Below are 69,321 nucleotides of genomic sequence, written 5' to 3'. Positions count from 1 at the left end.
TTCTGTGCTTTTCCTCTGTGACCTTGGCATGGGGAAGGGCTGTGAGCCAAACTCCAAGGGGGCTAGAAACCCTGATGCTTGGGCTCCCTTGTGAGGGAGTATCATTCTCCATCTACCCCTCCCCTGTGAACTCAGTCCCAAGACTGGGGGCTGCTCAAAGGCCAGGACCTGGTCTGTGCTTCCCTGTTGCTACAGAGCTGACACTCTGTGTCAGTGCACAGGTGCCAAACGGATGCCTGAATCCATGGCCTCCAATCACCTAGGGCAGTATTAAATTCTTCCCAGCTGGAGCAGACGACTGATCTCAAAGCTAGAGATGTGCTCATTTAGGTAATTAGGTCATTTAGGTGAGCCTTCCTCAAAGAACTGGCATTCTAGGTGAGCTCCTGGCATCCCTGACCTGCTTCTGTCCAATGCAGTTCTGAATCTGCTAGAAAAGGCCTCCAGTTCTCTCTATAACCAATTTTCCCAGGACCATTCGAAGGTTCCATTCCCACCCACTGCTGGCAAAGAGCTGTGTGGACAGAGGCTAGGATAGCTGGGTTGTTCAGTCCCTTGAGGAGATTTCTGTGCTATCCAAATAGGTAGCTATTAGCCACATGTAGCTATTACATTTAAATTAAAAGTAAATAAAATTTAAAATTTAGTTCATTACACTAGCTAGCCACATTTCAAGGGCTCCGTAGCTGCATATATCTGGTGACTATCATACTGGACAGGGCAGGACTCCATACATTTCCATCATCATAGAAAGTCTGCTGGACAATACTGATTTCTAGAGGATCTTCAAACCCTCTTGAACCACCTTTGGAGGAGAGGAGGAAGGAAGTGAGGAGGATCGAACCTCTCTCCCGAGTTCCATAGAGCCACCCTACTTTATGAATTCAGATTTCAAATTAAGTTTCATTTAGGAAAAAGAGCTCTACTGCTTTTTAATTTTACAGCGCTTTTTGCAAAGACAATAAATACAAACCACATTTAAAATAAGCACATTGTGGGGGAAAAAAACCACATCTCCCCATCCGCTGACCCTCAGGCCATGATTCACCAGCTTGTGGGAGCTACACCCTGTCCTACCTCTTGCTTTTTCTCCCACTTAATTTATCTTCGGTCTTGTTCATATTGGTAGATACAGATCTCACAGCTGCATACTATCCCAATGTATGGATATACCATAATTTATTTAGCCAGTCCCTCTGACGGACATTTAGTTTGTTTCTGGTCTTCTGTTGTTACGAACTACATTGTAATGAACAAATATCCTTGTATGCAACTCATTGTGCATATGCGAATATATCTGTAGAATAAATTGCTAAGGAGGAAATTGCTGGGTCAAAGGTCACATGCTGAATTGTCCCCCTAAAGCCATTGCAACAATGAGATCTTTTTTTTTTTTTTTAAAGATTTTATTTATTCATTCGACAGAGATAGAGACAGCCAGCGAGAGAGGGAACACAAGCAGCGGGAGTGGGAGAGGAAGAAGCAGGCTCATAGCGGAGGAGCCTGATGTGGGGCTCAATCCCACAACGCCGGGATCACGCCCTGAGCCGAAGGCAGACGCTTAACCGCTGTGCCACCCAGGCGCCCCAACAATGAGATCTTTTGCCCACACTCTCGGCAGTGCTGTTAGCAGGCATGCTGGCTTCCTGCAGAGTAACAGTGACTCCTCTCGGGAGAGGGCTTCCATCGCCTCCTACAACCCATCCCACCGGCCTACCTTCTTTTCCTGTCACTCCCTCCCGCGGCCAAGAGTGCTTAACTTACTTGAGTATTCACCAGGCTCCCAGATACTAGTCTAAATCCCTTACTTCCACATCTCACGTACTCTTCACCACAGTCTCAGGTGTAGAAACGATTGTTGTTCCCATTTTACAGAGGAGAAGCCTGAGGCTTAGAGATTCCCTAATTCATGGTCACCTAGCCAGTTAGTACTGGAGCTGGGATTCAACCCCAGGTCTGTCTCACTTCAAAGCCTAAGCTTATTACCAATAGGCTTCCCCGCACACCCCTCTGCCCTTGCCCCTTCTCCCGGCTGTTCCCCACGTTCATAGCCTCCTACCTCTCTTCAGTGCCTTCCTTTGCCCCCATGCCATGAGCCCTCCGTTGCCACTCATTCCCTCCTTCCTACAGTCTGGGCGCACGCCTCCTCCCTCGCTGCCTTGGTTTCCTCTCTTCCCGGCCTTGGGACTGCCCCACCTGAACACCGCCGGCCCAGCCTCCCCCAGGTGCTCACCTCTGCCCACAGGGCTGGGGGGGGAGAAAGCAACGGCTTCCGTCACCTGACCCTACTCAGCCAATTCATGAAGACAAGATGTCAAGTTAATGAGCCTGTGGGCCTCTAATTAGCTGTCAATTACCTCAAATTAATCAACTCCTCGCCTAATTAAGCATTATCGGCAGGTGGGCACAAAGCAGACCATTGTGTCGGAGCCATGAGAAAAGCCAGGCTGGCAAACTTGGTTACGATCAGCGCTGTGCACCGCGCCTGCCTCCCCACCGCTCTCAGCGACCCGCCCGGCGCAGGGGCAAGGGGGCCCTCTGCCCACCGTGCTCCCCACACCCCGGGGACCTCCTGGACCTCCTGGGCAGCTGGGTGGACGGTGCCTCACGAGAGGGAGGTGCAGAGCCTGGGGGCGGGTGGGACCGCCGTGGGTGGAAACTGTGTGGCCAGGCCGAGGAAGGCCGTGGCGAAGGGAGGGCTTCAGGTCGGAGCTACCAGCCCCGGCACTTGTGAGAGCGAAGGCCGAAGCTGGGCTCCGAGCTGGATGGGGGGGGGGAGGGGGGGCTAGAAGTTCAGGCCTGTGCGGGCAGGCAGACTGGCTTCCAATCTGGCCCTGCCACTCGTGAGTTCTGTGACCCCAGGAAGGGACTTCGCTTCTTTGATTCAGTTTCCATGAAAAAAAAAAATTTTTAAGAGATCTTATTGGATCTTTGGGAGGATTAAATGAGATTACGCCTGTGAAGCACCGGCCCGGTGGTTAAGTGTTCGATGGACTTCAGCAGGGACTGAAGGAGGTAGGTGGTTCTTATCAGAGAACCATTCAAACGGTGCAATGTGTCCCCACGTTCTGCAGTACGCCCCTGAACAATGTCGGTGGGCTGCCGAGTACATGTTGGGCGCTGGAAGCTGGGGTGTCCTGACTACCACCTGCTCTCCACCCCTCATGACCCAGCACCTTCGAGCATGCATACAGAGAGCCCTGGGTGGCATACGGAGCTTCCCAGATGAGGTAACCACAGGTCTCTAACCAGTGACCAGGAAGAAGAGAGCAAAAGAGGGCCCCTGCCTCCTTGGGACTTGAACTGCAGAACACAGAGAAAAGGGCACATCCAGGCTCCAAGTACATGCCCCCAACCATGGTCCTAGAGGCTGAATAGGGTGCCCCCTCTGCTTAGCACAGGACAGGATGAGGCTGGGGGCCAGCTGGATAGATGAGTGCCCCCACTGATGGTCAAATGCCACCACACCCACCCGATTCTGTCTCCTTATTCCACTCCAATCACCCCTTGAAAGCAACCCACCAAATTTCTCTGTACCTCCTATCTTGACCGTGGCACAGGACTCCCTCTCCCTGCTTCTTGGGGTAGCAGAGATCCTCAGCCTTGCTACTGAGCTTGGAAATATCTTCCCCTTCCCTGGTTAAATCACTCAGTCATTTAGCAAACATTCGTTGTGCCTACTAATTAAAGCTTGTGGTGTAAAGGGAAGGTGGGCAAACACTTACAAATCACGAATGCACGCTCTGGAGAGGTGAGGAACAGACGGGAGATGGGATTTGTTAAGTACCTGCCGGATGCTGGAAGGAGTGGCAAAGCCAGACGTGGGTGCCGATCCTTCTGAATCCTGTCCACCTCGAGCAATCAGGTCTGACCCCAGTGGTGGGGATGGGAAGGGGGGCAGGCAGGTAGCCCGGTGGATGCTACTTCCACCTGGGCCTGGGCAGGTGAGGTCTCCCATGGAAAGGGAAGCTTGAGCTGAGCCTTGAAAAAGGCAGTATTCTAGACAGAGGGACCATCAAACGTGAAGGCCCAGAGGCATACAAAGGATGGGAAGAGTTCGGGAAATAGAGAATATTGCCTGAGTAGCTGAAGGAACCTCAGTAAATGCTCACTGCCCAGGGGGGCAAAAGCAGGATCTCAGAGGGCCTTCAAAAGGGACTTTCTAGTAGGGACTGGGGGAACCTTTGGAAGATTGCCTGAACTCTCACCTGTCTTAGGGGGGCTGAATTCCCCAGGGATCGATCCATAATTTAACTAAATGAAGCTGCCTGAGTGGATCTCCAGAAGGAGAGGGAGGGATCTGGAGCAGTGGGACCTTCCTAAAACCCCTGAAATCACATCATTCTGTAGCCTGCCTCCCGGGAGAGAGGCCTGCTTCCTCTTTTGTACCCCTAACCTGGTGCTGAGCACACGGCAAAGCCTGTGAACTATCTGGGGATGAAATTTGTTTCTCCCTGTAACCTACTGACGTGTACGAGGATGCAGGAGCTTGCCTGAAGCCCAGACATATTTATCTCTCTGGAAATTTTGGAGTTGAGACTCTGAGTTCCATTGGGGCTCGAACGGAGGAGACACACTCCTGGAAGCTAAGGCAGGGCCGAGGGAAGGAGTAGCTCAGGCAGCCAGGCTGCGGGGGCAGGAGGCAGCCCCACCTGAGAGAAGCTGCAGTCCTGTCTTTCTGGGACCACCTCTTCCAGAGCCCACAAGGCCCCCACCTCCTTGTGGTCCTTTCTTACTTCAGTAAGTCTAGGCATCTGTACCTGGGCCCCACCCAGAATCCTCCACCGCAAAGCACCTGGCACATGGGTATTGTGTATTCCGAGGAGGCCCAGCCCACGGGTGGGAAGGCATTTTACAGACCAGCCGGGCCAGTTCTGATGCAGCCACAGGAGCACCGAACTGGAGGGACGCCCTCACAGAGTTGGGGCCTGGATTTTATCATACAAACAGCCCAGAGCCCAGTGAGAGGTTCAATGAATAGACTATACCTGTATATACTGTTACGTTTAATGTTTACGTTTATCAAGTTAGGTAATGCATACACACAGTTTTTATTTTTTATATTTGTAAAGATTTTATTTTTAAGTCATCTCCACACCCAATGTGGCATTCGAACTCACAACCCCAAAGACCAAGAGTTGTGAGTTCCACCAACGGAACCAGCCAGGTGCCCCGCATACGCAGTTCTTACAACCAAATTAATACAAAACAGGGTAGAGTTAAATGTGGGCTTCCCTCACACTCTTGTTCTCCAGTCATCTGATTCTCTTCCCCACAATCAACCAGTAACTGGTTTTTCAGATACCCTTCCAAAGGTTTAAAAATAGTTATATATACATGGGGCGCCTGGGTGGCTCAGTTGGTTGGGCGTCGGACTCTTGATTTCAGCTCAGGTCATGATCTCAGGGTCAGAAGATGGAGCCTGCTTAAGATTCTTTCTCTCCCTCCCTCTCCCTCTGCCCCTCCCCTCCCCCACTCTGTCTCGCTCTCGAAAGAAGTGGAAGTAAAATATGCCATCCTGTATGTTCCTTATCATACTAATATGACTAATATCATACTGATCGTTCCAGATCAGAATGTGTAATAACGACCCCACAATATTCCATTGCATGAACGTGTACTTTCCCCCCCTTTTTAAAGTTACATAAAATCATCACAGCCCAAAGGAGCCTAAGGAGACAGGACTACCACCTGGCATGTGGTATCCTGTGTGAGATCCTGGAACGGAAATAGGCCTTTAAGTAAAAACGAAGGAAAACTGAATAAAGCACAAACTTCAGTTAGCAATGTATCAATCTTAGATCATTAACAAACATGCTAATGTCAGATGTCGATCACAGGGGGATTTGGGTGTGGGGTATATTGAGAACTCTACAATCTCACAATTTTTCTACACGGTTAAAGCTGCTCCTAAAAATAGTGCTGATTTAAAGATAATTTCAGGGGCGCCCGGGTGGCTCAGGCGGTTAAGCGTCTGTCTTCCGCTCAGGTCATGACCCCAGGGTCCTGGAATCGAGCCCCACATCGGGCTCCCTGCTCAGCGGGGAGCCTGCCTCTGCCTCTGCTGCTCCCTCTGCTTGTGTGCACTCGTCTCTCTGTCAAATAAATAAATAAAACCATTTTAAAAAATGAAGATAATTTTAAAACCTCTATAGTTGTTGAGATTAAGAAAGTATGGCTTCATGTAAAAGCGTTACTGAATGCCTAATAGTGTTGGGTCACCATGTGGGTTCCCTAGTCCAACGGGAGAAGGAAATGTACTGCCCTGTGGGCCTCTGAACGGTTTTACATTAAAAAGGTGGTTCGAGTGGAACAGGTGGAACCACTGACCCGGTCCCACCGTCCGTTTACCGCAAGGCAAGTGAGGCTACAAGAGGGAATTACTCGTGCCTGGTCACAGACTGTCCCTGCGGGTTCCTGGGCACCCCGACGCCCCGCGCAGCCAGCCTGGGCAAACGCTCCCGCGTTCCTGGGCTTCGGGCTGCGGAAGCCGGAGGTAAGACCTTTTTGTCTTCACGGACCCGCACGCAAGCTGAAGGAAGGCCGCTCTCACGGCGGGAGTCAGGCAGCGGTTAGGAGGCGGTTCGGACCCTCCGCTGATGCCCGGGAGGAACGCGGCCCGGCCCCGCCGCCCGCCCGGCCCGGAGGGGCTTCCGCGCCTTCGCCGCTAGAGGGAGCCGGGAGCCGCCCGCCCTCCAGCGCCTCGGGCTCCGCGAGGCTCCGGCCTCCCTGGGCCCCGGCCTCCCTGGGCCCCTTCCAGTCGGTAGGCCTCAGGCCCCCTGAACTCCGCCGAGGGACCCGCGCTGCGCGCCCTGGCCCAGCCCTCCCCGGTGCAAACCGTGCCGCGCTACCGGCCGCCTTCTATGCATTAGGACACAGGGAGGCTAGCAGACGCGTCCGGGGAGGCACCGCCAAGGCAGGGCAGAACCAGAAACCCAGGGCGTCTGCTCCAGACCTCCATGCATCACGGGTTCTTCCTCGGGTCTCGAGCATCCTCACTGTAGTTCCCTATCCAGACGGGGAAACCGAGGCACAGGGCAGTGCTAGGGTGTACTGCGTGTGGGTGGCCCAGCCTGTCAGGGGTAGGCAGGAGGCTAAGGCTAGGAGGCCAACCCCTTGACAGATGATCGCAGCAGGAAAGCCTGCGGGGGGCAGAGGGTGCCAGCCTGCCTCAAGGTGGGGGTGGGGCCCCGCTAGTGACTCTCTCCTGGGGATGGGTGACAGCTGCAGCCTCGGGTGGGAGGCCAGAGGCCCCACACGCTAATAACTTTCACTCACTGCCTGAAGGCTAATCCCATTACTCTGCCAGACCCTCTGGGACCACCCTCCCTCACCCTCCTTAATCCCCCGCCTCCCTCTGGGAACGGTCCAAGGCCCTACCCACTGGCCCCTGCCAGCCCCAGATACATGCTGTCCTCCCCCGCCAGGCCCCATCAGACACCTGTGACACCCCGCCCCTGATTCCTGGGGCACCAAAGGAACAGCCAGGAGGGCTGGAGGTCCAACCTGCTTGAGCCGCCTCCCCTGTTGGCCCTGCCCCTGGCGCCAGTCCCCAGGGCACCTTCCCAGAATGGCTCCAGCTGGGCTCCAGGTTTTAGGAGCCTCCTGTCCCCTGCTAAGCAGGCTTCTGTTGAGTTTCTGTTGCAGGAAGGGTCAGGAGAGAGCTGAGGTCCCAGGTAATTTCACCTGTAAAGTGGACACGGTAGCGCGCGCCTCCCGCAGTCTTCTGCTGACGCGGGGAGATGCTGTGTGACAACTGCCCAGAGGGGGCACACTGAGGTGTCTGGGCTGCTGTAATTAGTATCAGCCAGGCGGATCGGTCAGATATGCAAAGGAAGTGGGTGTAGTCTGTGTTTCCAGAAGGAAGCCTCGTAGCCTGGGGCACGTGTTAGCGAGAGGCGCCTTGGCCGCACAGAGCCCGCGGGCTGGTGATCGGAGCCACCCGATCGGCCCTTCGCCTGCTACTCCCGGTGCTGCACCGGCAGCCGAGCGTAGGAGCGCAGAGGTGCCGAGGCCACAATATGCCCTCTGGAGGCGGACTGGACCCTCCGGTGTAGAGACAGCTGCGTGGGGGCGCCCCGGGGGGCGCGGTTGGTTGAGCTGACTCAGATTGTGAGCTCAGGGCTCTGCGCTCCCTGCTCAGTCTGCTTCAGACTCTCTCCCTCTCTGTCTCCAATAAATAAACAAAAATTTTTAAAAAGATAGAGAGAGAGAGAGAGCTACACAATGGTGGAGCTGTAATCAAATTTCTGACTCGAATTCTCAAGGACATTTTATTGCTTCTCAGGAACCACTTCTAATGAGGAGGGCTGATGGATCTGAGAACTGCCCCCCAAAAAGTGAGGGGCTCCCCACTAGCCAAAAGCATTCAAAGTGATGCTGACAGACAATCTAATCAGTCAGGAGCCCTGAGGTCCCATGACAGGCCCCAATCCCCTCAGCATCCCCAGTCACCCATTTCCAGCCAGGGCCCAGCTCACTGCCCCCTCCCCAGCCTGGGCACAGGAGGGGCCCCCTTTGGCCCTCAGCCTCCCTCTCCCCTACCTTCTGCTGTTCCTCATTTACATAAATTATCTCTCCCCAATTATCCATCCAGCTGTCCCAACGGTGATCTGTGAATGAATTAAAAACGGAATATAATTTAATAATGGCTGATTAGAAGGAGATTAGTTGTTATATAAAAAGGAAAAGCCAAGAGCCAGCTAGTTGCCCTTAATCTGAGCCAATACCATCGTTATTCAGGGAAGACTGCCGTGGCCACCATCGGGCTAGGCAGGCACGGAGGGCCAAGGGTTAGAGGAGAGCCCAGGTGGGCCCAGACCACCCCGGAGAGCAGATCAGGGCGCTGGGGGCCTGAGTTTGAGTACCATCTCAGCTGTGGGGCCTGGGCAGCTGCTGTTACTTCCCTGGGCCTCACTCTTTCCTTCTTAGTGGGCTTGCATGGTTCCCGGGCTCCCTTCTTGCTCTAGGTTCCAGGGGCCCTCAAATCAAACCACTGGGCTTTCCCAAGGCCACAGTGACAGATCTGGTCTGACCCCTGCTAGGCATAGTACCTGGGCGGTCAGGAGTCTGGTGTTCAGGCCCTGCCTCCCGGGAACACACAAGATGTAGACCTCCCCAGGATGGGGTCTGCCTGCCTGGGATAGGCGGTCAGAGAAGAGACGGGTTCATTGCATCAGGAAGCCTCCCATGGAGGAGAGTCTGGCCAAGAGAAAGAGAGATGAGTGCCCAGCAGAGCCTTTGGGCCCCCTTAACCTCAGCTGATGACTGGACCTAGTGGAGGGGACATGTCTCTGAGATTCCCATTCATCCTTTCACCCTCAGCTCACATGCATCTCCTCCAGGAAGCCTTCCCTGATCTCTCCAGCTTTGGGGTCTCCCAGGGCTCCCATAATGCCCTGTGCCTTCTCAGCGCACTTAGCACATCCGCTTACAGGCATTCATCTCCCAGGTTGTGAGCTCCGGAGGACAGGAACCATGGCTTTTTCATCTCTGCATCATCAGTGCTGGGGACACAATAATTGCTCAACAACACATTGAATTAATAAGGATGCCTCCTCCAGAAAGCCTTCTGTGATTGCCTTCATGTAGGTTTAGTGCTCCTTCCTATGCTCCCAAAACACTCTATGATTACACCTTTAAAAACAAGGCAAGTCACTTATGGAGACATAAAATACACAGACAGATAGTTCCAGATAAAGATGGATGGACCGAGAGCAAAGTGGTCTAGAGGACAGGCTCAGAGTCAGACTGCCTGTGTATGAATCCCGGGTCCACCACTTACACCTGTGTGACCTTGAGCATGTTATTAATCTCTCTGTGCCTCAGTTCCCTCATCTGTGAAGTGGATGTGTTTAATGATATTTCCTACCTCCTAGGGTTTTCCTGAGGATAAAGTGAGTGGATAGAGAAGCACTTGGAACTGTGCTTAGCACATAGTGACTACTTGAGAAACCCCTGCGGGTATTCATAGAGCTTGTCACACCAGGTTGCTTCCCCCCAGCTGTGGGCTTCCTGAGGACACGGGCAGGACTTTTCAGTGTCTGTCGACGGTGTCAGATGGACAGACGGGCCCACGTAGAGCTTGCTCAGCAGTCCCAGCTGCTGCTTTCACACCGAAGGTCCCAAAGGGGTGCGCGCTGCGTAGGGAGCCCGGTATGTCTCCCCTAATATTGACGGAGGCTTGGGGCCAGACCCAGAGTCCCCACCCTTCCTGAAGAAGCTCACAGCTTCCGGGGCTCAGGTCTGGGCACTGTGTCCTGGGGCCGACATCAGAGGATGTCTGCCAGGAAGGAAGGAGACAGGCCCGCTGACCTGGGAGGGAGGGCTGAGGAACCCTCGAGAAGCAGCATCTGGGGCCGCCGCCGAGCAGCGGGTAGAGGGATCGTGGTCTGCGGTGCCGCAGGCGGGGGATGGAGGGAGTGGACGCCAGAGGAGACTGATTTCCTCAAAACGTGAGGAGGTGCCCAGTGTGTGCCCACTAAAGTATTTGCCAATTGGCTAACGGAGAAGCTCCAGAATTTTTCAAGCTTTCCTCATCATAAAAACCTTGATTCCTTATGGTTGGGGAGGGGCCTGGAATCTATTTTGACTTACCCACCCCCCCCAGGTAAGTCTCATGAATAGGAGGTTTCCACCTTCCTGCCATCTCCCAGGCCTGGGAGCTGCAGTGCTCTTGCCTTCCTCAGTACCCCCTGACGCCCCCTGGTGCCCCCACTCCACACACACCCAGCCCAGCCCAGCCTCACTCACTTCGCAGAACAATTTCACCAGAGGAGCCTAGAGCATGCCTGTCCATATTGTGGCAGGAGGCCTTCCAGGCCAGCCTGGGCTGTGGGGATAATTTGATATTCAAATCCTGGCAAAGACCTGCTTCAAGTCGCTGCAAATTAAGCTGATTTCGTCCCTCCGAATGAGGGATTTGCTTCTGTGGATCAGCCCTTCCCAGGACTTGATGAGGTCGGGATTAGAGCCGGAGGGACAGGGAGAAAAGCCCGAGGCGGGAGGCCTGAGGTCTGGAGAGGTGGTGGGAGGGGGGGCCCAGGTCCCTCGGGCCTCTCACCGACCCTGGAGTTAAGGAAGCCTCCCAGGGTCTCAAAAATCAGCTCTTCCCAATGATGTCAGGGCCTCTGGGCTCCAGATGGGCTGGCCTCACCCCTCATGTCCCCAGGAGAGCCCTCCCCCATACCATTCCCAAGGCCATTTGTGGACCTCATCTAATCTTTCCAAGCACCTGTGAGGCAGGGTAGCACTGATCACCTCATTTCACTGATAAGGAAATGGAGGCTACAAGAGGTGAGAAGAGGCTCCACCAGCCAAAGATAACCTGGCCTCAACCACTGCCACCAATGTGCTGTGTGACCTTGAGCATGAGGCCTCTCTGAGCCTCCTTGTAAGGATTATTGACAATGCATGCACAGAGCCAGGCCCGGGGCGGAGGGGAGGGGAGTGCTTTGCCAAACATCAGCCAAGCTTCCTACCCCGCACAGTAAGCACTCCATAAACATCGGCCAAGGTTGCTGCTCGGAACAGGGTTCTAAGGGTGCCTGGGTGGCTCAGTCGGTTAAGCATCTGCCTTTGGCTCAGGTCACGATCCCAGGGTCCTGGGACGGAGTCAGGCATCAGGCTCCTTGCTCAGTGGGGAGCCTGCTTCTCCCTCTCTCTCTACCCCTCCCCCTGCTTGTGTTCTCCTGCGCACTCTCTCTCTCTCAAATAAATAAATAAAATCTTAAAAAAAAGAACAGGGTTTGGAACCAGGTCTTCTCTGGGCCTTGCAGAGAGTCATTCATTCCCTGCCTTCTCCAGGAGGTCTGTGCCTGCTCCTGCCTCTGCCCCTCCTGACAGGACCCCCTCCCCGGCAGAACCTCATTTCCATCTGTTTTATCAAGGCCTGTACTGTAGACTGCAGCCATTTCAAATTGCACCATTAAAGATTTTATGCTGGAGACGTTAAAATTAAAAAGATCTATGTGCAAAGAGTCACAACGAATTTAATCAACTTGATTTAATACAAAACAGCAAATGGAATTTATGATGCTCCAAAAGACAAGGGAATTTTTTTTCAACCAAAAATAATAAAAAGCACTTTGTGGAAAACAGAAAGTAGAGTGGGGGGGGGCTCCCCATCTGAGAGTTTATCAGAACCTAATCCTCAGTGAACAACCCCAGTTGGGGCTGTTTGCCCACTAATCCCAGCTGCCATTAAAATATTAAAGATAAATCTAATCGTCTCTTTATCCAAAATAAGCGACTTTTGTGTGGGGAGAAAACATCTAACCCTTTGGGAGGAGAATTAGTCCTAATGCATCAAATGGAATTCGGTCCAGGCTGGGGCGAAATAGGGTTTAGAGGCAAATGAGATGGTAATAGAAATAAAACCCCAGAATAACAAATTAAAAACCCTCATTTACACGAATTAAAAGGGCTCACAAAAGCACTGGAAGCCCAGCCCTTTACCCTTCTCAGCCCCCCCACCCCCACCCCCGGTCTCATAGTCCTCGCGTGCCATCCGCCTGCAGGCCCAGGAAGAGGACCCAGGGCCTGACCTCATCCTCTCAACTTGTGCCTCACGCCTTTCTGCAGCCTCCCCAGCTTCCCCTCCAAGCCCTAGCTGGGCTCCTGAAGGCCGTGACTGAGTCACTGGGAAGTCACACCTCCCGCGTGGGCGCCTGTCCCACGGCTCTCTCTCACTACATGAGGTCTTGGTTTCGTTTCTTAAACTCTCTGTTTACTCCCTAAGAAAATGGGGAGAATACTAGCCCCCCACCCTCCTGCAGTCTCTCTCCCCGCCCTAACGCCCTTGCTGCTCCCTAGATTCAACAAGACGACATCAGGACAATCCCCAGCTCTGTGCCTGATCCACGGTGACCACTCAGTAGTGAGGTCTGGTCAAGCTCCCCCTCAAGGCTCCCTGGGCAGCTCAGCCACGTCAGGACCCTGGGGAAATCAGGCCTGTGCCCCCCGCAACACCACCCGCCCCCCGAAAAAGGAAAGCTTAGCAGTGGGTCAGCCAGGGAGGCAGAGATGGGTAGCAGACAACAGCCATTCTGAATAACTAGGTGAGGTCACCCCCAAGTTGTCATTCAAGAGGGCCGAGGCCACCCCAGACCTTCAGGCTTCTTGGTAAGCAGCCCTCTGTCCCCTAAAGTTGCCCTAGTGTTGGCCTGTGGCTCCCCCTTCATGGTGGGATTCCAGGGGCTCTGAAACACACCCTCCTCAACCAAGGCACACTACCCCACCTTCTGGCCCAACTCTGAGTCCCCTACATTAAGATCACACTCTCTACCTCATGGGCTGGATGCTTATCAGAGGAGACAGAGCCTCCCTCCAGGGGGTGAGGGGCCCCTCTGTGAGTCATCGTGGGTTGACGGAGACAGACAAGTGTGACAAACTCCTTCCTGAGAGCCTGTCTGGACTGCAGTGGGGACGGGTGAGAAGGGGGCCCTCAAGCCTGAGGCACCCCCCTACTCCACTGGTCTCTCCTCCAACCCCAGGAGAGCCAGAATACACCTCTGACCTCCCCCAGCCTTCTTAACAAATCCACTTGAACAGGAAACTCATGTTGACAGCATTTTATTATGGGATATTAAGTGGAATTGGATTGCAGGCTAAACCTTCCCTGGCTGGCTTTCCGTGCTCTGTTGGCCTCCTCCCCACTGTGCCCACCACAGTCCCTCCTCCCTCTGGGGAGTGCTGGAAAGGGGTCTCTCCTCCCACCTCCTTCAACATCTCCCCCCACCTTGACCGTTGGTTGTGCCAAGTGGTGATTCCAAGCAAGAGGAAATTGGGATGGGCTGGAGGATATCCCTGGCCGCGTGGGAAAGAACAAACTTCTCCACAGGACGACTAAAGAGAAACATAAGGAGGTGCTGGATGCGACGGGATTTTTCCAGAGAGGTGTCCTGAACCTGAGTGTTGATGGGCATGCATTGAGAACAGATGGTCACAGGTGAAGGAGTTGGGAGGTCCATTGCTGCAAGCTGTCTTAGGACATGGGGAGGGAGGTGGGTTACTAGACTGACACACAGTTCTGGGGGAGCAAACAGTAAGACACCATCACACAGGGCTGTTGTAAGGATTAGAAGTAAATGCAACACTTGTGAGGGCCCACCATGGACCCGGCATCACAGAAAGTACAGGGATTCTTTAATATCCCTATTTACAAAACAGGAAATTGAGGCTCCTGCAGGTCAAGTAAACCTGAGATGGCATAGCTTGTCATGTTGGAGCCAGGGTCTGACCCCAGCCATCTGACTCCAGAACTACGCTTTTAGCCACTCCGCCATAATACTCCCTTTTGGGTGCTATACTCGCCACTTATGACAAATCGGCCAAGATGTGGTCTTCGGTGCCCGATGGCTAGCTGGATAGTGTATGCATTTGTTCACAATTCTTCCTTCCCTCTCCACTCTCGGCATAACTTCCCCTGGGGGGGTGGGTGTTTATTGCCCCACTCCATTGCCTTTGGTCTTGGTCATGTGATTAGCTTCAGCCAATGGGGTGTAAACAGATAGGACCCAAGCAAAGACTTGAAATGGGCCGTGTGGTCTGGCTGTCACTATTCACCTGACCTCAGCAAGGAAAAGAGCATGTGTTGATAGCCACCGGTCCCAGAATGAACTGTATGAAGCAGACCTGAGACCAACCCAAGCCTCGATGTGCTAGGGACCCCAGGACCCTGAGCAAGAGATAGACCCCTGAGATGCAGATGTTGTCTGCATATTTGCAGACACCATATTGCAGAATGTGTGGAGTTGCATTGCGTGGATGTTCTCTCAAGAAAGACTTACTATTCAGGTGCAAGAGTGAGGTTAGTGGACTCCAGCTGCAGCCTCTTGGAGATGCACACAGTAGTTTCTCCCCTCCCCCCCCAGCTTTATTGATGTATAAGTGACACATAACATTGTATACGTCTAAGGTACACAGCATGTTGATTTGATACATTCATAAATTGCAAAATGATTACCACCATGGCATTAGCTACCATCTCTACCCCATCACTTAGCTCCCATTTCTTTTTTGTGGTGAATACGTTTAACATCTCTCTTAGTAACATTCAAGTACACGGTGCAGTATCGTTAGTTATAATCACCCACTGCAGTGTTTGAGTGAGTCTGCTTGGCAGGGGCCTGGGGCCTGGCTGTTTCTGCCCAACTCAAACTGGGCAATCTCCTCCAAAGCTCCCTCTTAGACTGGCTGAGACTTTGTGAGATCTGCATTGTGGTCTGAGGCTCTTCCCGTCCAGTCTTCCCCCTTTACCTCCTTCCTCCCCCTTTACCTTTCCCAGGTGTTACCCATCACCCCAAGAAGTCACCTGTACTCCTAACTGTCTCGGCATCTGCTTCCTTACTAGAACTGACCAGTCTTGTTGCCACAAAGCCTAATTTGGGTTCAAATACTGACTACACATTCCACTAGCTGCTTGACCATAACCACACTGTGACTCAGTTTCCTCATCTGTAGAAAGAAGGTAACAGAACACCCATCTCATAGGTTTTTTATGAGTATTGAATAAGATAATTCATGTACAGAGCTCAGCAAAATGCCTGGCACATAGTAAGCACTCGATAAATGTTAAAGGGGATTGCCAGAAGTAGTTGTAAATCTCAACAAATAAATGCTATCTATATATGAATTATATATAGTAAAATACCAAGTCAACAGATATAAATCTAGGGTGGGTCTTAAAAGACTGAAGAGGGAGAAAGGTGGGCAGATGAGTTGCAATTGCGGACAAGTATAAAGTAGAAAAAATGAAAGCTTGCAAACGAGATGGTTGATATATTCTGAGCCATCGTTTGTAACCAGGAAAAAGATGACCAGATTTCTATATGGTCCTTCACCATCTTCTAGACACTTTCAAGCCTATTTTTCTTCGAGAGCTAAGAAAACCAGGATAGGCATCACCATTCCCATTTTACAGGTAAAGGAACTGAGACACAGAGAAGCTAAAGACCCCACAGCACATGCGTTAGCACCAGAGGCAGGAGTAGAACCATGTCCACAGCTCTCCCTGGGCAGAAGATGCTGGGCACCATGGAAAAGCACCAAAACAAAAAAGCAAGGGACCTCTCTGTGACGAAATCAGGGTTAGACCACTGCAAAAGCTATTCTAGGGGCCACCACTCGAAATACTAGAGACAGCCATCTAGATGGCGGGGGAAAGAATAGAATCAGTGAGCATCAATGTCTGTAAGATTGGAGACAAGAGACAGATTCAAGAGAGTCCCAGCTGTCAAAACTTGGGGGAAAGCAGATCTTAGCTGTCATGACAAGCCCTTCAACATTCCCCCAGGTGAAAAAAATTGATTTCAAATGCTTCTGCTTTGTATTGGTGAGGGATTGCTTGTGGCCTCTAGTGACAGACCAGAAACCAGTGGTTTAAAAAAAAAAGAAAAAGAAAAAGAAAAGAAACCAGTGGTTTAAACATTGGTAGAAGATGGAAATTTACTTCTCCCTATGAAAAACAAAAACAAAAACAAAAACACCTCACTAAAGCAATTCAGGGCTAAGGGCTGATATGGTGACTCTGAGTCTCCAGGCACCCAGACTCTATTGTTCACTCACTCTCCTAATCTTGGCTTCCATCCTCAAAGTCACATCATAGTCTAAAACAACTGTTCAGACACTAGCCCTCATGTCTGTGTTCTAGACAGAAACTAAAGGAAGGGTGGAAAGAGCAAAGGGGTCTTCTAAATGGCTTAAGGTTTCTGCTCACATCTCATTGGCTAGAACTTTATCAAAGGGTCCCTCCTAGCTGCAAAGGAGGCTGGGAAATGTAGTCTTTTACCTACAGACACACCACTCTGAATAAAATGAGGGCTCTGATACTAAGGAAAAAGGAGAGACTAGAAACTGAGTGGGCAACCATCAGTCTCATCCATACCATAGACCCAGAATTTATGAAGAGATCTCTCTCCAAAGCCCTTCTCTTTGTAACCCCATACTAATCACAGCTCAAATTTGGCCCAAGTAAAATCATTAAGGGAAGCTAGTTGCCAGGTGGGATGGCCCTGGGGAGTAGAGTTAGGAACCATACTCACATCTTATAATAGCTCGGGGTCTGGGTTATAAACAACTGTCTGATTTGACTCAAAGGGGATTTACTGCCCCTCTCTCCTTTTCCCCGCCCCTGTGGTGTGTGCACTGGACTGCTCTTTGCCTTGGCTTCTCACAAGACTCGCAGGATCAAGTTGTTCCTGGCTAAGAAGCAAAAGCAGAATTGTCCCATTCCCCGGCGGATTCAGATGAAAACTGGTAATAAAGTCAGGTACAGTTCCAAGAGGGGATATTGGAGAGAATCAAGCTGGGTATCTGAAGAATCACACCTGAGATGGTACACATATTTATGCTGCATGGAGCTCACCTGTTCATCCGTATCACTCCGTAAACGTCACTACTGCCTGAACAGTTAGACGTGTTTTATTGAGAACATGCTATTTTTTTTCTGTTTCTATGCTTCTGCACTAGTAGGTTGGTTCAGTAATAAATATGTACGATATATATTTTAAATATTTTATTTATTTATTTTGACAGAGAGAAAGAGCACAAGCAGGGGGAGCAGCAAATGGGAGAGGGGGAAGCAGGCTCCCTGCTGAGCAGGGAACCCGACCCGGGGTTCGGTCTCAGAACTCTGAGATCATGACCTAAGCCAAACCAAGAGTCAGACGCTTAACCTATTGAGCCACCCAGGCGCCCCTGTATGATATATTTTTTAAAGATTTTATTTTTAAGTAATCTCCACACCCGATGTGGGGTTCAAACTTACAACCCTGAGATCTAGAGTCACATGCTCTACCGACTGAATCAGCCAGGTAGCCCAAACATGTAAGATTTTTTGTTTGGAAAAAAAAAAAAGGACTTTACTAGAAAGATACTGGGTAGTGCAGAGATTCTCCAGGTTTGCAGGCTAGAGTCAATGCCTAAAAGCTCATGACAGTATGGTCTCGTGAAGAAGCCACTGCAGTTACGGTCATCTCCACTGGACCCTAGGTGCTGGAACTCCCACTGATGCCACCACTGACCCTGGGCAAGGAGTTCTGCCGCCAGCCTGTTACCCTGGAACCTGATCTTACAGCAGCCACTGCTGCCACTGCAGGAGACTCTCCTGGGTTCTCTTGCTTCTTTGTGTCACTGGCTCCCAATACAAAGTCAGGGGCGGCTGCTTCTGATTGATGGATCTCAGGTCCCATGACCCTGTTCCAGCTGCAAGGAACGCTGGGAAAGCAAATGTCTGGCATTTCCAGTGTCGTTGCAGAATCCAGGGCTCTGTCTTCCACTAGGACTCATAAGTTGGGGAGTTCTCCCAAATAGGAATCAGGTTCAGATGTTGGACAGCTCACAAAATAATGAGTGTCTGTTATAGGACTTTAGATATTTCATGTAATCTTCACAACAATTCATTTTTTTAAAGATTGTATTTATTTATTTGAGAGAGAGAGCACAGGAGGAGGGGCAGACGGGGAGGGAGAGGGACGAGCGGACTCCGCACTGAGCGTGGAGCCCGATGCAGGGCTCAATCTCAGGACCCCAAGATCATGACCTAAGCCAAAGCCAACAGTGGGTCACCCAACCAGGAGCCCCAACAATTCATTTTACACACAACAAAACTGAAGCTCAGAGAAGAGGAGGGACCTGCCCAAAGTCACGCAATAGTGACGGTCAAGCTGCCCACCTCAGAGGCCCAGTAAGTGAGGAATCTGGACATTTCTTCCTGGGATCAGCCCCTGGTGCTGTCTCTGCTCCCCCACCCCTTGCCCTTCTTAAAGTGGTTGCAGCATCTCCATGGTTCCCTCACTCCCACCTGCCTCCTGGGTCTCTGGTCAAGCTGCCCATCAGGTCACATGTCCATTGCCTCCGTCTCGTGCTCCTCTTCCAGACCCACCTGCCTTTCCACCCATTTACAACAGCTTTACAGTAACGGCTATGGCAAGCTGCTCCACTGATCATTGGGACCTGCTTGGATCTGAAACTTGCCCCTGAATTTGATAAACAGATGGAGGCTGAACTTCTGGGCACAGGGAAGGAGAAAGGCCACAGGGGTCCTTGAGCTTCCTGCAGATCCCTTCGGGGGAGCCCAGGGCCTGCTGTGTGCACTGTTGGGACTCTGTGAGAACATAGAAACGGCTGTCAGAGAGACCTGGGCTCCAAGGTCTCTGAGCTTTAACAACTGCACTCAGCCGTGGGAGAGCCTCTGCTGCTTTCCACTTTCTTCTGTATTAATCCCAAATCTATCCTCTACCCTCTACCTCGACGGCTGCCTTTGACCCCTAAACCAACCTGTGCTGTCTCTGGCCTGGACCACAGAGCCGCCTCCTGAAGGCCTCCTTGTTTCACAACTCCTTCCCTTCACACTGAGGATAACATCCACTGTTCTTCCCCTGGCCCATGAGGCCCTGCAGGGCCTGACTCCTACTGACCTTCGGAGCTCCTCCCAAAGGCTCACCTGACCTTCAGCTGTCCCCTCCAGCTTCCCTGGCCTCCTTGCTGTTCCTCAGAAATGCCTACCTGGGGGGCGCCTGGGAGGCTCAGTTGTTAAGCGTCTGCCTTCGGCTCAGGGCGTGATCCTAGAGTTCTGGGATTGAGCCCCACGTCAGGCTCTTCCGCTGGGAGCCTGCTTCTTTCTCTCCCACTCCTCCTGCTTGTGTTCCCTCTCTCCCTGGCTGTCTATCTCTGTCAAATGAGTAAATAAAATCTTAAAAAAATAAAAAATAAAAAATAAATGCCTACCTGGTTCCTCCCCAGGGCAGGAACACCAGCTGTCCCTAACCTTGCCACCTGCCCCAGCACCCCCCCCCCACATGGCTGGCTTCTCACAACTCAGGTCTCCACCCAGACGCTGACTCCCCAGAAAGTCCTTCCTGTTTGTCAAAAAAAGCCCCCTCCCACAATCTCTCTGTAACCCCTAAACCTGCTCTATTTTCTCTTTAGTACTTTTGCCTTCTTAAATTATCTTGCTGGCGTATTTACTTGCCTGTTGGCTAACTGTCTCCCACAACCAGAATCTGAGTTCATGAGAACAGGGGCTTTGCTCTCTCTGACCCCACAGTATTCCCACAGCGTCTGGTGCAGAGCAGGTGTACAATAACTACTTTCTGAAGATATCCGGTTAAGTTCTCATGCAACAGTCCTATGGCATAAGACAGAACACCCTCTTGGGGCATCAGGGCTGCAGTCATTCCTACCACCTGAGACCGAAGGGAAACTGAGGCACAGCAAGGGACGTGCAGCAGGCTGATCACGGAGCAGGTGCTCTAAGGCTTGCTTTTCCCCATTGCTCCACACTCCCCATAGATGAACACCGGGGAAGAGACAGGGCGACATGAGTGGAATGTTTTTCTTTCCCCTTGGGGACTAAGGAAGGAAGGGTTCATACTTAGGGAGGGAGGGCACAGGTGTTGTGGGCACCTGAAGCCTGATGGGTGGTGTTCTGCTGGGATAAGATCCCGGGGGGGGGGGGGGAGGCTCCAGGGGGCACCTGGGAGGGGACTGACAGAAACAGGGCTTTCTACAAGGCTGGCTTGAAAGCATTGCCAAAAGTGTGTTCCTTCCTTCCCACTGCCTGAGGCCCTCCAAGAAAAGTCCAAAGAGGATTGTTCCTTGGAGAACTAGAAGAAAGAACCAGGCCCAGGTGTGTGAGGAAAGATGCTCTTAGCAGCCCTGGGCTCCAGGGATTCATCAGCCTTCCCCTCAGTGGCCCTTCTCAACCCCTTCTGGTTCCCCTTCCTTTCCCCTCCCCCATTTTCGGTGGGGCAAGATGGTGGCTCAAGCATTCCTGGGGCATCCTTTCCCTCCCTCTATCCAAGGTCCCTTCTTCTGCTTGAGGCTCTGATTCTATCTTCAAGAAAACAAGAGGGGTGCCCACCTGGCTCAGCTGGTAGGAGATGCAATGCTTGATCTCAGGGTCATGAGTTCAAGTCCCATGTTGGGCCTAGAGCTTACTCAAAGAGAGAGAGAGAGAAAGAAAAGAAGAAAGCAGGGCATTTAGACTCTGCTTCGCCCTTGGTGGCCGCATGCTCCTTGGAAGGTCAACTAGCCTCACTGAGGTGGCTTCCTCACGTGGAAAGCACGATGATACACATCTTTCAGGGTAGTTGGACGGATGCATTGAATCATTGTCAAAAAGTCCAGAACTTAGTACACGTTCATTGTATGTAAGTTAAATGTGCACCAGAATCTCTCTTGTTTTTCTCCCAGCAATAGCCCCTTGACTAAACGAAGAAAGTGGAATGCCTGGCCCAATGTCTGACGACTGGAGGATGATAGAAGAGGGCCTCTGGGGCTCTCTGAGGAGACCCTCAGGAGAACTGGCCAGCACAACAAAGAAGAAGGCTTACTCTCAAGGGGGAAGCCCCAAATACACAAGAGCATTTAAAAAAGTGAAACACGTTCATGGGTGACAGATTCATAATGGGATTATTGATTCAAACACACATCCTTTCTCTCCCTTGCATTTTCCCCCTCCTCCTCCCTCCAAAAATTGTTGCTGACGGCTGGGTAGTGACTCAGGGAGGAGGCTAGCAGGGGAGAATGACTTAGCTGCATCTGGTGCTAAAAATGACCAGTGCTACGGCAAAGGAAGGAGGTGGCCTCCTCCCTCACCCCGGATCCCCCTCCCTGAGTCTCGACATCTTATTTGTGTTGTGAGGACAGAACACCCGACCTGTCAGAGACGTTGAGTAGATTCAGTGTAGTAAGGGATCTGGCTCCCATTAATAATAATAGTACGAGCCACGATGTACTGAGTGCCCAGGGTCGGGAACATGCTCAGTGCTTTAAAAATATCACCTCCTTCAGTCACTGGCCCAAACTCCACGATAGCTGGGACTAGATCTGTCCTGTTCCCTACATTTCGCCAGTCCCAAGTACAATGCCTCCTGCATGATGATAATAGTAACCAACACTCATAAGAACCTTATTTTCTTCCTAAAATATCATATGTCACATATATCAATATTTGAAAGTTACAAAAAAAAAAAGAACCTTATTTTGTAAACTCACAGGAGAGCTTTGTGCACATTTCTAATCTTCCTGACAATTCTAACAGGCAAGTACTACCATTATCCCCATTTTATGGATGAGGAAACCAAGGCACAGAAAGCAGAGAGAAGTCAGGTAACTTTCCCAAGGTCACTAAGGAGGTGATAGAACAGGAGTTGGAACCTGGGCACTCTGGTTCTAGAGTCCATGTTCTTTTTCTTTTTTAAAGATTTTATTTATTTATTTGACAGAGAGAGACAGGCAGCGAGAGAGGGAACACAAGCAGGGGGAGTGGGAGAGGAAGAAGCAGGCTCCCAGCAGAGGAGCCCAATACGGGGCTTGACCCCAGGACTCTGGGATCATGTCCTGAGCCAAAGGCAGACGCTTAACAACTGAGCCACCCGGACACCCCTACAGTCCATGTTCTTGACCGCAGTGCTATCTCAGGGGGCCAGGGGGTGCTCCCAAATCTAGTACCAGGCTGTTTTATAGGTCAGCAATCAAAGCTAAGAGAGAATTTAATGGTTGGTTCAAAGCCGCAGAGCTGTTAGGTGGCAGACCCAGAATTTGGATCCAGTGTGACCTGGCCGAATGTCTCCAAAAGGGTACATTTCACCCCCCACGCCTCTAACCCAAATTCTTAGACAGCACCTACCCCCACCCCCAGGAGTCTGTCAGAGGTTCAGGTCTGAGGGTGGGGCTGGCTTCAGGCTGATGCTGGGCCCTCCCTCCACCTGCAGTCTCTGGAAAGGTGTCTCTCAGGGAGCCTGGGGTTGCCCCCATCCCCACCTCCTCGGTCACGGTGGTGACTGTCTCCCTGGGGTAGGGAACTGGCAGCTTCAGGTACAGGTTTGGTCAAGAGACTTTTCATCCTCATCTCCTGGCAAGAGGCGAGCTTCCATCACTCACACGCTTGTTTTTCATCACTCACATCCTTGCCCATTGGCTGGCATCTGGCTCATCATGGATGTCCCGGGATAAGTAAGCAACGTGACAGATGCCATTAACATAACATCCCCATTCATCCTTCCAGGGTAGGCTGGCATGAAGAGGAGGCCAAGAGAGGGATGAAGTCAAAACAGAACAGCTTTTGACACCAGACTCGCTTGAAGTTGAGTCTGGCCTCTGCTGCTTACTAGCTGGGTCACTTGGGACAGGTTACCTAACCTCTCTGGGCACTTAAGTTTCCATATTCATAAAATGGGGATAGAAATTCTTACCTGAGGGGCGGGCGCCTGGGTGGCTCAGTCGGTTGAGCGTCTGCCTTTGGTTCAGGTCATGATCCCAGGGTCCTGGGTTGGAGCCCTGCATGGGGCTTCCTGCTCAGCCGGGAGCATGCTTCTCCCATTCCTTCTGCCCCTCCCCCTCCACTTCTGCTGCTGTCTGTGTGAGTGGTGCCACATGGAACCCAACTCCATAGAATACAAGGTGAAGGATGTCTCAAGATTACATATCCTTGAGTCTGCAGCTTGCAAGTAAGAATGGCTATGCCATGTATGTCAACCATACTCACAAAAAAGGAAAAGAAAAGAAGGAAGGACTGAAGGAAGAAAAGAAGAAAGAAAAGAGAAAGAAAGAAAGAAAGAAAGAAAGAAGAAAGAAAGAAAGAAAGAAAGAAAGAAAGAAAGAAAGAAAGAAAGAAAAAAGAAAACAAAAAAAAGAAAAAGAAAAAGAAACAAGAATAGGTATGTCAACTTTCAGATGTGGAACCAAGATACCAACAGGGTTCTTGTGAGGACAGAGATTTTGCTACGTAAAGGGGTTGAGCAGCATAAGTGCACAGTAGGAATGGCATTATTATGGGACAGGGAGGCAGCCCTTGGAGTGAACAGTACACCTGTCCCAGACACCTTCTGCACCAAGAAATCCCCCAGCCCAGTTCCAACTCTTGTGTGGACCCAGCCAGGGTGAGTGGAGACCTACCTCATAACAGCCCTGATAGCAAGGCCTCAGTTTCCACCCCCTGTGGGCTCTCCTCTCATCTCTCAGTTTGGCCTCGTGGCAACTACGAGGGGTACCAGACACCTTGGCAGGAGGCTGGGTGAGGAGGTTTCAGTGTATTTGGGGGTTTGCTGCTGACTAGCCAAGAAATCCTCAATGGAATCTCTCCCCCAGTCTGGTTTTCCAGTCTTGGCCTAAAGCAACCCCCCTGTCTTTATCTTGCCTCATAGGGTGACTTTAATTCAAGAAATATTTAAAGCAACCAATTCAACCAACTTTATTTGGGAGACAAGGAAATAAAAGCTACTCCTCTTAAGAAAGCACGCAAGCATGCGAGAAAGAGCGTGAGGAAGATGGAATGAAGACCTAGTGTGTGTCAGGCACAGTAGAGTGGGGAATGCCGAGTAAATAAGACAGTCCCTGGCCCCAAGAATGTCACAGAAGAATTAGCTGAGCTGGTGGGGTGCTGGCACTCAGAGGCCCAGGGCAGGTGTGTGTGTAGAATCACCTTCACTTGACATTTGCGCTCCAGGGGATCCTGCTCCCCGCAGAGCCCTCAAGCAGGAAACCAGTGGCTTCATGGCCCACTTTGGGAATTCAGCCTATTCTCCACGTAGGGTCCCGCTTCTTATCACTTTTCAACTGGCCCAGTTGGCCGCAATTCTGTAACTTCCAACACAGGAGTTGGTCAAGCGATCCTGCTCAACTGGGGACAGAAGCTCACCTCTTAATTGCCTCTAATGCCCTTGCTCCAGCCTGGTCCTCCACATCCACAATCCCATCCTCTTCGTTCTATCTGCCCCATGAACTCGGAGGTATAGCAGACCCCTTGCCTTGTCTAGCTAATTTACAGCGGACCCCGAGGTCCTAGCTCAGACCTGAGAAGGTGCTCAATACGCATTAGTCGAAGGAATGGACGGAAGAATACATGAAGTCCTTCCCCGGAAGCTGGGCACACTCATGCTTACTCTAGGAGGATGTGTGGATGCCCGCAGTTTTTCTCCAAAGAAATCACCACTGTTCTTGCCCCGCCAGGGACCCCTACTCCTGACCTCTTTATCATTCATTTATTCATTGGGCCGACCTTTACTGAGTAATTCTTCTGAACTGGGCGCTTCATCCTGTGCTGCAAGGCAGGTGTGGAGCTTTTCCCACCCACACATCTCCCTCTTCACAATCTGACCCCTCTTTCTCCCTTGCCACCACACACCCTGTCCAGGGCACTTGCCCCCTTTCCTTGTTCTGCCTTTTACACAAGGATTCCATATTTGGGCTTCTTTGACCCTGTCAATCTGCACTGGACTTAAGGGAGGGAGGACTTCCAGTCTCTAACATCTGCCCTCAGCCCATCCTCCCACCCCACCCCAGGGACATGTCCCAGCCAGGCTCTGCCCAGAATCCCAAGCCCCCCAGCCTCCTGGAACAGCCCTGAACCTTGTTGTCTCATTTCAGGCCCTGGGGTCCCTGCCCATGGGCATCCTGCCGAGTCCTCCCGGTGCCCGGCCCCCAGCGCCCTGGCCCCTCGGTGCTGCCTGCGGCGGGAGCTGCCAGCTTTTTGGAATTCCTAATGCTCCTGGCCCCGGTGATTGGCTGCTCAGCTCTGACCCCACTTGGGCTGCCGCCTGGTTGGATAAAAGGGGAATCTCCTTGGGGCTCCAGAGCATTAGACACCGGAGGGGGCACCTGGGACCAACTTCGCGAAGCGGGGAGCCCGGCGGGGGGGGTGGGGGGAGCAAAAGACCTGCGGCCTCAGCCCCTCCAAAGAGCCGGGAGATGACGGGGAAAGCGGGGGAAGCGCTGAGCAAGCCCAAAGCCGAGGCAGTGGCCAAGAGTACCTCGGGGGGCGCCCCGGCCAGGTGCACGGGGTTCGGCATCCAGGAGATACTGGGTTTGAACAAGGAGCCCCCCAGCTCCCACCCGCGGGCTGCCCTCGACGGCCTGGCCCCCGGGCACTTGCTGGCGGCGCGCTCCGTGCTCAGTCCCGCAGGAGTGGGCGGCATGGGGCTGCTGGGGCCCGGGGGGCTCCCCGGCTTCTACGCGCAGCCCACCTTCCTGGAAGTGCTGTCCGACCCGCAGAGCGTCCACTTGCAGCCGCTGGGCAGAGCGTCGGGGCCGCTGGACACCAGCCAGACGGCCAGCTCGGGTAGGTGAGGGCGAGGCTGCCAGGCTGCCCGACTGGGGGCGAGAGCCGGAAGCCCCACGCCGTCGGCTTTCGCTTGCACCTCAAGGCCTCCTCCCGGCGCAAAAGTTCGCGCCAGGCCGAGGGGTCGCAGCTCCTGCCTGGGGCCGGCGCGCCCGGGGCCGGCGCGGGGAGGATGCTCCCGGCGCCCGCCTGGTTTCGGCCCCGGCGTTTCCGGCCTCCGCGCCCTTCTCTGGTCCCCGCGTCGGGCCCCGCTCTGCCGCGGCGCCGGGTGGGGGCCCCACCGGAAACCCGGCTTGGGGTGTCGGAGCCTGTGGCGCGGGCTGGGGGCCTCCAGCTCCGCTGCTCCACCGCGGCCCCGGCCTCCCGGAGGACCCGCGCTCCGGAAGCCGATTCTGTTCCGCGTGCTGGCGGCCCAGGAAGCGGGTGCCCGCTTCGGCCCCGGCCCTGGTATCCAAAGTTGTTCCTTGCTCTTTTTCTCCGTTCCACAACGCCCACGTTGGTCAGCTGGGGTTTATTTTTCACCCCACGAGCTTGGACACCCTGGCCTCTGCGGCGGCAGGAGCGGCCACCATCCGATTCCACCTAAACGCCACAATCTATCGGATGCCAGCGCCCGGCGGGTTCGGGGGCCCCGGGATGACCCCACCGCGCCCTCCCTGGACTGCTTTCCCGGCGGTGCGTCCCCACCCGCGCGACCTCCGGCTCGCGCTCGCGCTCGGCACTTCCCCCGATTTTTCGTTATCTTTTTTATTTATTTATTTATTTTTATTTGGAGGGGCAACGAAAAGTGGCGCGTCGCAGTCTCTCCGGTCTCGAGCGGGGGCGCATTCTGCAGACACTGGAAAAGGGGCTCTGCCGGGGGAGACTCCAGCGCTTCCCGGCGCCCAGCTTCCTGCGCCCCGGCTCCTCTTCCCGGGGCCAACTTACGGGCCCGGGGCGCCGGGGCTACAGGCGCAGGGCAGGGCGCAGCTCGGAGATCCCCGCCCGCCGGCCATGCGACCCACTGAGGCTGCCTCGCTCCACCGCCGTCCCTGCCCCAAGCGCTTTGGGGCCTTTGCCTCTCTTACAACGAAATCGGTTCAAAATCTCCGGATTCGGGGGCCGGCGTGGGTAAAGCCAGCCGGGGCTGAGGGATGGGGCCGACCTTTCGGAGGGCTCCCCCGGCAGGCAGAGCAGGCCCCCGCCGCTCCCGGAGGCGGCCCGGGGTGGGGCCCTCGCGGGCTTCGGGCGCTTGACATCCCCGGGCGCTGCCGAGCGCGCCCCCCATTCTGCCGCATGTGCCTCCGCCCGCTTTTCAGATTCTGAAGATGTTTCCTCCAGCGACCGAAAAATGTCCAAATCGGCTTTAAACCAGACCAAGAAACGGAAGAAGCGGCGACACAGGTAAGGCCCCTGCGGCTCTTTCTGTTACTTCTTCTGCTCGCCCACTCCCCGTCAGATCCTGTTGGGGTCGGGTCGCTCCAGCCCTATTCTCGCCGACTCCTGAGTTGGAAGTCCAAGGCTGCTCCAGGGCCGGGGAGACCAAACGTTGTTTGGAGACATCGGCCCGGGACCCTGGCGTCCAGCCACACCGGGCGAGGATAGTGTGTGGCCGCCGGGGAGGCGACACGGCCCGGGCTTTTTCCTTCTGCGGGAGAAAGGAAAGGCCAAACCAGGGCCGAACCGGAGCCAGAGAGGGGCAGGCGGTCCCCAGATTCGATCCAAGCATCAGCGCCTTCGGAGGACCGCGGGGCAGAGTGGCTCGCACCTCCCGCCCAAGCCGGCCCCTCTGCCCGCTGCCCCCTGGCGCGCATTCCGCTCCCGCCGGCCCTGTCCGCTCTGCCACACCCCTAGCCTTCTGCTCCCACCGCGCCAAACATCTTGGGCGCGATCTAGCTGCACGGGTAGAAATTTTTCGTTAGGCTTCTGCTCTTTTGTGATCCTGAGAGGGTCTCTTCCCTTCTGTGAGCCCCAGTTTCCTGGTCTGTAAAATGGGGAGGGAAAGTGTGTGGACTGGATGATGCCATCAGCCCCAGCTGGAGCCGAGTGGGCTACATTGGGGTACCCGCTACAGAGAGAATTTTAAAAAATAAGTCTTCAAGTAGGCATTACTGGTACAACTTTAAAATTCAATAGGTGCTGAAAGGTATGTCCTGAAAAGCAGCCCCCACCCCCACCCCAGACCCTCATTCCCTTCCGCATCCACACCACGGCTACTATAGTTCCTTGTAGAAATTCATGAGGGGGTTTTAAGGAAATAAAGAAGTGAGAACCAAAAATCTGCCTGACTTTCTGCGAGTGCTGCTTCCAGATTCCTTCCCTGTGCTTACCGGCCAGTCTGTTTCCCCCAATCTCTCTCTGCGCCCCAGTCCAGGTGGGGTGCCTGCAAGGTTCCTGCTGGCTCAAGGGACATTTCTCCCCTGGGGAGCTCCCCTGGCTGCCATCCACTCCATCCTCTTCTCCCCAATTTGTTCCCAGCCTCTTTGCATTCTTTCTCTGGGCACTTTTCTGCATTCCCGTCTCTCTTAGCTAGCCCTTGGAAACTCCCCTATTGGCTCCCACCTTTTAAAATGGCTCTTCCTGTCCTCTAAGGGCCCAATAGGTTTGGGCTGGAATGAGGGTGAACTTCGACTTGGTTTCTCAGTGACCTCGTTTATTCGTTCCCTTTAGGCAGTGTTTTTGTTGTGTTTAGCTTTGTTTTATTTTAAATGGAAACATTGATCCTGGGTCATTTTTTTTTACATTCATCCATCCAACAAATATTCATTAGAGTGTCTTTTACGCACCCTTCTCCTGCGGGTCCCAGGGTGCGAGATCCTGTCAGCTTCCCCGAGCAGGGACAGGGACGGGAACCATGGAGGGGGGACAGGTCAGAGCTGGGGCTGAACTGCTTCTGTGCTGGTGTGGAAACGGGAAGAGGGGTTCACACAGCAAGGAGAGTCCAGGAGAAACCATCCCCTGGGCATCGGAACAGCGTTTCTGCTCCAGCACATCTCCTTGTGTGGCAGCTGGACTGGCTGACCTCTAGCCCAAAGTCTCTGCTTAAGGCTCCTGACTCCGTCCTTCCATGACGCTCTCCCCACTGAGGAGATGTTTGGGGGTTCCCAGTGAGACAGCGCCACCCCCACCTGCCCTAGGTTTCAGGTGATTTCTGGTGTATGAAGAGAGCAGATCATTAGAGACATCAGAACGGCTACTGATGGCCGGTGCAGCTTTTAATTAGTTAAAAAAAAAAAAGTTTTTTCCTGAGCTTCTCTCATTTGGGGATTTCCAGGTAAGAGCCCCCGGATCTGGTAATGAGAGATGGGCATCTCTTTTTCTCCCGGAAACACGCTGGGCTTAGTAAGGGTCGGAGACGGGAGTAGGGATGGAACAGCTGCCTTGGCAGTCTCTCGGATTCTGCTCATTCTGCTCGTCTGTGCACCGGGAAAGCACAGCTTCTCTGCAGACAGGATGCAGTGGGCACCTGAAGAGTGTGGGGCTCTGCGTTAAGCCAGGAGCAGGGTTCAGATCACATTTTGGGATGCAGGAGCCCCCTGGAGAGGAGGGTTTCCTTAGCTCTGAGGCAGGAATGAGGGAAAGTTTGGGGGATTCGAGGTTTTGATTTGTTCTGTTTTTTCAATGAGAGTTCTCTCAAGCAGAGGCTGGTACTTGAATGGCTCTAAACGACCGCTCATCCTCTCCCTTCTTTGGCTTTGGCCAAACCACGACACCTGTGTGCCTCGGTTTCCCTAGCTTTAAGAAGACTTACATGCTTTGTTTATTTTGACAATCTGTTCAGGGGCCCTTCAGTAAGTGGCAAGAGCAAAATAGAAACCAGCAGATCTTCAAAATTGTGAAGAATTCACTTTCTGTGTACATAAACATTCCATTCCTCCCTCCCAAGAGAATAGGAGAAGCAATTTAGAATCAAGCCAGTCAATTTCTATAAAGGGCAGAATCTTTCTTCCTCACACATCCCCTGCATCTTCCCCCAAGATATGAAAGCCGACACCAGCACAAGGACCCAATGGGGCTTACACGTGTACTTTTTCCTTGTGTTGGGTGAGGGTGAGAGTGAGGGCATCAGTGAAGGATTCTAGCCCCCTGTGCTGGTCCCCAGGGTCAGATCCAGGGGCTCAAGCTAAGAATGAACCATTTTTACGAGCTGGGTGTGTGGAATCAAGGCTATCTTGCCCATTGATTGATAAGGGTACAGGATAAGGGTCACCTGGAAGTGGGTGAAATTAAGGTCTGAAAAGAGAAGAATTGGTGCCTGTCAGAGGGCGTGTATGGTTTATGGGGAACAGGGGGTCTACGAAGCCCCTGATGTTGGAGGTAAAATTTTGTGCTGGAGTGTATTCATTTGCCCATTTTCCTGGGGCAAAAGGATGTAGCTTTTACCGGATTCTTAAAACAGGTTAGGACCCTAATAGGTCAATGTAGACGGCTCTGTGGGGAGTGGGGGTTGCGCAGGCGGGCTCTGTCACAGTGACCTGAATGGGATGCCCCCTTGATGAGTGGCTGAGTCTAGGTGTGAGCTGCTTGGAAGGTGCTCCTTGTCTTCTGAGCACAGGAAGTGGACGGGCTCCGAGGGCAGCTCTGAGGAGCTAGTAGACCTGGCGGCAGGGGAGGGGCAGGTGAGGAGGGCAAAGTGTCGGGGTGCGTGAGGAGGTGGGAGAGTCAATTCTCAGCTGTTCAAGCTGTTCCGTTCCATTGGACCTTCTGGTGGGTCTTTGAACGTGGGTGTCATTTAAAAGATAAAGTACTGTCTGTGCGAGGAAACTGGGAAGCAGGTCCCAGTAGGCCTGAAGGGTTTGTTTATCTGGTGAGTCCCTCACTCTGTGCTTGGGAGGAAGAAGAAGGGCTTTCTACAGTTTTCTGAAATTTCTGTCTCAACACACTTTCTCCCAAATCACTTCCAGAAAGATTCCCAGTATGAAATGTCACTGAGGGCTAAAATAATGTCCTCCCAAGAAGGGTAGTGGGGGTCCTCAGCCTTGAATGAAGAAGAGTCTAGAGGGTTAAGTTACGAGTGTGTGTGAACATATGTGAGCGTGAGTGTGAGAGTGTGGGGTGTGTGTGTGTGTGTGTGTGTGTGAGGGAGTCTGTGTCTGATATGCTGAGCCAGCCCTGTGTTTCAGGTCTGTCTAGGAGGCATGGAGGAGTGTCATTCTGTCCTCCCTGGACCAGTCTCCTTCAGTTTCTGGGTCCTGAGTGTCTGGTTTTGCTCCCCTTAGGACAATCTTTACTTCCTACCAGCTAGAGGAGCTGGAGAAGGCATTCAACGAGGCCCACTACCCAGATGTCTATGCCCGGGAGATGCTGGCCATGAAAACGGAGCTGCCAGAAGACAGGATACAGGTAACAGAGCCCCAGGTCCCTCTCTCTCTTTCCACACTCTCTGAGGCATTGACTGCCCCAGGCTCCTGGATACCTGTGACCCCATCTCCCACCCCCCTGCTCTGGGTCCTTGTGAAGAATAGTCCAGTTAAGCTGACAGGTATTTGCTGAACACCTACCATGTGAGGTGGGCACTGTGGGGGGTGGGGGGACAAGAGACTCAGATGATGTGGCTGGCCTGCTGTTCCAGACTGTAGGCTTCCTGAGGAGTATGGCAGGCAGACCGTGAAGGGGCCTGTGGTGAGACAAGGTGTTCTGGGTGGGTCATGGGTTCTAAGGGGGGGGGTCTCCGTTGTGGCAAATAGCTCTTAGGTATAGCTAAATGTCTGCTCCAAGGCCAGAGGTGGGTAGGAGGGGAGAATGGCTTCTAGTCCTGACTCCTTTCTGTTTCCCTTCCTTCTGCTCCCCTGACTCATGAAGAAAAGGTCGCCCCCCCCTTCTGTCTACTCCCCACCACCTCCATTCACCTGAAACTCCTTCCTCTCACAATCAGACAACTGGCCCTGCCCAGAGCTCCTGCTCGGGTCTGGCCTGGGATGTGGCTGGGGACTCTTGTCTGCAAGTATGGTTCATTAAGCCCTTCTCCTCTCCTACAGTTTTTTTTTTTTTTTAAGATTTGATTTTTAAGTAATCTCCACACCCAACATGGGGCTTGAACTTACAACCCCCAGATCAAGAGTCGCATGCTCCTCTGAGTCAGCCAGGTGCCCCTGTCCTAGAGACTTCTGCGTCATAACCAACCACTGGTCTGGACTGGGATGTTCTCAGCTGTGCTGGGCACAGGGCTCCCTTTCATCAGCAGCAAGACCTTTCCAAGGTCAGAACCCCCCTCACTAGGCAGGACTGGGTCTGCTTAATCGTTTCTCTGGGAGAAGATGAAGTCTGATGATTTTCTAGGTAGGGCTTCCATGAGTCAGAAGAAGCGAGTGGGGTAGAAGGAACATTTCCAGAAGATTTGGGTTTGCCTTAACTGAATCACATCCTTAAGTGAAAACTGCTTCCATCAGTGGAATGGTCCAGAGCAGTTCACTGCTAAGGCTGGGAAAAGTGAGGGGGAGCGGGGGTCTCGACTTCCTGAAACCCCTCCCAGTCAAGAACGCTTGGAGGTGGGACGTGTGTTGGGGGGAGAACCAGATGAGTTGTGGGTTGCTTTGTGTTCTCTCACTGGACAACCAGAGATTTAGAAATGAGACATGAGCTATTTTTCCAGAAGAGTCTTCCTCTCTCCTGGAAATCTATTAGGAATTTCAGCCAGTGGCTTTAGACATTGACACTAACAATAAGCTCAATTATTCATAAGCAGATTATCTGTTTGGTGCGTTATCCATGGTGGCCTAGATCCATCACCCCCCCACCCAACTGGGTTCCAGTGGGGTAAGCCTGGGGTGTTGATTCTGAATCGCATGTGTGTGTGTGTGTGTGTGTGTGTGTGTGTGTAAGCCAAGGCCCAATCCAGTCAATGTGGAGTGGTAACCCCTACCTGGCCTCTGTTTGCACAAAGTTGGCCATCACAAGTGGCCGGGGTGGGGTGGAGAGCTGAGAAACTCCCCTGCTGGTAGGCCTCACACTGGCACTGCTGACCAGTAGGAAGGAACAGCTGCCTCTTGCGGGGGGTGGGCCCGATCTGTTCAGCCATGGTGGTGGTGGCTGGGAGTGCGTGAAGGATTCTGGGGCTCTTGCTCAGCTATTACTGCATTGCCACAAATGCCCCAGTAGGCAGATGCCAGGCTTCTTTAAGTCGCCTGGGGGTGGGGCCAGGGGGCATCTGTCGGGTGGAGTCTGAAGCCACAGGAGCCAGCAAGGAGGAGCTAGGCATGGAGTCAGTGGATGGCCCTGGGACTTCGAGGACTGCAGATCTGGGAGAACGGAGCTGAGAATGTCTCAGAGTCTTTGAGCACCACAGGGTTCTTTGGCTAAATGCCGGCTCCAGAAGGTGCATGTGAGCTGTCACATAGCCTTGCCCAGGTGGCCCGGGAAAAGTCTCAGCATGTATCTGCAGCGATCACAGCTGTCCTTTACAAATCAGTTTCCACGTGCCGAGTGTTCTGAACACACGACGTGCACAGGAGAGGCAAGTCTGCGTAGTGGTTAGGGACGCTGTTTCAGAGCCAGACACATCCTGGCTCCACCGTTCCCAGCTGGGTGACTGGACAAGTTACTTCAACCTGCAGAGCCCCTGATTCTTCATCTGTAAAATGGGGATGATGGTGACCCCCGCCCCTGGTGCAGATGCCGTGAGCCACGGGTCATGTGTTCTGAGAGATGCCTGGCAGGTGCCCGGTGCTCGCTCGATCTCAGCACTGATCTCATTTAGTCCTGGGGACAACCCAGGAAGCAGAAGCACAGCAACTGACCCAAGGCCACACAGCTGGGAAGCGGGGGGGCACCGGGCTCTAACTCAGGTCTGCATCGAAAGCCCACACGGTCACCACCTGCCTCTTGAGTTTGAAGCCTGTGCTTTGACTTGAAGCTGGGGGAGCAGAGATGGCTGGAGGCCAGGTGGGGACCTGTATCAAACCTTTTTATAAAAATAACCATTTCGTGAGTAGCAGGCATTGTTCTCAAGAAAAAACCTCAAAAACTGACTCCTAAAAAATTATTTTTTGAGTGGACAAATTCTTATATATAAGTTCATGGCTTGGATACCCTGACTAGTGCTGTTCATGTCTGCCTCTTTTAAAGGGATCCCTGTCCACGGATAGGGAACGAAGTTTGAAGGGATTCTATTCCAGAAGTTAGAAGATATGCAGTCTCACAGCCAGGGACGTTTATTAGCATCACAGGGCAGCTTTTGGAAGCACCCATGCCGGGCTCCCGTGCCCGGCCATTCTGATTTGATTGCTTTGGCATGAAGCCTTTGGCGTCTGTATGTTTTTAAAGCTCTCCAGTGATTGCGGGCAGCCGGTGTAAAAACGCTGGGTCAGAGGCTCTGTAAAGGAGTTTCTGCATTTAACGTGGTTTAATATGAGTGGAAGGAAGTGGGGGGACAGGGCAGGATGAGGGACAAGATGCGCAGGGTCAGGTGCACAGGGAAGGATGCTGCCTGGGCTGCTGGGAAATGTGGGCAAAGCTGCCCCCTACTGGACATCAGAGGCTGCAGCAAGGACCGGCTTCTCAGAGCCTGAAGCGGGGACGGCAAGGGAGATGCTGAAATATGGTGTCAGGAATGCTGAGCGCATGTGGAGTGTTAAGTCATTAAATCATTACCGCGATGAGCTCAAATTAATCAGCTTCCAGCCTGAGGAGAGGAAGGAAGCCGGGTGAATGTGATGGGACCCGCCACATGGCTGACAGAGCCAGGCCTGATGGTAGGAGGCAAGATCGGAAGGCAGGGCCTGGGGAGGCGAGCGACAGGAATGTGCAAAGAGCATCCATCCTACGAGATGTCTCCTTGAGGGGGACAATCCTGGGAGGACCACAGAGGGCCTCCTGCGAGGCCTTTGAGGGAAGGAGCCCTGGGTACGGTGTCCTGCAGAGATGCCAGGATGGGAGCTGGCAAGACAGGAGCTGTGTGATGACAAGAGAGGCCATGGGCACAAGCACAGCTGCTCTACCCTCACCGTGAGAGAAACTGCTGGTTGCCCGCTCTGCTCCAAGTGCGCCCGGTGGCAGGAGAGCACCTGTTGGGCAAGTACCCCTCCCCAGGTCCCGTCTATCCGTGGAGGCACAATCTCTTGCGACCCTCGCTGCCAGCTGTGGAGGCTCCCGCCTGGCCAGCTGCTGGCAGCCAGAGGCATCCTACTGTGTGCTGTAGGGCGCCACCTCTGAGGGGCAATGCAGGAACCCAGACTCTTTCCCAAGTTGGAAGATCCACCTGGAGTGCCAAATCTCTGACCCTTGGTGTCACTTTTGGGTCCCTTCTCAGGCCCTCGAAGCCCTGACGTGTGAGGCAGGGCTCTGGTCCCCACTGCGGCCTTGACGCAGCTTCTGCTAGGAGTGCCAGGCTTGACTGTCGCGGGAGAGGGGCAGTCTCCTGTAGAAAGTGGGCAGCCAGGAAAGGGAAGGCGCGAGGGGCCGAAGGAATATTTGGGGCTTGCCAGAACCAAGAGACCAAGTAGGGAAAAGGGCCTAAATGCTTAGCAGGAATCTCAAAGGTGGGAGATGGGAGGACCTGGCTTTATGCAAAAAAAATGTCATTGAGCATTTGCTGGAAAGCAAAGCCTCATCTTGTTGCACGTTTATCCACAGAATTCATCCAGCAGCTGGTCAGTGTTTTTTAGTTCTCATTATGTGCCAGGCATTTTCCATGCACTATTATAGTTAATTTTTATAACAAACCTTCAAGGAGGCGGTATGACAGGACAGATGAGGAACCGGAAGCTCAAAAGGTCAAGAAACGCGCCCAAGATCACTAAGACAGTTGGAGGCAGGGCAAGGATCTCCAGCCAAGGCCTTCTAGCTTCCGATCACAGCCAACGTGCAGGGAGCGTTGGGCACTGCATGCCTGTTCTCTCGAATTTGAGCCTCAAGGGCCTGGAATACATTAGAAATGTGCTGAGAGTGGCAGGGGCCTCCCTTTGGCCCTCTGGGTGCCTAAAGGGGAAACAGAGCCTAGCTGTATTAAAATCGTCCAGCTCGAAGATTAGTTCTGTCCCTCTGCCCCTCTCCTGGAGTTATTATTTGTCAGTCCAGCCTTGCTAAAGGGCCTGCGGAGGAGGCCAGAGGGGCAGGTAATGCTGTTGATTAACCCGCCCTCTGGGCAGACTCCCACTGGTTTTCTTTGCCTCCATTGAAATAATAATACGTAGCACTTTTTGGACACCTTCTATGTGATAATCATGGGTTTTAGGAACTGTCACTTATTTCATTAATCCTCAAAACAACCCTGAAAAATAGGCATTATTTTATGTTCGAAGAGACTGAGACAGAGAAGGCAAGTAACTTGCCCAAGATCACACAGCAATTTTTGCCGCAGCTGGGAATTCCAGTTCGGGACTGTCTGACTTCAGTGCTTCTTGTAAACATCAAGTTCTGTATACGTGCCAGTTGCTTCCACGAAGGGTAGAGAAAAGCAGACATGAAGAGTGGTTAGGGTTAATGCTAATTCCTTGTACACTTCCCTCCAAGGCATCAAGCCACAGCTTCCCTGCCAACTGTCCTAAAAAGAAATTGTTTTGGCTGTCCAGGTCTCCTCCATAAATTGGAGCAGCATCTGGTCTTCGCAGAGAGCCAGGCATTCCAGGAGCCCATAAGCAAGGGTCCGCATGACTCCTGGTTCGAACGACCAGCTGGCACCAACTCCCTTGGGAATGTCTGTGGGCAAAGTCTGATCTGTAGACCAGTTATTCATTTGCCTAAATTAGGAGACGCAGGAAAATGGTTCTGTTTATAGGCTCCAGAGAGCATCTGAATCCCAAGTCTGCACCCCCTTCTTCAGTGTTCCAGTAAAGACGCAGTTTCCGTGTGAGAGCCTTGCCCCCTCCCCCAGAACCAATGCTCATGGAATCCAGAGGAAGCCAGGACCGCGCATCCTCCCAGGCATCCACTGGGGCGGGTGGGGCATCTCTGTCTTTGTATAATCCACAATCCCGTGTGCAGAATCCATAAATCCACACTGTGCTGAAAAGACAGATCTTTCCTAAGTGAGGCATCAGAACTCACTAGTGGCAAAACCCAGACCTGACTTTATGCCCTTTATTTATCCCTTTTAGCGTGAATATACACGTGTTTTGCTGCAGAAATCAAAACGAGTGAGTCTGGCTCTGGCGGGCTGCAGCAGTGCCATGTAATGTGGTATATGCGTCACCTCTTCTTTCTAAAATCCCAAACATTGTGGAGTCTGCCCATGGATTCAGTTAAAGGGCTGTGGTCTGGCTGTTTTATAATGCACTGTATTCAAGCGGGTAGGTCATCTCCTGACCAGGACGCAGATGTCTTACTTAGATTCATAAAGAAAGCCTTCCCAACACTCTGTGGTCACACTGGGTGCCTGGAAGTCCATCACCAAGGGCTTCATTCGTCTGTGTTCTCTGAGAGGTGGATGAAACCAGGAGTCACAGACTTTTATGTGGATCAGTCCTTTCAGATTTTTCCTCTATGGGAGAAGGCAGATTGTGACAAGTGGGTATTTATAGAGGGCCACCAAGTGCTACTGGGAAGGAAGATGGGACAGGACAGAGGTCTCAGACAAACCGCAGACACTGGGCTTGGCAGACAGTCAGGAGGAGAGCCTGCGGGACAGACAGGTGGCGCTGGGGAGGGATCTAAACACAGCGTGGAGCCAGGCCAGCACGACGGGCGAGTTAGCCGGGGCTCGCATTGCTCATCGTCTCCGCTCTGTAGGCCACGAAGCGCAGCCATCCAGGGGCTTTCAGATTGCATAAACCCTTTCCTTGGCAGGGGTCACCTGTGGCGGTCTGGGTCCGGACCAGGGGAAAGGCCCTGCACAATGGCTCCGCAGCTCTCTAGGAGGGCCCTAGCAGGAACGGCAGGTGCCAAACCCGGTGGTGGCAAATGTGCAGCTCGCTGCAGGCGGAGCCATCCAGGCTGGATCGAGCGATCGTTTTCTATTGGGGGTGGCGAGGCCCGGGAAGGATTGGGCCGCGTCTCTCCCATTTTTGTAGGTTCCTGGTTATTTACAAACGGAGAAATTTCAAAACAGGGTTACACACATTTCGGTCCATTTAAAGGTGTGCATGGACCGCGCGGTCTTTCCGCAGCCCCGCAGAGCGTGTCTGTGACCACTTGGCTCTTATGAGGGTCGTCGGGAGGCGAGGCAGGACTGCCGGGGCGCCCCCTGCTGGAGGCGTCGGGCCGCGCTCAGCCGCAGACTCGGGGTTGCCTGAGGCCGCTGGGGCTCTCACTGCGCCACATAGCGGCGGCGGCTGGAACAGCGGGGGCGCGCGGATCCGAACACCCGCCCGGGCCTCCCGGCGTCCGAGGCAGCAAAGGGTTAAACTGTCAGCGGCACGATGTTAAACAGGTGTCAAAGGCGCCCCATATATCTGCAGATTGAAATCAAATTCTTTGCCGTATAAAAAGATAAATTACCCAGGCGCTGCCGCGCGTCCCACTCATCACGCCAGCGCCAGACGGCAAGCAATTTTTTTTTTTAATGTGCTAACGACCTAATCAAGCAATCAAGTCGGAGAAGATTGCAGAGTGACCCGGGCAGCCATCTGCCAGCGAGCCCCGCATTCATTTCCCGCGCCCCCGCGCTGGGGGGGGGGGCAGGGAGGGAGCTGCCGGGGGGAAGAGGGGAAAAAATCCTAAACAAATTAACACCCAATTTTCCCCGTCTAATTAGTTAAATGAGAAGTGTTTGGGGTCCCCCGGGGAGGGGGAGCGGCTCGCGGCGCGGCTCGCGCTGCCTCCCCAGCATTAATTAGTGCGGGTCAATGCCGCGGCTCCCGAGAGAGCAGCCGCTTTAATTTCCCGTGATATTTCAGTGCCTGAGGCCCATCGATTCAAACAGAAATTAACTTATTTTTCAATCAGCCCAGGGCTGCCCCTGGGGGTGACTCTTCTTTTGCCGCCTCCTGAATAGAGCTGGAGCAATTTTTCATCAAAAGCTGAAACCTCCGCCTCCGGGGGCGGGGGAGGGGCCCGGAGGGAAGGGGCGGGGGACCCGGCCGAGGCGAGGGAATGGAAATCGCAGAGGAAACTAATAGATTTTCCCCGAACCCGCCTCTGTCCTCCCCCTCATCCCCCCACTTCCCGGGGCGCCTCGGGCGTCTCGCCATCCCGGGGGTCAGGGCCCGCAGGGGCTGAGAGGGGATGGGAGGGGGCCGCTGGTCGGGCTTGGGATCCTTCCAGAGCCCACCGGTTTCTCCCCGAGCTTTCACCTGCCTGAGGGACAGTGCAGCTGTCCCTGGCGCTGGCTCCTGTCAGCTGCCGGAAGTCTCACGAAAGCTGCTTTGGGAGACTGAGAAATCTCCCTTCCCCCAAGCATGGCAGGGACCGCTCCAAGCACGGGGCAGGAGCGCTGCTGACACCCCCAGGGTACCCCATGCCCTGCACCAGTCAGCTTTGGCGTGGAGAAACGTTCTCCAGGGTGTCCCCCACTGCACCCTCCTAGGTCCCCATCCCCCCTTCTCTGCACACCAGGAGGATTTTGTCTTCCTTGCCTGACTGAGGGATGGATGCCCAGCTCCCTGGAATGTCATTCAGGGTTAGGTCCAAAACTGCGGAGAGCTGGTGAACGGAGGGCACTATGGCAAAGCAGGGCTTAGCCAGGACAGGACGGAGAAAGGAGGCTGACTCGGGTCTCCTGGGAGTGTCCCCGGGGCTTCCTGATACCCGGATGCCATACCCTTTGCTGCCTGAGTCCACCCTTGCCTGGCTTCAGGGACCGTTCGGCCTCTGAAGTTCTGGTGGAGAGGGAGCCCGGAACAAGACGCATGGCTAGTCCAGCCCCTGGAAGGAATGTGTCCCTCTGCAAGTCAGAAAAGAGATTCTGTTTATCTGCTGGAGGTGTGACCACTTGCAAAAGAGCTACCACGCTGGGGCTTCTCAGCTGCAAACCGAGGACCATGCTGGGAACTGCCCACCACCTCAAGACCCTGACCCGGAGCCCTCTATCCCATCATCCTTAGAACTGCTTTGATTTAAAAAAGAAAAAAAAAAAAAAACCGACCCATTTCACCCATCATGTTCTTACAGGACTGGGTGCCCTCCTTCTGGGCACTCTGAGCCTGGAGGAACCCTGGGAGTACCATGGAGTTGGGGAGCTTAAGTGAGGGCACCCTGCTGGAGAAACTAGGAGTCACAAGAGGATGCAGCAATAAAAGGGGTGGGGACCTTCACAGGGGGCCCACTGGAGTAAGGCCTCAGTGCCCCTCAGAACATACCTCTGCCCTGTTCGTCCTCACTTGCAGGTCTGGTTCCAGAACCGCAGGGCCAAGTGGAGGAAACGGGAGAAGTGCTGGGGCCGGAGCAGCGTCATGGCGGAGTATGGGCTCTATGGGGCCATGGTGCGGCACTCTATCCCCCTGCCAGAGTCCATCCTCAAGTCTGCCAAGGATGGCATCATGGACTCCTGTGCCCCGTGGCTGCTGGGTAAGAGCCCGCACCCTCCTTGGGGCCCTGCCCCTGTGGTGAGGAGAGCGGGCTCCCTGGAGGAGAAGACAGAGCCCCGGAGCAGGGAGACCTGGCCACAGCGGCCTAGCAGGACAGAGGCACTCCACAGCAGGCCTCCTAGTCTCCCTTAGGAGGCTCAGAGGGCGAGCTGGGCCCAGGGCTTGCTGTCTATCCCCTGCGCCCCCCTACAAGGCGGCTCAGACTCTCATCCCTGTCAGGTCCCTGACTGTGGGTTCTTTTGTCCTGTGAGAAGGGTGTGGCTGTGGCCCCAGGGTCTGTACCCTCCTCTTCCCTTGGCCAGAGGTGTGGTGAATGAAACAGCTCCTCTTGGGGGTTGAGGGGACCCCTAGGGCCCTCTGGCCACCATTCTGGCTTTGCCCAAAGGACTTCTTCCCCCTGAAATCTCTCCACGTGCCATCTTCCCCCCACCTGCCCTCGGGGCCTATGTCTGGTAACAGCACCAGCTTATCTTGGGGTTCTAAGATCTGGAATCCCAGGAGGGAGGGATGGGGGAGCACATGCTGCGCTTGGGAAGGGACAGAACAGGCTGCCTGGAGGCCAGGTGCCCAAGAACCTGACCCGAAGAAGCCCCCTGCAGGCCTGGTGCCCAGCTGGCCCCCAGCCCCTGGCCCCCCTCCCGCTGCCCCGGCCCGGCCCCTGGGACTCGCGCGACTGCGGTGTGTGAAGCAAGGCTTTCTGCTTGTCCTTAATGCTGGCCTCTCTCTATCTTTGCCGTTTTCAGTTCAAGATGGCTTTCCCAGGCGCTTTTCTAAACCCGAATACCAACAATTCTTTTTAGGGATGCACAAAAAGTCGCTGGAGGCAGCAGCGGAGTCGGGGAGGAAGCCCGAGGTGGAGCGCCAGGCGCCGCCCAGACTCGACAAGGCGGAGCAGGAGGAGGGGGGCCCCGAGCCCCCAGCGGCCATGTCCCAGGAGGAACTGAGGGAGAACAGCATCGCAGCGCTCCGAGCCAGAGCTCAGGAGCACAGCACCAAAGTGCTGGGGACTGTGTCTGGGCCCGACAGCCTGGCCCGGAATGCCGAGGAGCCCGAGGCGGAGGAGGCCGTGGACGAAGACAGGCCGACGGAGAAGCTGAGCCCACCACAGCTTGAGGACATGGCTTAGGTGGAGGGCTGGCAGATGCCGAGCCCCAGGACTCTGCTCTCCTCGGGGCCTGTGGTGCTGGGAGGTGTTCTCCGAGGCAGGGCTCAGGCCTGGCCTCTGCCAGCCTCCCCCTGCCCACAACCCCCCCCCCTGCCATGACCCTCGGGCTGACTTCAGGCACAACTCAGTTCTGGCCGAGGCTTTGGGCCATGCTGAGACACCCCCTATCTAGTCTTGGCCTCTCCAGCATCCTCTTCCTCATCCCAACGGCCCTGCCTCAGAAGCCTTCTTGCTGCCCCAAACCGCCCCCTCAAGCCGCTTTCACTCAGTCCCCTGGGGACTCTCACTGTCCAAATCCACCCTCACTCTGTTCTCTTGCTTGAAAGAGCCTCCCCTCCCCGGCTCTACACCCTCTACACCCCCTGTGGGTTCGGCTCTGCCCAGGCCCAAAGCCCACCGCCACCAACTCATTGCCTGCCACGACAGTGACAGGGACTGAGGACCTGCCCTCTAGTACCAATGTCCTGAGCCCCCCAGTCTTTAGCAAAACTGGGACCCAGATTCCAGGTTGAGCTTGGAAGGTGCCATCCTGAGCCCCTCCGCCCCCCTCCATCTCATGCCCTCCACAGTCACCCTCAGGAACCTGCCCGCCCTCTCCACCCCCAGCCTGCCCCACCGTTCCCCCCAGCATGGCTGCCGGCACCGCAGGTGGCCACGGACAGTACCTGTAGCGTCCAGGGCCTGTGCCCTGCAGCCAGGGGGCCCCTGTCACAAGTGCGGTGGTCAGGGCACCGTTGGGGAGCCCAAACTCTTACCCAGAGCCCTTGGGTCTGCATTCTGAAGCATCCTGACCGCCCGATATGCTACCTGTGACCCTGACTCGCTGTGCAAGACACCCTTCTAGAGCTTCTTGCAGTTTATTGGTGCGCACGTGTCCTGCCTCGGAGCAACCCAACCCAGCTATAAAGTGAACACATAGGAAGCCACAGATCTTGGCTCGACTTGATCCGGGCCATCCCTGGGAGGCCAAGCCTGGAGTGGGTCTGGGGCTACTATAAGCATCAAGGAGTGGTCAGGAAGGGTACAAGAAAGGGCTCGAAGGAGAGCAAGGCAGGAGCCAGGGTTAGACTCGGACTAAGCAACAGGCACACGCACCTGCTAGGTGTATGCTGGGGCCTCTGTCCATGAGAATAGGCTGCACACAGGGACCACGTAGGAACAGGGGACTGGGGCCTTCTTCCTGTCTGCTGATGGGAGGAAACTTCTGCCCAGATGGGCTCTCTGCAGCTGCCCCCTCCACCCCCGGGCCAGGCCTGTCTCCCTTCCATCCTCGACATTTCCCTCTACCATCCCACCCCCCTTTGCAGGGAATACCTCGCAAGAGAAAGGCCTGAGACAGTGAGTTTGGATTTTAATTCTGTATCAAAAGTTGATTTCTTCCTCATTCTGTTCATGGAACCCCCTTCTTCTCCTTGTCTTTGTTCCCTGTTGGTTTGAAGTGTTAGAGACTGTAACCCCTGGCGTGTAAATACTGTACATAGAGCGGGAAGAGAGAAACTTGATACTGAGGTGTTTGAAATACGGAACTGTAACAACTTCTAGGTATTCTAAACCTGTGATTTCTGTGCCATTTTCTGTAAAGATACAAGTAAGAATAAAATTGATGTAAAAACATCAGGGGAGGGATCCAGGAAGCCTCCATGGGTGAGGACGGCGTGTGTATGGGGAGCATAAAAAGAAAATCCATGAAGACATTTTTAAGTCAAAATTACCAGATTCCTCCTTCGAAATGACTCCAGCTGTAAAGGCAGAGGGGCCTGCCTTTCTCCGCGGAGCTGACACCACCTTTCAATGACATTTGTGTCTGTGTTATGAGACCCTCCTCCATTGTAGACACGACTGAATTATCTCAGCCATTGAGCCCCTAAGTTATTACCTACGACTCCCTCCTGCTTCCCGCACAACGAATTAGTTAACCTTGCCCTCTGGTACTTGACTGACTTACTAACAACCTCATTTCCTTCATACTCATCCTCCCTTAGCCCCCAAGAGTCCCGACTCCCTCCTCTCGTGTACATGTGTGCACTCTAAAATCTTGCCTACAACTCAAACACGACAACAAACGGGACAGGCAGTGGTATCTGGAACTGAAAGTCAAAGAGACCTATGCTAAAGCCTGTTAAAGAGAAGGGAAGGAAACAGGAGAGGGCGTAGGGAAGGCCGGCAAGAAATTGCCTGCAGACAGCTGCAACCCATCGGCTCCATGATGTGTTGGGTGGAATTACAAGAAGAGAGGGAGGGAGCAGACCAGAGAGGTTATATTTGAGCTTTGGGCTCAAGAAATCTCATAAGATTGTTTCAAATTGCCTCAGATGGGGAACTCCTTCTCAGAAGAGAGCTTTCTGGCTGGCCATCATCAAAGGAGAGTGACAGGTGGTCAGCAGTCCCCTCACCCTGCATTGGGAGCCAGTATAATCCTTCTGGACCCAGACCCTGGACGGCACATGTGGAAAATCTCCCACTTCTCTCTTTCTTTCCCTTTCTTTCTTTCTTTCTTTCTTTCTTTCTTTCTTTCTTTCTTTCTTTCTTTCTTTCTTTCTTCCTTCCTTCCTTCCTTCCTTTCTCTTTTTCTTTCTCTCTTTCTTTCTTTCTTTCTTTCTTTCTTTCTTTCTTCTTCTACAGAGATAGAGACAGCCAGAGAGAGAGGGAACACAAGCAGGGGGAGTGGGAGAGGAAGAAGCAGGCTCATAGCGGAGGAGCCTGATGTGGGGCTCGATCCCATAACGCCGGGATCACGCCCTGAGCCAAAGGCAGACGCTTAACCGCTGTGCCACCCAGGCGCCCCAGAATCTCCCAATTCTTTTTTTTTTTTTTTAAGATTTTATTTATTTATTCGACAGAGATAGAGACAGCCAGCGAGAGAGGGAACACAAGTAGGGGGAGTGGGAGAGGAAGAAGCAGGCTCATAGCGGAAGAGCCTGATGTGGGGCTCGATCCCAGATCGCCGGGATCATGCCCTGAGCCGAAAGCAGTCGCTTAACCGCTGTGCCACCCAGGCGCCCCCCAAAATCTCCCACTTCTATACAGTGAGGGGACAGATCCAAGAGCCTGGCTTCAAGTCCTGCCCGCACATGCTCCCCTGGACCTTCCCTGAGCATGTCAGGTCCCGCAGGCCTCACTGTGGCCTGTTGGCTTAGGAATGCCTGTCCCCCACCCTGCCCATAGGCACCACTCCAGGAGACTCAGCGACATTTATCCCTCAAGTCCCCTCCCTGGAGCCTTCCTGACCCTCCAGGGAGAGTTTATAACCTCTGTTCTCTCCAGCACTTGCGACACTCTGCCTTATGGCATTGTGTGTATTGTTCTGTACGTGTTTAATTTACTGGTTTCTTCCAGGGTGAGGATTGTATCTTACCTATCTTTTATCCCCAGGAACCATCAGAGGGCCTGACAATCTACTATTGAATGAAAGAATGAATGTTCTTCCTCTAACTTGTCCATTCAATAATTTAAAAACGTTTATTGAGCATCTACTGTGTACCAGGCAGTGAGGCAAGGCACTGAGATTATAGTGGTGGACAAAGCATCTTACTTGGAGGGAAAGATAGAGAGAATTCAAGTAAGCACACAAGTAAAATACAAAATTGCACATGTCCTAAGGCCTTGGAGGCATGAGATAAGGGGCCATGAAAGCATGTCGGTGGGACTTGAGTCAAGGTGTTGACCTCTGTGCCTCCTGAGAATGATAATGCCTGCCCCTCCAGTGTCATTCCTCCAGTGAGGAAGCAGCAAGGACATTGGCCAAGAGCCACATGAGGGATGGGTGGCCACACCAACGTAGATTTCTCAAGTCTAGTGGCCAACCTTGGCAGCTGCCCCCCTCAGTTACATCTGGGGCCGACTGGGACACTGACGGATTTGGGAGACGACAACCACCCCGGGGGCTAACCTTGGGAAGAGGCACACTGCTTTCCGCAGGGGGACAGGCAAACAAGCCCACAGGTAATCAGTGAAGGGAGAGGTGGGGACACTGCAAAGGGAACACATGGGCCAGGAAAGGAAGGGCGTGGACAGCCAGGGACTGAACAAAGGGAAGTCAGCTCCAGTGCTGTCTGCGCCCCTGGAGGGACTTCTCCCCAAGGATCCCACAACCCAGAACCTGGAAGGGAGACTTTTTTCCAGGCTTCCCAAGCCCAACAGGCTGCCCAGAGAGGGCTGCATGTGCCAGGAAGGGCAAGAGAGTGAGGTAAGGGCAGGGGACTGATGTATGCGGGCTGCCGGCAGCTTGGAGCTGCTGAGCACAGCCAGGCAGGGATAGATGAGGAGTCTGGCTGGTGGCGGAAGGTGACAAGTGAGGGCAGCAGATGGGAGGGACCTCTGGGGATGGGCCCATCCAGCCTCCTCTCTCTCCTGCACCCCCAGCCCAGCAGGGCCTTGGAGTCTTCCTGCCGCTCCCAGCAGAGCGGCAGTCCCCTCTCCTCCCTGACTCCCCTGGGGGCCTGGGGCTGTGGCACCTGGGTCATCAACGGTAGCAAAGCTACCATAGTCATGGGAGACGTTAATTATACGGAAACCTGGTGAGGGGTTGATGGCAACCATCTGTGCTAGCTTCACAACTTCTCTAAAAATCTAAAATTACTGCAAAAAAATTTAAGTTTATTAAAATAAAAAGATAAACTGGTTTGTTTTCTAGAGGGAAACCAGCAGATGGCTTCTTTAGGTTGGAACAAGTGCCAGGGCTGCCCCTTTCCCTGTCTTTACCCCAGGGCTCTGCTTACTGAGTGTCCCCATCCCAGATCTCCCCAAGATCACCCGGGAACCCAAGACCCACCCTCTGGGGAGCTGAAACTGGGTTAAGAGCCAACCGGCCTCAACTGGCTATCTCCTGTTGTTTCCTCAACTCGGGCAGCAACGAAGTCTCTGGGCCGTCACAGCTGAGTGGGCCCAGCAGCGATCAGCTCCAGTAACTTCTCACTCAGGTTAATCCGTTCCAACACTAGCTCTTCTCAGTGGGCCTCAGCCTCCTCCCCCTGAACGCCTCGCCTCTGAGCCAGGGCCCACGCCAGCTTTACCTGCAAGGCTCTGCTCCCAGTTTGGACTTCAGGGAGTCTGACACAGGAAGGAGTCAGGGAGTGATGACAAGGTGGCCTCCTGTTGAGCTGCACAGTGGCCTAAGCTGTCCGGTGTGCCTACAGCATTTCCTCTCAGCCTCGCTTGGCGCTAGGGAGGCCAGAGAACGAATGTGGGTCGACCAGGGGGACCATGGTGAACCCAGATGGGAGAGGGAAGAAGAGGAAAAGTTGTCCTATTTCTTCCACGCAGCCCCCGTGAGGGTAGACCAGAGTAGTTCTTACCCGCCCAGGAGTAGAAACGAAGGATTTTTTTTTGAAGATTTTTTTATTTATTTGACAGAGAGAAAGAGAGAGAGTGAGCACAAGCAGGGGGAGCAGCAGAGGAAGAGGGAGAGGGAGAAGCAGACCCCCGCTGAGCAGGCAGCCTGACGCAGGACTTGATCCCAGGACCCGGGGATCATGACCTGAGTGGAGGGCAGACACTTAACTGACTGAACCACCCAGGTGCCCCAAAACAAAGGATTAAGAACCAAACCTGGGCTCAGCCAACAGACCTTTGCAGCGGAGTTGAAGACCCAGGAATGTGACTGATGGGCACATTTAGAAACAAGAAGCTATTAAGACAAATGCTGAGCTGAACTGGGGTGGATACAGGAGAATGTTGGAGAACCAGCATGCCCTCCAACAAGAGCACCACTTTCCCCTCCTCACACACCGCTGTCTTCCGTGATGTCCTGCGAGCCGTCCACCCGAGTCTTCAATGCAGGAGGAGCAGAGCCCGCGGCTCTCCTCCAGGCGGGGACCGCCCCTGTCGGTCTGCCAGGCCCACCGCCCAGGGGGACAGCCCCAGGGGCAGAGCGCCACTGAAAACGGAAGAACGCCGGGTGGATCCGGGACACGCGGGTCGAAGTGCAGCCTCTGCTGTCCTCCTAACTCCCGGGACACTGGTACACTCATCTTCAAATGCGCAGTCGAACAGGACCTCACCGGGATGGTGCGAAGAGCCAGTGAGGCGATGAGATTGTAACTCAACCCGAGTTCCTCCGCCCCAGCGGCCGCAGAGACCATCGCCCACAGCAAGTCTCCAGCAAGGAGGCAGCCGGCCACCTTCTCCGAAGCCCAAGCGGGAGGATCAGGGAAATTCAAAGGCAAGCAGAAAGGTCGGTAAAATATTGCCGCCGGGATAGTCCCATTAACCCTTTAGTTACCGGTTTTGAGATGGTGTGCATTAAACTCTATTTCTTCTTTTATTAAGTTTTTGTTTTTATTTAAAAATGTTTTCGCCAGGGGCGCCTGGGTGGCTCAGTTGGTTAAGGGTCTGCCTTCGGCTCAGGTCATGATCCCAGGGTCCTGGGATCGAGTCCCACATCCGCCCCCCTGCTCAGCAGGGAGCCTGCTTCTCTCCCTCCCTCTGCCTGCTGCTCTGCCTACCTGTGACCCCCCCCCGTCAAATAAATAAATAAAATCTATAAAAAATAAAAATAAAACAAAAAGTGTTTTTCTATCCTTTTTTGGGGGGGTTGGGAGATTTTGGCTAACTTCTTGAACTCTTACTCTCTTTTAATCTTTCTTCTTTACTGATACAGACACTTAAAATCATGCACTTGCAAGTTTTAGTGTAGTTGCATCCCCAAAGACTGTAGAGCTTTGACTACTTTCAGTTTTACAGACTTACCACAGTTCTTTTTTCTTTTTTCCACTTCTGATTATTTTAAGTGTTTAAAAATTTTCCAAGCATATGGGATTTTTGTGGGGGGAAGAGATTATCTCTGTTACTGACTTCTAATTTTATTATATTGTGATCAGAGATCATCGTTTTCATCCTCTTGATCTTTTGGTATATATTGAGACTACGTTTAGATTAATATGTGGCTAATTTTTGTAAATATTCCATGTGTGATTAAACAGAGTATGTTTTCTCCAATTTCGGAGTGCAGTGCTCTGTATAACTGTTAGTTGGGTTGTTCAAATATTATGTGTTGCTTTTTTTTTTTTTTCTGTTTTGATTATGGAGAGAGATGCATTAAAAACCTTCCACTTGGGGCAGGAGGGGTAAATATAAATAAATAAATACATTCCACTCTGCCAATTTCTCCTTGTAGTTCTACCTGTTTGTTGCATTTGCTGGCCCATGGTATATGGCTTGTGTGTTTTGTAAGATGTGACAAATTTTTCTCTTTTTTTTTTGGTGAGAATACTTGGATTGTTCAACTGTTCTTTCCAGTCCTCGCCTTGGGTCTGGTCTCCTGTCCCCGCACGGGCATTTTGTCACCTGCTGACCCCACACCCCCATCACGGTTCTGGCTCTCACAGCTGGCATTTCCCTTTCTGGCTTCCTAGTTCAGTCCTGCACCAGACTTGTTTTTGTTGTTCATTCATCTCTAGGTGTTCTTGATCAGATTTTTCTCACCAGTCTAGTCCACCATTTTCCTTTGTGAACTGTCAGGGGTTGTACAATGTGAATAATGGGACTACCTCTCAAGCTTATGGCTTTTGTAAGTCTCCTTCCCCACTGCCAGTGGTCACTGTCCCACCCGTTCTCCGTTGGGATACCTCCCCCAATCCCAACATCGAGCTACCTGCTGGGCTTGTTTCACTCGGTTCTTGTCAACTTCCTCCTACCACTGGCACCTTTCCCTTGGGCTCTGTCCTCTTTATTCAGAAATGCCAAGTAAGCCTTGGAGGAGTAAGTGATACATGGTATGTGTTTGGTTAGGCAGAGAAACCATGAAAATATGAAATGCATTTTCTTCCAGTCTAGCTCGGCTGGTTGCAGTTACAGTGGAACATACATGTTCTCCAGGGGCACACAGGCTGCATATCTGGTACTATAGTCAGGTAGTTGGGTAGCAGTGGGGAAGGACTTACTCCTTTAGTAGTTACTTGCTTTTAACTGAGTTTTAAAATGCTCATTGTCATTTTTAAATTTTAAAATGGACAGTTTACGGGGCACCTGGCTGGCGCAGTCAGAGGAGCGAGCGATGCTTGATCTCAGGGTTGAGTCTGAGCCCCACGCTGGGTGTAGAGATTACTTAAAATGAATAAAACAAAAAAATAATAAAATGGACAGTTTAGTACATTGCCTTATTATTCTCTTTATATATATGTTTTTGCATTTTTTTTCTAAACCATTTGAGAGCAAGTTGAGGACGTAATATCCCATTACTCCTTAATACTTCAGTGTATATATTTCCTTAAAATGAAGATACCCCCCGCATACCCACCATACAACCAATAAAATAAAGAAATTGACATTGATTCAATACTTCATCCAATCCCCAGAATGCTGAATTTTCCAACGGGCATTGCATTTAGCTGCCAGGTCTCTGTAGTTCCCTTCAGTCGGGAACAGTCTGTCTTTCCTTGCTTTCCATGACTTTGACAGTTTTGAAGATTTCAGGCCAGTTTCTTTACGGTGTATCCCCAATTTGAGTGTGTCTGGTATTTCCTCGCGATGAGGTCGTAAGACCTGACTCTAATAGTGAAAAAAAAAATCAGACACAGACTCACCGCTGCCCCTTCCCAGTTCTGCTTGCCGCCCCCCCCCCGCCCCCCGCCACTCGGCGCGGGGTTCAGGACAGGCGGCGTTGTGAGCAACCTGCTTCCAAGTCCGCCTCGCGCCTGGCTCCCGTCTGCGCGTGCGCCGAGGGCGGGCTGCAGCCCCGCCTTTCAGAGCTGCAGGGTCAGCGGGAGGAGCAGACCACAGGCGGTGAGCAGAGTAAGGCAGCAGCTCCGCGCACAAGCTACGGGTCGGGGTGCCGCGAGGGCCCAGAGAAGGCTGGGCAGCACAGACTCCGTTTGTTCCCTTGTCCGTTAGACATTTATGGAGCACCTACTGTGTGCCAGTGCTGTGTAACGAACAGAGCAGGCACAACCCCTTCCTGCCCTCGTGGGGTTTATAGCGGGAGAAAGAGACAGACAGAGGAATATTACAGGCTTCCCTGAAGAAGGGGGGTGGTTGGGCAGACATATATCGAGAGCACCTTATGATGACCAGGCCTGCTTCTTCCAGGACAGCCAGAGTGGGGATGGGATGGGGCTGGTCTCTGGATGCACAAGGCCAGGTAGAGGTGCCCAGCCCGCTGCAGAGGTGCCACAGGAGGCAGTGTGGAAGGAAAGGCCAGGGTTTGGACCCTGATGCCTGCCCTCCTACCCTCAGTGCCGTCTCCTCCATCCTGCGCTCCTGGCTGCTGGACTGGTACTTGGAGGATTCCTGTCAGCCTCCAGACTTTCCTTGACAGAAGTAGCGGGTGGCCTTTGTACATCGCGACCTGCCTGGCGTGGACCTGGAATGTTGTGTCCAGTTTTTCCAGAACCAGCGCCAGTGCCAGCCGTAACCCCAGATCCAGAGCTAGAGATGGCTTTGGCACTATGTCTAGCTGTAGACCTGCAGTCAGAGCCGACTCTAGAACAAGCTAGAACAAGCTCCAGCCCAGATCCCAGTGTGAGCTCTACCACCAGCTCGAGCTAGAACCCGCTCTGGTGCCAGCTCCAGAGCTACATTCAACTTCCGTGCCCTCTCTCGAGTTGGCTGTCTCTAGATCCAGTGCCATCTCCAAAGTTAGTGTGGCCTCCAATGTCCACTCCAAAGCTAGAGCCCGCCAGCTCCATCACCAGCATCAGTCCTAGCAGCAGCGCTACTCCAGCACCAGCTCTAGAAACTGCACCCAGGCTACAGACATAAGGTCAGCTTCAGAGCTAAAATAAGCTTCAGCACCAGAGCCAGCTCTAGAACTCGAGCAGGCTCCAGAGCCAGAGCCGGTAAGAGAGCCACTGACTAGACAGAGCCAGCCCCAACTCCAGCCCCAGCTCTACCGCCGCAGCCAGAGCCAGAGCCAGGGCCAGATACAGAGCCAGCTGTCGGGCTAGAGCCAGTTTCCAGACCAGCTCTAGCATCAGCTCCAGCGCCAGTCACAGACCTGGAGCCAGGGGTGGCTCCAGAGTTAGAAGCAGCTGCAGCGCCAGAGCCAGCACGAGAGTCAGCGCTAGGTCCAGGGCTGTCGGCTCCAGACTGGAGCCGGAGCCAGAGCCAGAACGAGCTCTCAGGTTTCCTTTGACTATCTGAGCAAACTTAATGCCATCGGTTTAAAGCTTTGTCTAGTAAGAGTATCTGGACTTCCTCACGAATGGTTTCTGTCATCCCCCCCCTTTGAATGGACCATAATCCTGTTTCTTTGTAGGATTTGTTTTTGTTGAAAACTGGGTATTTGCATATAATATGGTAACTGGGAACCAGTTCCTCCCTTTCCCAGAGTTTGCTGTTTTTGACTACGGAAAGCTGCAGACATCTCTTTGGTGACTTTCTCAAACTAGTTGTGCAAGGACTGTCATCCTTGTCATGTGTGGTCACTAGAAGTCTCTGTTCAGCCAGTATTTTGACAGAGATTTCCATGAATACCAGGACCCCAAACAAACAAAACCTACATCTCTCCCTGTCTTTCCAGGCTGGCTCTATGCTGGGGTTCTCTTTAACACTGAGCTAGTTTAAAACATTCCTTTAACCTTAGCCTTTACTACCTGCTTGGACTGAGCAGAGAGACCAGCCAGAGGGGAACACTCAGGGTCTTCTCAGGTCTTTTCCGAGCATGCATCCTGTCCTGGCCATGCATGTGGCTTTCAAAATTCCCTAGTACACGATGTCACTTTTGAACGCTCTAATGTCCTAAAGCAGCTCTCTCCCCAGCATTTCTTCGCAGGCTTTAGGTAGTCTATTGTATGTCTCAAGCATAATCTTTTGCTTCATGTGGCCACAAGTTTTGTGCACCTTACGAAGTTTTTGAGCAATGCCCACTACTTTTCTGCTCAGCGAGTTGAGTCAGGTGAAACAGACGAGCTCCTTGGGTCAGTCTTCCCAGCACTACACAGGTTAGAACACAATCATTGGGGAACAAGGTCTGCTCTGCTTTCTCTGGAACCAGGGACTGGGGTCCCACATGGGGAACACCAGCTGCCCTCTTCAAAACTGCCACTAAACCTGAGAGAGGAGATGAGGGCAAGGAAAAACAACACAAAGTTTTCCTACCACTTTTGTCTTTTCTTGAGTCGGTGTTTGCTTGGTTGCTATAAATCTTGGACTGTTTTCCGGTTCTGACAAAGTTGGTACTGATGGTCTCTGCTTATCATTCAGTGTTTCTTTGGAGGGATGGGTGTTTTGCCATCTTTTGACAGTGTCCTTTGATGCACAAAAGCTTTAATTTTTATGAAGTCCAATGCATGTTTTTCTTTTTTCTTTTTTTAAAGATTTTATTTATTTATTCGACAGAGAGAGACAGCCAGCGAGAGAGGGAACACAAGCAGGGGGAGTGGGAGAGGAAGAAGCAGGCTCCCAGCGGAGGAGCCTGATGTGGGGATGGATCCCAGGACTCCAGGATCACGCTCTGAGCCGAAGGCAGACGCTTAACCGCTGTGCCACCCAGGCGCCCCAAATGCATGTTTTTCTTTTGTTGCATGTGCTTTGGGCATCGTATTTAAGAAACCATTTCCAGATCCAAGGTCATGAGTCTTAAGAGATGTTTAGTCTTAGCTCTTAATTTTCATTCGAGTTAACTTTTGCACCTGGTATAAGGTAAGGGTTCACTTTCCTTTGTTTGCATGTGGACATTGTTTTCAGGCCCCATTTATCAGAGACTGGTTTTCCCCATTGAATGGTCTTGGCACTCCAGACAAAAATCATTTGACCGTAGATGATATGGGTTTATTTCTGGACTCTTAATTCTATTCCATTGAATGGCGTGTCTCTCTTTATGTGAATACTGCCATGTTTTGATTACCATAGCTTCGAAGTAATTTTTGAAATCTCGAAGTGTGAGTCCTCCAACTTTGTTCTTTTTTAAGAGTGTTTAGCTATTTGAGATCACTTGCAATTCCATGTGAATTTTAGGATCAACTTTTCTATTTCTGCAAAAACAGGCCATTGGGATTTTGATAGGGATTGCATTTAAGCTGTAGGTCACATTAGGAAGTATTGCTCTGGTAAGCAGACATGTGATGGGATGACAAGATTGCTTTTCTGCCACATCCCACAACCCTAGGACTCCTCAGGAGAGTGACAAAGGGATAGAATAATGTTTCTACATCCCATCCGCTGGGTCTGTGTAGTTCCCTGAATGGGAATGAGATTTAAGTTTGGGAAATTATTTACCTGCTTGATTTGAAAACATTTAAAATAAACATTTTATCCTTGTTCTACACTGAGGACACACAACCGGACTTTTTTTTTTTTTTTTTAAGATTTTATTTATTTGACAGAGAGAGAGACAGCCAGCGAAAGAGGGAACACAGGCAGGGGGAGTAGGAGAGGAAGAAGCAGGCTCCCAGCGGAGGAGCCTGATGCGGGGCTCAATCCCAGGGACTCCAGGATCACGCCCTGAGCCGAAGGCAGACGCTTAACGACTGAGCCACCCAGGCGCCCCACACAACCGGACTCCTCTGCAGGTGTGTATGGATTCATCCAAAACCCTCAGTAGCCTCCATCTCTGAATGGAGATGAATGATGGGTAAAGGTGGGGTCTGCCACTAAGAACAGCTTTCTCCTGGCAGAGCTTCTGCAAGGGAGAACACTGAGCATTCGAAACAGAAACAGCACCTGAAACATGTCTGGGGCGGAAGAAAGGCAAATACCAAGACCCTGAGTTAGGCACCCACTCGGTCTCTCAAGTCATCTGCCAGCAGCAGCACCCGCAGGAAGGCTTGGGAGCTCAAGGGTCTAAGGAGGAGGAAGCAGGTCAGTAAAGGTGACGCTGTCACCAAAAAGGCCGGGGGGAGCTTCAGCTACACTGAAAAAAGGACAGCAATTAAGACTGTTGAGGGCGTCAATTTAACAGACACACACTCAAGGGGCAGGAGTCAGGGGAATCCTTAATCCTCAGGGAGACAGGTTTCCCCCTAACCTAAGCAAGAGCTTTCTTTAGTTAGAGGGGCCTGAGGATGGGTGGTCCCCAGGGCTAGGTGTTTGACCAGAGGCCAGGAAACCATTTGACAGGATGCAGTTGGGTGATTCAAGGATGGGAAGGCTCCCGGAGCAGAAGCCAACCTTGATGGTCCCTTCCAGCCCTGTGAGAGGGTTGGACGCTGGCTGCAGGGCTGCCAGGCTGCCACGGGCCTTCGGAGACCTGGTATCCTGTAGGCCCCTCAGGAGGCTTCGCCGGGGACCCGACCTGCCGTCAGACCTGGTCCGGTGGCCACCCGAGCTCTCGCAGCCAGGCACCTGGACGCACTGTGCTAGCGCCCGGACACGGCGGAGCTAAGAACAGTCCCCAGGGCCGCGGGCCAGCCAAGCCGGCGGGGGAGGCGTGAGCGATGCAGACAGCACTGCCTCAGTTTCCAGTCCTACATTTCCCACCCCACATCCGGCATCATTTTCAGCAGCACCAACAAGGCAGTGAGTAACCTCAAGTTATTTCCCTAGCAGTTCCCATTCTAGGTTTCTAACTTTATTAAGGAGAACATTCTCACTGGGGTGCCAGTAAGTCTAACTCCCCCACGACATCCCTTAACCTCCCTTTATACAGACAGAGCAGACCTCAGGCTCTGAGTCTCTGCAGGCATAGTATCAAACTGCAGTTTCATAACATGCCTTACGTTCATTTTACAGTTACAGTCTACTTATATCAAGTATAAACATTTTTTAAAAATATCAATTAGGTTTCAAGAGTGAATTTAAAAAATATTAAGTAGGGGCGCCTGGGTGGCTCAGTCAGTTGGGCGTCTGCCTTCAGCTCAGGTCATGATCCCCAGGGTCCTGGGATCGAGCCCCACGTCGGGCTCCCTGCTCAGCGGGGAGACTGCTTCTCCCTCTCCCTGCTGCTCCCCCTCCTTCTGCTTTCTCGCTCTGTCAAATAAAATCTTTAAAAAAAAAATTAAGTAATTCACAGTATAAGAAGTACAGAGATTGGGCAAAAATCATGAACGTGCTGCCCTGACAACTCAACTTTGGGGAACACTGTTCTAGAATAAGGACTTCGGGCTCAATCGTTTTCCATCTCAAGTTTTTGTGATTTCTGGGTTTTGTCTGTTCCCCCTGGTTGGTGCTGTTTCCTCACAAAGATTATTTTGGAAAAATCTCTAACCTTATTTTAGCTGACTGAGGGGAAAGAGATTTATTTTTACCTGGGTTAGGATAAGAAAACCAGAAGGCCCTAGAGGTTAGTGACTCAGGTACAACCGGCAGAGGGAAAGTGCAGGTGTGGAGTAAAAACCCAGGCGAAGGTTCCAGTACAATGGAGAGTGCATCTCCCTTCCCCCCATCTCCCAAATACAAGTCTGCGGATTCAATTTGAAAGGTCACCTTACAATAGAAAAGAAAGAGAAAGGGAGAAAGCCGCAATTTGTAAGAAATGTTTACCTTTTCTTTAAAAAAAAGTTATAAAATTTAAATAGTTGATTAAAGTTAAAAAAATCTATTGCTACAAAATTTAACAGATTTAAAAAATTTCTGGATCTCTTGACTTTAAGCCCAATATTCTCTCCACATTGACTCTACATTTCTCACAGATCCCACACTTTCAGGTTTTTCTTTAGAAAACACAATCTGAGGTTGTTCGCAAGCAAGTGGCACTTAGCGCACAGGGAGCTCTGGCTGAGGCAGCAGGAGGCGTCCTGGAAGGACTGGGTGCCCCCCAGAGTGCCACACCCTGGCCGGGCCCCCTGCTGCCAGCACTCCCCGCACAGGGGCTGGGAGGTGAGCCAGGGGTCTCCTGCAGCTCCCCCCCCCCCACGCCCCGGTCTCTCTGGGAGAATGCCAATCTGCCCCAAGCTGGGCACTTCTTCCAGTGGCCAACCACACCCTTGGCTTCACTCCACTTTGATTCTGGTCAGTTCCCATCTTCCGTCCCCACAGAGTTTCAGAACCAAAGAGTGAAACTGCAAGAGACCAGCACGATGCCGAGGTCAGGCTCCCCTGGCCACAACAGCAGGAGACCAACCCTCCCCTGCCCTGTCCGCTGCCCCCACTCCCCATTTTGAAGGGCCCTGGCCCTGGCCAGGCCCAGCCTTTGGGCTCTTCCTCCTCCTCAGGCCATCTCTATGAGCTTGGGTACCTTCTCAAGGCTTTGTCGATGTCCCACACTGATGAACGTCATGCCCAGCTGCTGGCCAATGCGATAGAGCTCGTTCTCCACCTCCTCGGTCAGGGCACTGGTGGCTTCATCAAGCACTGAGGGCAGAATCCGGCGGGAAGAGATCGGCTCCTGCCCCTGGCCCAGCTCTGCTTCTCCTCCAAACCACGCTCACCTCTGGCTGGGACCCAGGGCGAGGCTGGCCGAAAGCTTCTCGGGCTTCCAGGAGCCCTGCCACAGGAAGAGTGGGGGCCAACAGAGCAGAGGGCAAGGCTCCACGGGGGAAGCCTTCTACCAGAAGCAGGACAAGATCCCAGCTTCCTAGAGAAAGCGCCAGCACCAGCTAGAACCGCTCAAACCAGTGCCTCTCAGTTACCCCAAGGACGCCAGTCCCTGAAGAAGTTCACACCTGCCATCCTCCTGCCAGGCAGAGCTGGGGTGTTCCGTACTTATTCACGGCAGAGGCTGAGGAGCATAAAATCACAACTTTCAAGGCTCGCTCCAGCTGCTGCCACGGCAGAATGCTCTCGAACTGGTAACGTAACACATCCAGAGCTGCTCTAAGGATGCCAACCTTGCTGCCTCATGGGCAGAGCCCTGCCGGCCTCCCTGCAGGGACAGAGATGCCCGGCCATGCACAGGGGTGCTCTCCTACCCGTCTGAACACCTCTGCGGTTACACATGTGCACACGCATGCGCACACACACACCCGTGAGCACACCGTACCGGCGCGCGCACTTCCGGGGCAGACCTCACCTGCATACTTGGGCTGTAGGTAGAAGAGCCGGGCAAAGGACAGCCTCTGCATCTCTCCTGGGGACAGAACATCGTACCTGAGGAATGGGAAGGAGGGGACTGCTAGAGGAAAGAGGCTATGACTTGGCTTTTGCATAGAATGGGTCGAAGCAAGAAGAGGTTCTCGTGGCAGAGAGGCTGGCCCTGGGACAGACGGGCATCACCCTTCCCTTTTAACCACAGTCCAGCCCTCCTGCCCACGTGAGATGAGGCCAAAACGCTGCTCCCGAGGGCATGAACGTGCCCCTGATGGGCCAGCAAATACCTGGAACCCACTGTCTTTGGGGGGGCTGGCTCTGGAGCACCCCGACTCCCTTCTTACCAGTTCCAATCGACCTGCTTGTCCAGACCCTCTGTCCTCGTCACCAAGCTGGACTGTAACACACCCAGAGGGAATGCTGTCTGTGAGAGGGCCCTTCCCTGCTTCCTGTCATCCCACCGCACGCCCCTCTGAGACACCTACAGCCCTGCAGCGCACGCGCCGTGGCAGGGGCTGTGGGAGCAACCCGCCCCCCGCAGAGAGGACTGCCCCAACAACTACACTGTTTACAGTTGCTGTGGCAGGATGACAAGAAAAAGCACACTGACTTACTTTTACTATCATTGTAAAACTCGATACAGAGAATGCACCCCCTTGTTGCCTGTACCCGGCCAACTGCTCCCATCACCACTCTCTACTCCCACTCCCGCGGTCCAGGCTCACACTTCCAGTCCTGGGCCCGGGCACTATGCCGGCTCTGCTGGACCAGCCCTTGTGGTCAGTGCTACCAGGTGGGCCTGGACCTCAGGGCCCCTGCCCGCACTCACCAGGCCTGCCAACTCCAAGAACCTCACGATCCTCTCATCATCAGTAGAACCTGCAAAACAGAGAAGCCTTCTTTAAGAAGTCAGCTCCTTCCAGGTAGCCAGAAGGGATGGGGTACATCACGGAAGGGGGCAGGGGTGGGGGAGCCAGAATCTGGGCTAAGGCTCTGCAGTGACAGGGTCCAAGTGCTTAATAGACAAGGGAAGGGCCAGGTGAAGAAGTAATCCCTTCCCTTCCGCTGATGGGTGTCTCTCCTCAAGGAGGGGAAGACAGAAGAAGATGAGGTCAGGGTACAGACCCCCAAATAGTAAACACTTGAAGGAGAAGAAAACCCACGTGAAACCAGCAGCCTTGCCAAAGCCTCTGCCAAAAGGCACCGGCGAGGCCCAGTCAGGCAGAGCAGGGACAATTTAGGTGGGAGGACGTGCCCCAAGGAGGCCCAGCTCACCTGAGTCCGGGTAGATTTCCTTCAGGGGATATATGACCTGATAAAACAAAACCACACAGGCGTGAGATGAGGGCCAACGAGAGGTGATGCCATACACAGCCTATCCTCCCTCAGAAACAGCCCCAGAATTGCCGGAGCCCGGGCTCCTCTCCACCTGAGGAGAGTAAGGAACACCCGGGTCCAGTGGGAGAGGCTGGGCCAACAGACAGTGGGACAGGGTCACTGCAACCTTCAGACATGTGTCTGAGGGGAAAGAGTCTGTGAGCCTCCTAAGGACACGGCCTCCAGAATCCAACCTTGGTGGCCAACAAATGTATGTGATATTTGGTTTCGGCCCCCACAGGTTAACCTGCCCCGAGCTGCTCTAACTACATGGCCCAATCCACGGAGGTGAATAAAATGTTCTTAGAATCAGAGAGTTCCCGGGCAGGAGCTATTTACTACCCCACCTTCTGCCCCATAACTTTCTAGAGCTGATACCTACATTCTGCCAGAGATCTCTTTAGGGTAGAGGTAGGAGTGGGCCCCAGGCTGACCTGCTCCCGAAGGGTCCCATCAGTGAAGAATGGCTTTTGTGGCAGGAAGAGCACCCCGTGGGGTCCAAAGTCCGTCAGCATCTGCACTGAGCCTGCAGAGCCCACAGAAACCTCCATTTCGAGATCGCCCAGAGAAGGGAACTGCCTCTCATTTCCTCTCCCCAACAAAAGGCCTGGATGTTTACGCACGCAGGCACACACGCGCGCGCGCACGCAGGCACGCATCCCACCGGGCCAGGGCTGGCTCTCACCCTGTGTGCTTGCCCAGAGGCCGCCGAGAACCCGGAGCAAGGAGGTCTTGCCCGTGCCCGTGTTGCCCGTGATGAGCAGGCTCTGCCCCTCAGAGATCTTCAGGCTCAGATCCTTGATTAAGGGTTTGTGAGAGGAGGGGGCACAGATGGAGACCCGCTTGAGGAGAAAAGCTGTGTCTGTTGGCTCTGCGACCGGCCACTCTGCGGCCCTGCGGTCAGAAGATGAGGGGAGAGAAGCAGTGTCAGGACTGCGGCGGTGGGGGGGCAGGGTCTTCTCCTCGGGGGCCTCACCTCTGGACCCGGGGGGTTGTTATGGGCTAAACTGTGTCCTCAGATTAACAGGCTGAAGTCTCAACCCCTAGTACCTCAGAATGTAACTGCATTTGAAGAGAAGGTATTTAAAGAAATGATCACGTTAACATGAGGCCCTCGGGGCAGCGCCCTAATCCAATATGCTGACGGTCTTTTAAGAAGAGGGAGAGACCCCAGGGATGCTCGTGCAGAGAAAAGGCCAGGAAAGGACATAGCAAGAAGACGGCCATCTGCAAGCCAAGGAGAGAGGCCTCAGGAGACACCAACCCGGCCAACACCTTGATCTTGGACTTCCAGCCTCCAGGACTGTGAGAGAATAAATGTCTTGTATAAGCCACCTGGTCTGTGGTATTTTGTTCTGGCAGCCCGGGCACACGAGCACAGAGCTAGGGCTGGGGGCACCTGCTTTGCGCTGGGCTGTGCAAAGCCCCGCCATGACTGATCTTCATCAGCTTTAACACCCACAGATCACAAATATTATCCCCACTTGACAGAGGAGGAAACCAAGTCAGGCGGCTAAGTAACTCACTCAGGGTCACGGAGCTGAAGCTGTCTAATCTTAACACTGGTGGGTTTGCACAGCGCAGGTGACAGGGGCTATGACAAGATGGGCATGGTGGTCATAAGGGACCTGGAGTTTTGGCTCTGCACAGATGCCCCTCCCGGAGAATAGCACCTCTGGTCTCCCCAGCCCCAGGCCCACAGCTGCACAAAGGCTGAATTCTGAATGGGGACAATAGTTAAGGCTTTAGTCCCTAAGGAGGGAGTTGTGTGTAGGCCCTGGAACTCAGGCTGTTTCCATTTTTGAAAGCTTACTCTGTGGCCACTGTCCGAGCGCTTTCCATGCACCGTGACAGCTAATCCTCACAACCACCCTGAGAGGAAGGTTCCATTACTGTTCCCCTCACAGAGATGAAGAAACTGAGACACAGAACAGCTGAGTAATTAGCCAAGAAAGTGAGGACATGAAACAAATCCTCAGTGCACAGAAAGGTCAGAAACACGACAGCGCGTACAAGGAGATGTGAGTTAAGTGGTGCTCGGGTGGCTCAGTCGGTTGAGTGTCTGCCTTCAGCTCAGGTCATGGTCTCAGGGTCCTGGGATCGAGCCCCGTGTCAGGCTCCCTGCTAAGGGGGGAGCCTGCTTCTCCCTCTGCCTCTGCCACTCCCCTCCACTCGTGTTCTCTCTCACTCAAATAAATAAAATCTCAAAAAAAAAAAAAAAAAAGGAGACATGAGTAAAGACCCGTGTGGGTGTGAGCGAGGCCTGGGGAACAGAACAGGCAGGCCCCGAGGAAAGGGGCAGATGGCAGGGCTCAGCGGTGGGGAGACCACCCAGATTTGTCTTGTCATCTCGGGCCCGGGCAGGTGTGTGCACTGCGCTTCCCACAGCCAGGGGAAAGTGGAAAGGACCACGACAGATGCGGGAACAGCACCCTGCCTGTGAACGGCTGTCATGCGCCTGGCGCTAGGCAGACAGCCGGGGCATCTGCTCCGCACAGCTCTGCCGCCCGACTGGGAAAGGGCGGGACTCCGGGGTGAACCCGAGCTGGGCGCACCCCCCATGGCACTGCCCTGCCAGCCCGGCACCCACCTGTCCATGTCCCACTCGCTCTCATCCGGGATCTCGCCACCCCATGACTTCAGGGTCATGTCCAGCAGGGTCTCCTGAAGTTCCCCGATCCTGGGCAAGAAGTGCAAACCTGAGGTAGGTCTGGGGACCCAGGTGAACCGGTCCCTCCTCCTCTCACACCCACTGCCATATGGTTTTCCTGTTCCTGTTTTCATTCAGCCACTTCTCCCAGGGGCACCTGCTGTGCTCAGCACGTGGCGAGGGCCAGACGCGGCCTCACCTGTGTGTGTAACCAGCCACATCTGAGAGCGTGCTGGAGAGGTCGATGAGCCCGGTGAAGCAGCTGATGAGGTAAATGCACACGAAGGCGTTCTGCACAGGACACGGAGCAGTGAGCGCGGGCCTGCACTCCGAGGCCCTGGGCCGAGGGCAGAGCGGACGGCGCGAGGGCTCAGCAGGAGGGATCCTACCTTGCTGACCAGAGTGCTGAGCTCTGCGGGGCTCAGGTCTCCATAGACATCACTGAAAATAGGGATGGCGATCACGACGTAACTCAGGATGCTGCCCAGATAGTCAAACGTGTTGACACCGACTGCAGGAGACAGAAACACCGAGGGTAAGAGACCCGGGAACCACGGATGTGCTCTGAGGGAAGAGGAAGCCGAACAGGACCAAGCTTTTCCCTGGAGCCTCGTTCTCCCGAGGACCCTCCTGGCGAAGGCAGTGGCTCCCCATGGTTATTCCTTCATCGCGGCCAAATGATGAGTGCAGACAGCGAGCGGGGAGGTGCGGGAAGGGAAGGAGACGACCCCGCTCCCGTGGTTCCTGCCTCCCGGGGCTCCCTCCACCTACTGTACAGCCAGAGCTCCTTGGACATCAGCTCCCTCTGGGTCTGAAGGAGTCTCTGCAGCCTGCGGTCTGTCCTCATGTGCTCCACATGCCCAGCTCTGATGAGAAAGGCTGGGATGTCTAGGGGGCCTGAAAAGCCTCAGCCAGGCAGGGGGACCCTCCAGCCCTCATCACTCTTTCCTTTGGGGACCAAACCCATCCAAATGGTCTTCATCTCAGACCCTTTCTGCCACTAACATCCATTCACTGCTTCATTTACTCAACACGGTATTATCTGGGGAAAGAACATGAACTCTAGATTGGGCAGACCTGGCTCAAACCCTGGCTCTGGGTAATTACTAGCTGGGTGACACTGGTAAGTTACTTGAGCCTCGGCGTCTCAGTGTCTTCTGTAAAATAGGGCTAATCATACCTATAAAAGAAGTTAGAGTGAAAATTTCTAAATAGAAAGCGCCAGACAGAAGAGGGGCCCTTAATACATAACAGCTGTTATTCTTAAGCAACTCTGCACAGAGCAGGTGATTGGCGGCAGGCTCTGTGCTAGTCAGCCAGGGGGATAAACAAGCGGGTAAAACAGTCCCCGTCTCCCAATTTAGGGGAGGCAGGCAGACGCGCTGCATTCTTCACCTGGCACATGGAAAGTGTTGGAGGGATAGAGAAGCCACGGAAGAACCCATCCAGAGCTCCAAGAACCAACCTGCTTTCCCCAGAGCCCAGAACTTCGTGAGAGGCTGCAGAATCCAAAAGCCACTCAGCCCAGGCCCAGCCCTGTCACACAACCAAACCCCACCTCACAGAGTCCTAGCATTCTTGGCGCCCCCAAGTGGTGGCGGCTGCAAAATGCAGCAAAGAGAGACAAGTGCAAAGGTCTCAGGGCCATTAGATCCAGGTGATCCGAGAGCAGGTTCTACTCCTTAAACACGCACCTCTGGGGGCTCAGCTATCTCTTTGGGGCCAAACGATGATTCTAGAGGTCTCAGAGAAGGCAGGGCCCAGGGACCTGCCCTGACCCTGAGGGAGGGAATGAGATCTCATTCACAGTGCTGCTATCAGGAGATCAGACACTTTGTTCTACTTGGACAGTGTTTGTGGGGAGCAGGTCTCCTGATTTCTGGAGGCCTCCTTTCCCTCCCATCCTACAGAGACAAAGGATCAGTCTTTGAGACTCTGATCAGCCCTTAGGCACTGGCAGAAAGCCATTTTATAGATGGAAAAACAGAGGCAGAGGCAATGCCTGATACTCATCGCCAAGATGAGAAGCATTCACTCGTTTCATTCTTGGAACAAATTTAGGCCCCCTGCTGGGCCACTAGAAGGAACTACCAGCTTCAGAAGCAAATCCCTGGACCTAAGGATGAGGCAGACAAAGACAGTGAGAGACAGGGGGCAAGGGTCATAGCCAAGTGTGAGGATGCTCAGCCCCAGGGCTCGGTGATGGTGGGAGGGCCATACGGTGCGTCTTTCCTTTTCTGCCATCTCCGCTATCAGCTCTGATGAGGCAGAAGGAAACGATCCCCACGTGACTCACCTGAAAAAAGCAGCAGGCTCAGCATTCACCCGGATCTGCATGTGCTTGAACCTGGGCAGAACAAAGGGAAACGTGTGCTGACAAGGGCAGTACTGGCCCCTCTCCTTTTGGAGGCCTGGACCAAGAAGACCTCCAGGCGAAGAGGAACCTAGCTCCACCTCGAAAAGGCCCAGCCCTTCCCTGCGCTGTCCCAGGGTGGGAATCCCAGGGCCTGGGTGGGGTGGCAGGAGCCCTGCAGACAGGGCAACCCCGCACCTCCCCAGAGGACAGGTGCATTCCTGCCCACACCACCTCCTCCCAGGGCCCAGCCTGGAGGAGGAGGCCAAGAAGCACAGCGCAGGGGCTGGATCTATTGGCTGAGCCAAAACAGGGAGGTTGGAACAGAAGCACATGAGAAGGCCAAGGGATGATGACACCGTTCTCGCTGCTTCTCACCTAGAAGCTTAGGAATGCTCCTCACAATCTCCTCTGTGGGCAACAGTACCATCCCCATTTTAGAGATGGGAAAACTGAAGTTTGAGGTTCAAGACCTCACCCGAGAGCACATGGTTAGTAACGAGCACAGGCTGGGATTCGAATGAGGCTTACTCCAGATCCCATTCCCTAACCATTATGCTCAGCCCAGAAACCTCAAGCAAGGGAGACATACCTGAAATCCCCCTCCAGCTTCTCCTGCTGCACCAGTTTTGCCACGATGGGCCCCATCAACATTTTGTTCACCAGGGTCCCCAGGATGAAATACCCGAAGATGCTCACAGGCCCGAGCCAGCCCGTACTGGAAGGCAGACAGAGGGAGGGTGGGGGTGTCACGTATCCCCGCAGGCCTCAGCCCTGATTCTTTTTTTTTTTTTTAAGGTTTTATTTATTTATTTGACAGAGAGAGAGAGACAGCCAGCGAGAGAGGGAACACAAGCAGGGGGAGTGGGAGAGGAAGAAGCAGGCTCCCAGTGGAGGAGCCTGATGTGGCGCTCGATCCCAGGACCCTGGGATCATGCCCTGAGCCGAAGGCAGACGCTTAACGACTGAGCCACCCAGGCGCCCCTCAGCCCTGATTCTTGCTCCTTCAAGCAGCCCTTGTCCAATTTCAGCCAGCAGTCCTGTGGGGCCTCTGCTCCTGGGCGGGGCAGCTGGCACCTGGTCGAGGTTGTCAGATACTAGAACCCCCGTGACACAGAAGCGCCCCATGTCCAAAGGGAGGGCAGGGGCCCGAGCACAGGACAGAGGAAGCCTTCCTGGGCTGCAGGTGGGAGGGAGGGCAGACCAGCCTCTTCTGGACCCTGACCTGGGGGAGCTTGTGTGAGGGACCTCGGGGGAAACACCTGGGCGGGGAGGAGCCTTCACCTTTGGAAGCACTGGTAGGTGTAGTAGATGAGGGTGAAGGGGGAGATGATCAGCTTGCTGGCCATGCTGCTGAGCTGCCGGCAGAACCGTTCCACGTCCTGACTGATGCGCTGGTCCCTGGAGCCAACAACACAGAGCAACTGGACCAGGGAGCGGGGTGGAGGGTGGAGAGAGCTGAGAGGTTACATCTTACTCTGACCTTGCCTTTCAACACTGTTAGCCACGATCCCAGGGGGGGAAGATGGACCCAGACAAGTGCTCGTTTTCCTAGAGGCACTAAGACCCTTAGGACTTGTAAACAGGGTTCTAAAGAGTTGAGGAAGCCTCAGTTTACCTCTCATGAAAGGTAGCAAACGAAGGGCTAGTACCCAGGCATCCTGAGACAGTTCTGAGTAGCCCCAGAGAAAGACCTGAGGGTAGAAGAGCTGAGTTTCTGGGTGAGCAGGAAAGCTATCCCCCCTCTCTGGCTCCTCCCAATGTCTTCTGCAAGCCTGAGCCTGCCCCCATTTTAGCTATCTGGCTGCAGAAGCTTCATATGGGTAGAGTCATGGAGAAGCCTAGAAGAGGAAGATAAGAGGCAACAGGAATCCCAAGAATCTTTGCTGCAAAGCCCAGCTTAAGCTGACGAAAGGTCACCCCAGGCAAGAAAGTGCCTGGGGGTGGTGAGTGGAGAGGGAATGAGTGTGAGGAGAGACCCCATATGTCCATTGCTCCACTGGGGCCACAATGACTCCCATTTCCAATAAGAGACATGACCTTGGACAAGTCACTTGCATTCTCTGGGCCTCAGTTTCCTCATCTGTAAAATAACCAGCACTAACTCGCACGGGGACACTTGCTAAGTGCCAGGCACCAAACAGGTGCATTGCACGAATATCCTTTGAGATATTCTTGAGATAGGAACTATCATCCCCATTTTCCAGAAATGGAACCTGAGGCTCAGTGAACAAAGGCCTATCAACTGGAAGGTGATAGAATGAAGATCTGAATCTTATACCGAGTCCTGGGCAGCAATAATTTTTTACTGCTGAAAATCCAAGAGCTGGTTTGCTAGCAAGGATACTTTTTCTCAGAGGGTGCCTAGTTGGGAAGCACAGGATATAAAATGGGCAAAAGGGATCCGCTCCTATCTTTTAGTTCCCTATTCTCAGCCCCGCAGCTGCTCGGGGGCTCCTCCACAGGACCCTCTTCCCCTATGGCGCTTATCAACACCTGCAGGTAGCTATGGATGATCTTGGACCTACAAAACCCTGCAGAGGGTGGGGAGGACCGAGAGGGGTCACCTACGGGTTATCAACATCGTCCCGCAGCACGTTGAGGGTGTAGTACACGCGGCCTCGGAAGTAGCAGCGGTGAAGGTGCTCAGTGAGGTCCTTTCTCCAGCTCACATACAGCAGGTTGCAGGTGAACTGGTCAAAGCTCTTCAGCTGTGTAGTGCGGGAAGCAAGAGGAAGTGAGAGAGGGGGAGAGATGGCTTCTGCAAGTCTCAGCGAGGAGCTGGGGGGGGGGGCGGCACAGAGCCTCTGCTGACTGGTCCCAACCCACTCCGATTAGTCTCTGTCCACTCAGCACTTTTGCTGAGTTAAAGTGTCAAGTCAGAGGATTCTTCCCTCCCTCACTCCCTCCCATGCTCATTCCTTTACCAAGCACAGGCCTCTGGCCCCTTTCTATTGTACTGTCTTATTCTGAGAGCAGGTGAGCTTCTGGAGATCGGGCATGATGTCTTCTACACCATCTATGTTCTCATTTTCCTGTTCCCCAAAACTTGGAACGGAGTTCCGTATACATAGGTGTTTACTGCCAGAAGACCCATCCAAAGTGCCCAAGTGTGATGAGAGGGGCTTCCCCAAGAAAACAGGCTGTACAGGCAGGCAGAGCATTAGGTGTGAGTCCTAGCAGAGGCCTGACTCATTGTTCACCACTGATGGAGCACCTACGTGCTAAGTTCAAGGCAATGACAATGAGCTCAGTCTAGCAAGTCCAGCAAGGAAAAAAATTACAAGGGTGTGAGGAGTGTTACAGCAGAGGGTAACTCAGTATTAGCTAAGCAGAGAAGAGGGCAGAGTATGGTGGAGGAAACATGAAGGAGAAGGTTAAGGAGGACCTGAAGGAGGTGACAACAGCAGAACCTTGCAGAGTGAGCAGGCATTAACCAAGTGAACAAGGGTGGGGAAGGAGGCCATTCTGCAGGAAAGCAGCAGGTGCAAAGGCCGGGCGGTGTGACATAGTGCTAGGCTGAACCATGGCCTCAGCCCCACAGAGAAGCCATGGCGCCCTGGCTGCTGTTCCCAGTTTTCAAATGCTTGGAGTTCCCTAAAGCAAGCGTAGTGGGAATGGAAGGGACAAGATCATTTCTGCTAAATGCTGACTTAAACCAGAACCTCATGGCCAAGTCCTGGGAGCTTGAAACATCCCAGGAATTGGGCCCAATGGCAAGAGCAAAGCCCTGCACAGGGCTCTGACCTCCAGTTCCCAGAAAGGGAGGGAACACACCCCCACGGCTTGATTCCTGCTTCCTGGTGGCTAAGTCCCAGTGGGCATTCTGCTCACACTAGGCTGGAGAGGAAGACACACACAGGGAGAAGACCTTACCATGGAGTTGAGAACGATGAGCACCACAGCCAGGAATGTCAGGGTCTTAAACCCATCCAAGTCTTTGTTTCCCAGGACCCCATAGTACTGACTGGGGATCAAGCCAACCTGGTAGATCACCAGTTGTTCTGGGGTGAGGAGAGGGGTCCGAAGTCAGTGATGGAGGGGCAGAAAATGAGGAGAGAGTCTTCCCCTTGAGTCCTTGCCTTATCAACTCCCCAGAAAGAAGGGACCCCAAACCAGGGCTGCCCTCCCCCTGTAGCCCGAGCTCACTCACTCACTCAGTAGGGCGACACACAACAGGGTCAGGAACATCAAGGCATTCTGTGATGACCAGGAGGGAAACAAAACCTTCTGTATCTGCAGGAACCGCTGAAGAAACTGCAGATCTAACCTGGGCCTGAAGAAGAGATGCAGAAGTCGAGAGAACCCTAAAAGGGCAGTTAAGCCTTAAAGAGCAGTTACCAAATTGATCTACATTGTTCTGGGGAAGGGTCCAGGCCGTGCAGGAAGAACGGCTTACCTATGCTGAAGCCAGTAGGCTGGGAATAGACCAGGGAAAGAAAGGAATTTCTTTAAGCTGGTAAATGCTATAAAAGGTTATGTACCAAGAATTTACAGCAAAAAAAAAAACATAGTTAATGAAGAAATTTTAGCCACATCCTCTTTATGGTCACAAACACGACAATAAAGCCCATCAAGGATTTTAAGGTCTTAGCTAAATCAATAAAGCAAGAAAAATAAATGATGTAAAAGAATTAAAAGGGGAGAGATTAAATTGTCTTTATTTGCAGATAATGTGATCATTTACATAGCAAACAGCAAATCAATGGACAAATGCTGGAGTTCAGCTAGATACAGGGTTAACATACAAATATCAATAGTGTTCTGTACCAACAATAGCCAACTGGAAAATATAAAGTAAGACATCACTTACAAAAGAAAAGCATTAAAACAACCGTAAAATATCCAGGAATTAACTTTTAAAAAAGAACGTATAAGACATTTTTTTTTTAAGTAGGCCCCCACGCCCAGCGTGGAGCCCAGTGAGGGGCTTGAGCTCACGACCCTGAGATCCTTGAGCTCACGACCCTGAGATCGGGACCTGAGTTGAGATCAAGAGTCAGAGGCTTCACTGACTGAGCCACCCAGGTGTCCCACATTTTTTTTAAGATTTTATTTTTAGGGAAGCCCAGGTGGCTCGGTCAGTTTAGATATTCCTCAGATAAGACCCCAAATCCACAAATTTTGATAAAAGGGGAAATCTAATGGACTTATTTTTGTTCAATACAGTGCCATAGATTAAATTAAAAGACTTAGGGAAGGTATGTGTAGAGTGTAAAACCAACAAGAAATTAAAATCTACAGCATACAAGGAATTCCTGCAAGTCAGGAAGATCCAAAATCCACGGAAAGTGGGAAAAGGGTACAAACAGGCAATTTAGAAAAGAGAAAAACCAAATGCTTAATACATGAAAACACAATGGGATGCCACCTTACAACCCATCAGATAAACATCAGAAAACCAAACAGTACCAAACATTCCCAGGATGTGGGGAAGCCAGAACCTTTATGCAATGCTATTGGGAAGTATAAACTCGTGACCATTCCAGAGAACAA

At 53.1% G+C, this 69,321-nt stretch overlaps 2 protein-coding genes across 5 annotated transcripts in view; one reads left to right on the top strand and one right to left on the bottom strand.

The window, feature by feature from the left end:
* Nucleotides 1-25,692: 25,692 nt before the first annotated feature.
* Nucleotides 25,693-41,566, top strand: VSX2 (visual system homeobox 2). The gene is made up of 5 exons (XM_026519689.4): nt 25,693-26,062; nt 27,361-27,445; nt 31,261-31,384; nt 40,240-40,420; nt 41,241-41,566. Exons 1-5 carry the CDS (start codon nt 25,693-25,695, stop codon nt 41,564-41,566), a joined length of 1,086 nt encoding a protein of 361 aa, XP_026375474.3.
* A 14,376-nt stretch (nt 41,567-55,942) lies between these two features.
* The window catches only part of ABCD4 (ATP binding cassette subfamily D member 4), a 14,230-nt gene continuing 851 nt past the window's right edge, over nt 55,943-69,321 (bottom strand). Inside the window, exons 2-19 of one of the 4 annotated variants that reach the window (XM_026519514.4) lie at nt 67,983-68,101; nt 67,702-67,829; nt 66,397-66,536; nt 65,110-65,226; nt 64,418-64,543; nt 63,769-63,819; nt 62,244-62,338; nt 61,862-61,983; nt 61,672-61,763; nt 61,413-61,502; nt 59,508-59,716; nt 59,257-59,348; nt 58,721-58,757; nt 58,275-58,324; nt 57,790-57,842; nt 57,429-57,505; nt 56,655-56,770; nt 55,943-56,478 (exon numbers count right to left, since the gene is read on the bottom strand). In XM_026519514.4, coding sequence (XP_026375299.3) covers nt 56,410-56,478; nt 56,655-56,770; nt 57,429-57,505; nt 57,790-57,842; nt 58,275-58,324; nt 58,721-58,757; nt 59,257-59,348; nt 59,508-59,716; nt 61,413-61,502; nt 61,672-61,763; nt 61,862-61,983; nt 62,244-62,338; nt 63,769-63,819; nt 64,418-64,543; nt 65,110-65,226; nt 66,397-66,536; nt 67,702-67,829; nt 67,983-68,101 — 1,783 coding nt within the window. In that variant the 3' untranslated portion in view covers nt 55,943-56,409. Of the gene's footprint in view, nt 56,479-56,654; nt 57,138-57,428; nt 57,506-57,789; nt 57,843-58,274; nt 58,325-58,720; nt 58,758-59,256; nt 59,349-59,507; nt 59,717-61,412; nt 61,503-61,671; nt 61,764-61,861; nt 61,984-62,243; nt 62,339-63,768; nt 63,820-64,417; nt 64,544-65,109; nt 65,227-66,396; nt 66,537-67,701; nt 67,830-67,978; nt 68,102-69,321 lie in introns of those variants that run through there. The other 3 variants (XM_026519515.4, XM_026519517.4, XM_044391346.3) reach the window with 3 other exon arrangements.

This window comes from Ursus arctos, unplaced genomic scaffold, assembly GCF_023065955.2.
Source record: "Ursus arctos isolate Adak ecotype North America unplaced genomic scaffold, UrsArc2.0 scaffold_25, whole genome shotgun sequence".
Lineage (NCBI taxonomy): Eukaryota > Metazoa > Chordata > Mammalia > Carnivora > Ursidae > Ursus > Ursus arctos.
The sequence above is the reverse complement of the archived record's forward strand: the minus strand, read 5'-3'. Positions and strand labels throughout refer to the sequence as shown.

Excerpts from the sequence above, each read along its gene's own strand:
- VSX2 (XM_026519689.4), top strand. The coding sequence starts at position 25,693 with ATGACGGGGAAAGCGGGGGAAGCGCTGAGCAAGCCCAAAGCCGAGGCA. Across the intron at positions 26,063-27,360 it reads CAGCCAGACGGCCAGCTCGG|ATTCTGAAGATGTTTCCTCC; the intron begins GTAGGTGAGGGC and ends CCCGCTTTTCAG. Across the intron at positions 31,385-40,239 it reads TGCCAGAAGACAGGATACAG|GTCTGGTTCCAGAACCGCAG; the intron begins GTAACAGAGCCC and ends CCTCACTTGCAG.